Genomic DNA, 72,089 nt, shown 5'->3' with positions numbered 1-72,089 from the left:
CATGCCCTGTTTTCTTCCCTACTATCCATTGCACCTGTCTATCTTACAATGTCTGTACATTCAATTATTTTTCTTGTTTATCAGCCATTTCAATTGGAGGGGGTGATGGCAGTATATGCGGGAGTAAAAACACGGTCTTCAGAAAAGATCGTGCTACCTTTCGATGGAGATAGAACCATGGTTGTACTTGCCCAAGAAATAGCCCCACCACACATAACCCAGACTCACGCAGATTGTACCCCTACCCAGTTGGACAGAGAACCAGCTACACCCCTTCTAACCCCAACCCCAGTAGATAGTAACCCAGTTCCCATTGACACAGCACCGTCTCCACCACAGAGCACCCAAACACGAGCAGTTAGTAAGGCAACTGCAGTGCCCAAAGCACAAGGACCACCACTCCGAACCCCAAGTCAACGCTTAAAGCAGAAGAAGAATTGTTCTCAGGTCAGGTTCCCTAGTTATGGTTCATACTACTTTGCTATTGCATCACTGTATTTACTCATACCAACTAATTTCAAATTTGAAGGATGCAATTGAAACTTCAATGGCGCAACAGGTATGTTTTAAACCTGTTTCTTTAACGTGTTTGCTGTTGTAACTTGCTCTATGTTGATTTTAGTTTCAATTGAATAAACAGTTATATTCTCATGCCATGCACCTTACAAGTGTTGTTATTGCTGTGTAGTTTCCCACACTTATATTCTGTCTAAGCTGCTTTGTCTTAAATAGATATGATTCGAACTGTATCTATCTTGATTTGGCAACATAAACTAGAATGATATAGACCATACAGTGACCATACTACATAGATATATGTTTGTTTCATGCTGTTATCCTGTCCAACTCACTACTGAACTGATCTACAAAAATGATTTTCATATACTACATTGTAAACCTGTGATGTGTTTGTTTGTTTCTCTTTTAGAATGCGGATAAAATATTGGAGAAGAGTACCCCGTTATGCAATGGCACAGGAAGTAATGCAGATAAGGTTCAAGATAGTGAGACATCCCTGTTGGTCTGCAAGAAAGCTGATAAAAACTATATTGAAGACACTGAGACAACCCCAAAGTCTTGTCTTGATGTAGTGTTCGAGTTACTGGCTACTACTGCTGGCACCAGCTCTTCGAACTTGCTGCCTGAATCAGTTCGGCTTCTTGAGTCTCAACTTCAAGTTGAAAGACATCGATCAGATGTTATGCAATAGGAAGCCAAAGGACTGAGGAAGTCCCTGCAGAATTCAGATGCATACTTTCTGGTGCAACAGCAAGTGGTGGAGGATTTAAGCGCCAAACAAGAGAAAGTTAATAAGCTTGCTAAGCATCTTTCCAGCATTATGGGTACCTAGGATATTGTTTCTTGAGCTCATCTGAAGTGGTTTTAGTTCTGGACTTGTTTTTCTACGGCATTTATATGCTGCTTTGTTCCCTATATTTTCACTGGTGGCAAACTTTGATGCACAATGGATGTAATATGTGTAATAGCCGTGATAGCCTAGCGTAAGTTGCTTGCCTATTTATTTCCTTATTGTCTTGTTTATTTGTTTCCTTGTAGTAAGTGCAGTTCTTTTTCCGAGGTTTGCTAGTGGCCGCAATAGCCTATTTTTTAAAACTAGGCCACATTAACCACGGGTTACATATTTACTGTAGTTAACATGGCCTCTTACGGGCCGTAGAGACAATGGGCATTCTAAGGGCCATAGAAACAATGGGACTTCTACGGGGCGTAGAAACAATGGGCCTTATACGGGCCGTAGACACAATGGGCCTTCTACGGGCCGTATCATCAATGGGCCTTCTACGGGCCGTATGATCTGTTGGCCAAACATGGGCCAATAACAGACCACATTATGGCCGTAAATGGGCTAGAGTTGAAATCGTCCGTTCATGGGCTGACCATAACGGGTCATCGTTAATCGGTCGTATTTGATGAGGAAAATGGCCCAACGTATTAGCGGGCCACAAACGGGCCGACTGTAACCACGGGCTGAATTTGGCCCACAAGCAGAAAATGACAGTAATGGGCCGAAAGTAAATGAATGCTGGAAATGAGCCCAAGAATAAATGGGCCCTGAGAAGGCCGAAAGATAACATGGGCTGGAAATGGCCCAACGGAATAATGGGTCGTTAATGGGTATAAAGTGATACACTATTCATTACGGGCCAGTTTCACCACGGGCCGTTAATGGGTATAAAGTGATACATTGTTCATTACGGGCCAGTTTTACCATGGGCCGTTAATGGGCCAAGAGTAATAAGGGCCTCATATGGGCCAAAAGACGTCATGGGCCATACATGGGCCGGAAGTTAAAACGGGCTGGAATTATATTGGACGGCCCAGATGACAGTACTGGGCCTAATTCGGATAGGCCGTAAACGGGCCCTGGGTTAGCGGGCTGTAAATGGGCTATATGCGAACAGGCCGTTAACAGGCTTGCCGTGGGCAGGCCCGCCACCTTTTGACCAAGTCAAATGGGCCGGCCTTTTCACAGGAATGGGCCTCTGTTGGTACGTGCCATGTGTCGATGTATCATAGGCGCTTTGGGTCCAATGAGTGGATGACATCTGTCCCCACGGCGGTCCGACACGTGTTCCCTCCAGCCAATGATGATTTTACACATGGAAAATCCCCATTGGTCGGGGCTGTTAACGGGTTATCGGATCCAAAACCGGACCCGATAGCTTAACGGTGTTCCATTACGGTGGATGCCATGTGTCGGTCACCCTTGATGAAAGCACTTCTGTGACGCGCAATTTATTGTCATGGAAGTGGACACTTCCGTGATGATAATTTTGGTAATGTCATGGAACACTTCTACGACAGCACAGGTATGACTATCTTGATTCTGTCATAAATTTGTCATGGATGTACATGCATGACAAAAAACATGACCTACTGTGACAAACACGTATCATCACGGAAGTGTATTTTTTTTGTGGTAGTGTCGGCGGCTTCGTACTGCAGGCCAACTCGCTCGGCCATCTGGAGAAGATCGATTGTTACGCCCCTGGCCACCAGGTCAGATTTGGAAGCTTGAACTACGTCACGGATATCCATGGAGACCTGATCTTCAACGGATTTGAGACTACGATGATCGCTCCCCCTCGCTCCGAGGAACATGACTTAAACCTGTCATCAGACCATATTCAGGAGATGGTTCCTATAACTGCTATGGCCTTAGATCCGGAGCAGATTGCGCCATCCGAAACCGCAGAATCCGCGGCGTTGCAGCCGCACATGGACTCAGCACCTTGCAATGTCTGCGTCAACGGAATTCCGGACTCGTCTCCGGCTATAAGTTCCAAACCACGCAGGCCTGCGGGCGCAGAGCTGGATCGGCTATCGATCTTCGAGTTCGGCGCCGCAGATATCTTCCAACACTCGCCCTTAGGCGACGTTCTAAATTCATTAAAAATCTTGTCCTTGGCGGTGGACTCACAGTCGAACTATGTCTGGTTCGAACTAGAGGCTGATATGGAGAATTTTGCTTCCCACCCGCCACCCACTTCATAGCCACTGTCGAGGACTTAACTGACATGCTTTATTATGGCTCCAAAGACATCGACGGTATAGACGACGATGCTGACAAGGAGCAAGGCCAAGACCAGCCATTCACGGGACATGGACGACCACCTCTTCGTACGACCTGTACATGGTTGATACACCTAAAAAAGCTAGCGATGATGACAAAGAAGATCCAGTTGAGAATAAACCTCCTGAGACATAGTCTAAGTACCGGCACCCTAAATGCCGCTCTAAGTCACATCGAAGCAATGCTGGCATCGGAGAAAATAGTACTCCGGACGACGCTGAAAACAATGAAGACCCTGTTGGAGCAAGATCCGAACAGGAGGAACAAGAAAATGGGCAAGCCAGCCCCGATGGACAGGCCCTGCCCAGCGACAATTCGAAGGACGACAACTACCTTCCACTCTTCGAAGATGAGGCAAGCCTCGGTGATGAAGACTTCATCGTACCCAAAGAACCCCTCGAGCAGGAGCGCTTCAAGCGCGGGCTAATAGCTACTGCAAGGAGCCTGAAAAAGAAGCAACAACAGCTTCAAGCTGACCAAGACCTACTCAACGATAGATGGACCGAAGTCCTGGCCGCCGAGGGATACGGCCTTAGTGGCCCAGCCAAAATCTACCCAAAGCATAGATTGTTGGAAATATGCCCTAGAGGCAATAATAAAAGGATTATTATTATATTTCCTTGTTCATGATAATTGTCTTTATTCATGCTATAGCTGTATTATCCGGAAATCATAATACACGTGTGAATACTTAGACCAAATACGTCCCTAGTAAGCCTCTAGTTGACTAGCTCGTTAGTCAACAGATAGTCATGGTTTCCTGATTATGGACATTAGATGTCATTGACAACGGGATCACATCATTAGGAGAATGATGTGATGGACAAGACCCAATCCTAAGCATAGCACAAGATCGTGTAGTTCGTTTTGCTAGAGCTTTTTCAATGTCAAGTATCTCTTCCTTAGACCATGAGATCATGTAACTCCCGGATACCGTAAGAGTGCTTTGGGTGTACCAAACGTCACAACGTAACTGGGTGACTATAAAGGTGCACTACAGGTATCTCCGAAAGTGTCTGTTGGGTTGACACGGATCGAGACTGGGATTTGTCACTCCGTATGACGGAGAGGTATCTCTGGGCCCACTCGGTAATGCATCATCATAATGAGCTCAAAGTGACCAAGTGTTTGGTCACGGGATCATGCATTACGGTACGAGTAAAGTGACTTGCCGGTAACGATACTGAACGAGGTATTGGGATACCGACGATCGAGTCTCGGGCATGTAACGTACCGATTGACAAAGGGAATTGTATACGGGGTTGATTGAATCCTCGACATCGTGGTTAATCCGATGACATCATCGAGGAGCATGTGGGAGCCAATATGGGTATCCAAATCCCGCTGTTGGTTATTGACCGGAGAGCCGTCTCGGTCATGTCTGCATGTCTCCCGAACCCGTAGGGTCTACACACTTAAGGTTCGGTGACGCTAGGGTTATTACGAAGACTTGTATGTGATTACTGAAAGTTGTTCGGGGTCCCGATGAGATCCCGGACGTCACGAGGAGTTCCGGAATGGTCCGGAGGTAAAGAAAACTATATAGGAAGTGCTGTTTCGGCCATCGGGAAAGTTTCGGGGTCACCCGGTATTGTACCGGGACCACCGGAAGGGTCCCGGGGGGTCCACCGGGTGGGGCCACCCATCCCAGAGGGCCCCATGGGCTGAAGTGGGAAGGGGAACCAACCCATAGTGGGCTGGTGCGCCCCCCTAGGCCCAACCCCTGCGCGTAGGGTTGAAACCTTAGGGTGGGGGGGCACCCCACTTGCCTTGGGGGGTACTCCACCCCCCCCCTGGCCGCCGCCCCCTTGGGAGATTGGATCTCCCAGGGCCGGCGCCCCCCCCTGGGGGGCCTATATAAAGGGGGGGAGGGAGGGGGCAGCCGCACCCTTGCATCTTGGCGCCTCCCTCTCCCCTGCTACACCTCTCCTCCTCCGTCACGTGCTTGGTGAAGCCCTGCCGGAGTGCTGCTTCTCCACCAACACCACGCCGTCGTGCTGCTGCTGGAGCCATCTTCCTCAACCTCTCCTTCCCCCTTGCTAGATCAAGAAGGAGGAGACGTCATCTGCTCCTTACGTGTGTTGAACGCGGAGGTGCCGTCCGTTCGGCACTCGGTCATCGGTGATTTGGATCACGGCGAGTACGACTCCATCATCCACGTTGTAGTGAACGCTTCCGCTCGTGATCTACAAGTGGTATGTAGATGCAATCTCTCTCCCATGACTCGTTGCTTAGATGAACTCATAGATGGATCTTGGTGAAACCGTAGGAAATTTTTTTATTTTCTGCAATGTTCCCCAACAGTGGCATCATGAGCTAGGTCTATGTGTAGTTCTCTATTGCACGAGTAGAACACAATTTTGTTGTGGGCGTAGATCTTATCAACTTGCTTGCCGCTACTAGTCTTTTCTTGCTTCAGCGGAATTGTGGGATGAAGCGGCCCGGACCGACCTTACACGTACGCTTACGTGAGACAGGTTCCACCGACTGACATGCACTAGTTGCATAAGGTGGCTAGCGGGTGTCTGTCTCTCCTACTTTAGTTGGAGCGGATTCGACGAAAAGGGTCCTTATGAAGGGTAAATAGAAGTTGACAAAATCACGTTGTGGTTATTCGTAGGTAAGAAAACGTTCTTGCTAGAAGCCAATTGCAGCCACGTAAAAGATGCAACAACAATTAGAGGACGTCTAACTTGTTTTTGCAGCAATTGTCATGTGATGTGATATGGCCAGAAGTTGTGATGAATGATGAATGATATATTGTGATGTATGAGATCATGTTCTTGTAATAGGAATCACGACTTGCATGTCGATGAGTATGACAACCGGCAGGAGCCATAGGAGTTGTCTTTATTTTTGTATGACCTGCGTGTCATTGAAGAACGCCATGTAAATTACTTTACTTTATTGCTAAACGCGTTAGCCATAGAAGTAGAAGTAGTCGTTGACGTGACAACTTCATTAAGACACATTGATGGAGATCATGATGATGGAGATCATGGTGTCATGCCGGTGACGAAGGTGATCATGGAGCCCCGAAGATGGAGATCGAAGGAGCTATATGATATTGGCCATATCATGTCACTACTATATATAATTGCATGTGATGTTTATTATGTTTTATGCATCTTGTTTACTTAGAACGGCGGTAGTAAATAAGATGATCCCTTATAATAATTTCAAGAAAGTGTTCCCCCTAACTGTGCACCGTTGCTAAAGTTCGTCGTTTCGGAGCACCACGTGATGATCGGGTGTGATAGATCCTTACGTTCACATACAACGGGTGTAAGACAGATTTACACATGCAGAACACTTAGGGTTAACTTGATGAGCCTAGCATGTATAGACATGGCCTCGGAACACAAGAGACCGAAAGGTCGAACATGAGTCGTATCAAAGATACGATCAACACGGAGATGTTCACCGATGATGACTAGTCCGTCTCACGTGATGATCGGACACGGCCTAGTCGACTCGGATCGTGTAACACTTAGATGACTAGAGGGATGTCTAAAACTTAGTCTAAAACTTTTGCAAAAATATGTCTTGTAGATCAAATGGCCAACGCTCATGTCAACATGAACTTCAACGCGTTCCTAGAGAAAACCAAGCTGAAAGATGATGGCAGCAACTATTCGGACTGGGTCTGGAACCTGAGGATCATCCTCATAGCAGCCAAGAAAGCATATGTCCTAGATGAACCGCTAGGTGAAGCACCCATCCCAGAGAACCAAGAAGTTATGAACGTTTGGCAGTCACGTGCTGATGATTACTCCCTCGTTCAGTGCGGCATGCTTTACAGCTTAGAACCGGGGCTCCAAAAGCATTTTGAGAAGCACGGAGCATATGAGATGTTCGAGGAGCTGAAAATGGTTTTTCAAGCTCATGCCCGGGTCGAGAGATATGAAGTCTCCAACAAGTTCTATAGTTGTAAGATGGAGGAAAACAGTTCTGTCAGTGAGCACATACTCAAAATGTCTGGGTTGCACAACCGCCTGTCCCAGCTGGAGATCAACCTCCCGGACGAGGCGGTCATTGACAGAATCCTTCAGTCGCTCCCACCGAGCTACAAGAGCTTTGTGTTGAACTACAATATGCAGGGGACGGTGAAGACCATTCCTGAAGTATTTTCCATGCTGAAGTCAGCAGAGGTTGAAATCAAGAAAGAACATCAAGTGTTGATGGTCAATAAGACCACTAAGTTTAAAAAGGGCAAGGGTAAGAAGAACTTCAAGAAGGACGGCAAAGATGTTGCCGCGCCCGGTAAGCCAGCTGCCGGGAAGAAGTCAAAGAATGGACCCAAGCCTGAGACTGAGTGCTTTTATTGCAAGGGGAAGGGTCACTAGAAGCGGAACTGCCCCAAATACTTAGCGGACAAGAAGGCCGGCAACACTAAAGGTATATTTGATATACATGTAATTGATGTGTACCTTACCAGTACTCGTAGTAACTCCTGGGTAATTGATACCGGTGCCGTTGCTCATATTTGTAACTCACAGCAGGAGCTGCGAAATAAGCGGTGACTGGCGAAGGACGAGGTGACGATGCGCGTCGGGATTGGTTCCAAGGTCGATGTGATCGCCGTCGGCACGCTACCTCTACATTTACCCACGGGATTAGTTATGAACCTCAATAATTGTTATTTAGTGCCAAGTTTGTGCATGAATATTGTATCTGGATCTCGTTTAATACGAGATGGCTACTTATTTAAATCCGAGAATAATGGTTGTTCTATTTATATGAGAGATATGTTTTATGGTCATGCCCCGATGGTCAATGGTTTATTCTTAATGAATCTCGAGCGTAATGTTACACATATTCATAGCGTGAATACCAAAAGATGTAAAGTTGATAACGATAGTCCCACATACTTGTGGCACTGCCGCCTTGGTCACATTGGTGTCAAGCGCATGAAGAAGCTCCATGCTGATGGACTTTTAGAGTCTCTCGATTATGAATCATTTGACACGTGCGAACCATGCCTCATGGGCAAAATGGCCAAGACTCTGTTCTCCGAAACAATGGAGTGAGCAACCAACTTATTGGAAATCATACATACCGATGTGTGCGGTCCAATGAGCGTTGAGGCTCGCGGAGGATATCGTTATGTTCTCACTCTCACTGATGACTTGAGTAGATATGGGTATGTTTACTTGATGAAACACAAGTCTGAGACCTTTGAAAAGTTCAAGGAATTTCAGAATGAGGTAGAGAATCAACGTGACCGAAAGATAAAGTTCCTACGATCAGATCGTGGAGGAGAATACTTAAGTCACGAATTTGGTACACACTTAAGGAAATGTGGAATCGTTTCACAACTCACGCCGCCTGGAACACCTCAGCGTAACGGTGTGTCCGAACGTCGTAATCGCACTCTATTGGATATGGTGCGGTCTATGATGTCTCTTACCGATTTACCACTATCATTTTGGGGATACGCTCTAGAGACAGCTACATTCACTTTAAATAGGGCACCGTCTAAATCCGTTGAGACGACACCGTATGAATTATGGTTTGGGAAGAAACCTAAGTTGTCGTTTCGAAAAGTTTGGGGATGCGATGCTTATGTCAAGAAATTACAACCTGAAAAGCTCGAACCCAAGTCGGAAAAATGCGTCTTCATAGGATACCCTAAGGAAACCATTGGGTATACCTTCTACTTAAGATCCGAGGGCAAGACCTTTGTTGCCAAGAACGGATCCTTTCTGGAAAAAGAGTTTCTCTCGAAAGAAGTAAGTGGGAGGAAAAGTAGAACTCGATGAAGTACTACCTCTTGAACCGGAAAGTAGTGCAGCTCAAGAAAATGTTCCTGTGGTACCTACGCCAACTGGAGAGGAAATTAATGATTATGATCAAGGTACTTCGGATCAAGTTGCTACTGAACCTCGTAGGTCCACAAGGACACGTTCCACACCAGAGTGGTATGGCAACCCTGTCCTGGAAATCATGTTGTTAGACAACGGTGAACCTTCAAACTATGAAGAAGCGATGGCGGGCCCAGATTCCAGCAAATGGCTTGAAGCCATGCAATCCGAGATAGAATCCATGTATGAAAACAAAGTATGGACTTTGACAGACTTGCCCGATGATCGGCGAGCGATAGAAAACAAATGGATCTTTAAGAAGAAGACGGACGCGGATGGTAATATTACTGTCTATAAAGCTCGACTTGTCGCTAAGGGTTATCGACAAGTTCAAGGGATTGACTACGATGAGACATTCTCTCTCGTAGCGAAGCTGAAGTCCGTCCGAATCATGTTAGCAATTGCCGCATACTATGATTATGAGATATGGCAGATCGACGTCAAAACGGCATTCCTTAACGGGCATCTTAAGGAAGAACTGTATATGATGCAGCCGGAGGGTTTTGTCGATCCTAAGAATGCTGACAAAGTACGCAAGCTCCAGTGATCCATTTATGGGCTGGTGCAAGCATCTCGGAGTTGGAACATTCGCTTTGATGAGATGATCAAAGCGTTTGGGTTTATGCAGACTTATGGAGAAGCCTGCGTTTACAAGAAAGTGAGTGGGAGCTCTGTAGCATTTCTCATATTATATGTAGATGACATACTTTTGATGGGAAATGATATAGAACTTTTGGACAGCATTAAGGCCTACTTGAATAAGTGTTTTTCAATGAAGGACCTTGGAGAAGCTGCTTACATATTAGGCATCAAGATCTATAGGGATAGATCGAGACGCCTCATAGGTCTTTCACAAAGCACATACCTTGATAAGATTTTGAAGAAGTTCAAAATGGATCAGTCCAAGAAAGGGTTCTTGCCTGTACTGCAAGGTGTGAGATTGAGCTCGGCTCAATGCCCGACCACGGCAAAAGATAAAGAAGAGATGAGTGTCATCCCCTATGCTTCAGCCATAGGATCTATTATGTATGCCATGCTGTGTACCAGACCTGATGTAAACCTTGCCGTAAGTTTGGTAGGAAGGTACCAAAGTAATCCCGACAAGGAACACTGGACAGCGGTCAAGAATATCCTGAAGTACCTGAAAAGGACAAAGGACATGTTTCTCGTTTATGGAGGTGACGAAGAGCTCGCCGTAAAGGGTTACGTCGACGCTAGCTTCGACACAGATCTGGATGACTCTAAGTCACAAACCGGATACGTGTATATGTTGAATGGTGGAGCAGTAAGCTGGTGCAGCTGCAAGCAGAGCGTCGTGGCGGGATCTACATGTGAAGCGGAGTACATGGCAGCCTTGGAGGCAGCGCATGAAGCTATTTGGGTGAAGGAGTTCATCACCGACCTAGGAGTCATACCCAATGCGTCGGGGCCGATCAAACTCTTCTGTGACAATACTGGAGCTATTGCCCTTGCGAAGGAGCCAGATTTCACAAGAAGACCAGGCACATCAAGCGTCGTTTCAACTCCATCCGTGAAAATGTTCAAGATGGAGACATAGATATTTGCAAAGTACATACGGATCTGAATGTCGCAGATCCGTTGACTAAACTTCTCTCGCGGGCAAAACATGATCAACACCAGAACTCTATGGGTGTTCGATTCATCACAATGTAACTAGATTATTGACTCTGGTGCAAGTGGGAGACTGTTGGAAATATGCCCTAGAGGCAATAATAAAAGGATTATTATTATATTTCCTTGTTCATGATAATTGTCTTTATTCATGCTATAACTGTATTATCCGGAAATCGTAATACACGTGTGAATACTTAGACCAAATACGTCCCTAGTAAGCCTCTAGTTGACTAGCTCGTTAGTCAACAGATAGTCATGGTTTCCTGACTATGGACATTAGATGTCATTGACAACGGGATCACATCATTAGGAGAATGATGTGATGGACAAGACCCAATCCTAAGCATAGCACAAGATCGTGTAGTTCGTTTTGCTAGAGCTTTTTCAATGTCAAGTATCTCTTCCTTAGACCATGAGATCGTGTAACTCCCGGATACTGTAAGAGTGCTTTGGGTGTACCAAACGTCACAACGTAACTAGGTGACTATAAAGGTGCACTACAGGTATCTCCGAAAGTGTCTGTTGGGTTGACACGGATCGAGACTGGGATTTGTCACTCCATATGACGGAGAGGTATCTCTGGGCCCACTCGGTAATGCATCATCATAATGAGCTCAAAGTGACCAAGTGTTTGGTCACGGGATCATGCATTATGGTACGAGTAAAGTGACTTGCCGGTAACGAGACTGAACGAGGTATTGGGATACCGACGATCGAGTCTCGGGCATGTAACGTACCGATTGACAAAGGGAGTTGTATACGGGGTTGATTGAATCCTCGACATCGTGGTTCATCCGATGACATCATCGAGGAGCATGTGGGAGCCAATATGGGTATCTAGATCCCGCTGTTGGTTATTGACCGGAGAGCCGTCCCGGTCATGTCTGCATGTCTCCCGAACCCGTAGGGTCTACACACTTAAGGTTCGGTGATGCTAGGGTTATTAGGAAGACTTGTATGTGATTACCGAAAGTTGTTTGGAGTCCCGGATGAGATCCCGGACGTCACGAGGAGTTCCGGAATGATCCGAAGGTAAAGAAAACTATATAGGAAGTGCTGTTTCAGCCCTCGGGGAAGTTTCGGGGTCACCCGGTATTGTACCGGGACCACCGGATGGGTCCCGGGGGGTCCACCGGGTGGGGCCACCCATCCCGGAGGGCCCCATGGGCTGAAGTGGGAAGGGGAACCAGCCCATAGTGGGTTGGTGCGCCCCCCTAGGCCCACCCCCTGCGCCTAGGGTTGAAACCCTAGGGTGGGGGGCGCCCCACTTGGCTTGGGGGGTACTCCACCCCCCCTGGCCGCCGCCCCCTTGGGAGATTGGATCTCCTAGGGCCGACGCCCCCCCTGGGGGGGCCTATATAAGGGAGGGAGGGAGGGCGCAGCCGCACCCTTGCATCTTGGCGCCTCCCTCTCCCCTGCTACACCTCTCCTCCGTCACGTGCTTGGCGAAGCCCTGCCGAAGTGCTGCTTCTCCACCAACACCACGCCGTCGTGCTGCTGCTGGAGCCATCTTCCTCAACCTCTCCTTCCCCCTTACTGGATCAAGAAGGAGGAGACATCATCCGCTCTGTACATGTGTTGAACACGGAGGTGCCGTCCGTTCGGCACTCGGTCATCGGTGATTTGGATCATGGCGAGTACAACTCCATCATCCACGTTATAGTGAACGCTTCCGCTCGCAATCTACAAGTGGTATGTACATGCAATCTCTCTCCCATGACTCGTTGCTTAGATGAACTCATAGATGGATCTTGGTGAAACCGTAGGAAATTTTTTTATTTTCTGCAAAGTTCCCCAACATATATTTCTACCTTAGTTTGATGACAAGGCGTTGGAGCCCATACCACCATCACACAATGCGGCGGGTCATCGACAACTCTGTCCGGATAAAGAGGCAACTCAAGCCGAACACCAGACCGCCCCACATCACCGTAAAGGCAAGAATAACACAGCTCATGATTGTACAGACGACCTTCGACAAGACTTGGACAGTAGAGCAGGACACGCAAGATCGATCTAAGGATCGCGAGGGCATGCCTCGACACACGACGATGGCTACCTATCCTGACGTGAAAAACCTAGCCACGCCCGAGCCGAAAACCGCAAATGGACTCCTTTGGAGTTACGTTGCAGTGTGGCCCTACATAGAGGCGCCGCACACCCTCTTTGCTTCAATGATGAAGTAATGCATCATGAATTCCCCGAAGGATTCAAACCTGTCAATATTGAATCATACGACAGAACAACTGATCCCGCGGTATGGATAGAAGATTTTATCCTCCACATCCATATGGCCCGTGGAGACGACCTCCACGCCATTAAATACCTCCCACTAAAGCTAAAAGGGCCAGCTCGGCACTGGTTAAACAACCTGCCTGAAAATTCCATAGGCAGCTGGGAAGACTTGGAAGAAGCCTTCCTTGACAACTTCCAGGGAACATATGTCCGGCCACCGGATGCCGATGACCTAAGTCACATTGTCCAACAGCCTGGAGAGTCAGCCAGGAAGCTCTGGACTCGGTTCTTAGTCAAAAAGAACCAAATCATCGACTGTCCGGACGCGGAAGCCCTTGCAGCCTTCAGACACAGCGTCCGGGACGAATGGCTTGCACACCACCTTGGTCAAGAAGGACCTAAATCCATGACAGCCCTTACTGCTCTAATGACCCGCTTTTGCATGGGAGAAGACAGCTGGCTCGCTCGTAGAAGCAACAGCGCCAGCAACCCGGGCACTTTCGAAATTCGAGACGGCAACGGCAAGCCACGACGAAGCAAACACAACAGTCGCAATGATAATGAAGGATCACACGACACAGTGGTCAACGCCAGGTTCAGCAATCCCAAGCCCGGTCAATGGAAGAAGCCATTCAAGGTGAACCGATACAAACCATCCAACCTAGACAAGATATTGGACCAACCCTGCCAAGTTCACGGCCACCCCAATAAACCAGCTAATCAAACTAACAAAAACTGCTTGGTCTTTAAGCAGGCCGGCAAGCTCAACGCCGAACACAAGGGAAGGAGGCCGCTAGGCGACAGGGACGATGGAGAGATTCACCAACGAAATACCGGGGGTCAGAAGCAATTTCCACCCGAGGATCGACTACTCCTGGAGCGTAAATAGCAGTTCGGCTTCCGCCGCCCACCTCGTACACCTGCAAAATTTGTACCGCGCATACATCACTACGCACTCAAGATACCATGGGCATTGGTGGAATTAAAAACAGGTGACAAACAGGACAAACATCCAAAACTGACTCTATCAGAGTTCGGATCCGTACACTCACCTAAGGGGCTACTTCCATCAAGGATTCCCCTCGCCGAGGACAAGCGGTGCAGACATGCGACAGGAGGTCCAAAATAACTTTTTGTAGACCGCACTCTTTATTTCGAGCCTGTACTATGCCTCTTCCTCCACCTCCGACCCCGAGCATGTCACATAGACGGGGTTGTGGTCTTTATATACATAAAGTAATCATTGGCATATCGCTCAGGTCCCAGTAAACAGTATCCGAATTAATCATCAGTGTTGTTTCGCCAATGAATATGGCTCATATGGTTGTTTCACAGATATACCTTGGCATAGCCTGCCAGGGGCTCGGTATGGGAACAAATGAGTCGCCAGCAAAATCCCGAATAGCTCTATAGCGTACTTCGGCGTTGCAAGTTTGGCCTTATATGCATCAGCTCCGAATCATTGTCTTGGGTCAATAGTTGGGTTGCCCGGCTCCTGTGCTTGCTACCCTATGTTCCGCTCCATCGGCTAGGGTAGTAAAGGGAGAACTACTATGATTGTGCTTCCAGTTCATCTGGTCAAGTACCTCAGTAGAGAAAGCCGAAAACTGACTGTCATGATGCGGCGAGAGCTGGTCAACCACTTGACGACTTATTGGAATCTTTAGCGATTCCCCGTGTCACACGAGGGATCTTTTTCAGATCAAATATGTAAGTCACGATATTATAATACGCCGCATACATACCAGGGGCTATGTCGTAGCCCCACCAAAAAACTCCTAAGGCTAAGTGAAAATGTTAACGCCCTATAGTTTGATTGCCTGGTTCGCCGCATTATTACCTCCTTCATGGACCAAGACGTTGGATAAAGAGTGATTAAATGCTTTTCTGAACACCCCCGTACTTCCTACGAGGGGGCTAAAGCCGACAACTGGAAAACTTTCAGATTATATTAAAACGGCCGCACAAGAGGAATACAAACTTTCGAGCAAAACATAAAAATAGATTAACTATAAAATTGTCTTTTACAATTCTCATACACCTCACTCCAACATTATGTATTTCAAGCACTGACCCTCTATCAAGCGGGAAGCCTCTAGGACGTCTTCAAAATAATGCTCCGGTTCAGGACGGTCCATGCCCTTGGGTGGACTCTTCGCCACAACATCGATGGCCTTCATCTTCCCCAGAATGTCTTGACTCAGGCAAAAGACATCTGTGCACCCTCAATGCACGTCAACCACTTCACAGTGTCGATACGTGGCACCGCACCAACAAGCCTTTGCACCAAACCAAAGTAGCTATTCGGAACAGACTCGGTTGGCCACAACCGGATTATGACGTTCTTCATGGCAGCGCCGGATATCCTATGAAGCTCGGCCCATTGGGACATCTGTTCATTCAGCAACAGAGGGCGCTTTGAAGCGCCAAACTGTGACCATAAAAGCTTCTCCATTGTGTACCCCTCTCGCGCTTGATAATACTGCACCGCATCGGAAGAACTCTTCGGCAAGTCTAAAAACTTGTCCGGAGAACTCCACACTCGGTCAAGCTGAGCATAGTTCGGATCGCCGAACTTAGTCTGTAGCAAAAAGGGCTTACCATCCGCAATCTCCCTAGCTTGCCGGATATCCTCACGGGCTGCTCTGGATTCCGACCGTGCTTCTCTCGCCTCTTGTAAGGCCTTGTCAAGTTCACCCATTTTGGCTTCATTCTCCTTCTCCAGAAATTCACAGTGGCCAGTAGCATTTTTTAGTTCGAGCGCCATCGTGGATATCTTCTCCTCGTCTTGCCGCCGTGCGGCTTGATCGACTTTTAACACAGCCGATGCCTTTTCGGCAGCCGCATTGCTACACCAGGCCTGCTCCTTGGCCTGGGCCAGCTCCGCTCGAAGAACTTCAACGGCGGCAGCACCATCTGCAGCCATGCATATTCCAGCATATAACTTTTAGCATCATGCTTATACCACAAAAAAGTATGGGGATTGCCCCGAATACATACATTGCGACTCTTCAAGATGCATATTGATTAATGCAAGATCGTCCCCTGCTACATCCAGCTTCCCCTGCAACTCAGCAATATCCATAGTCTGGGAAGTGGCCAAGAGGGAAGCAGCCTGTGTTCAAGTTCATTAGGTTAGTCCTCGAATGATTCTTTTCGATCCTCCGTTTGCTTCCCATTGGAAGCCAACCTGAGTCTCAGGGGCTACTACCTATACACAAGTGCATCTTTGCAAATAAAACATAGATGAAAACATTATATCACAAACCTTGAAGCCTTTTAGCAGGCTCATGAAGGCTTCATTTAATCTGCTCTTCGCGGACAAAATCTTCTCAACCACTGTACCCATCAAGGTACGCTGTTCCCCCGAGACAGATGCATTTCGCAACATGTCCCGTAATATGTCCGGAGCCACTGGGTCTCCGGAAGCCACTCTAGGAGCACAGTCATCCTTTGAAGGAATTCGTTCACCCGTCTCCGAAATCGTCGTCGGTTGCAAGCCAGACAGTCCGGGGCCTTTATTATTGGCCCCGGAATCCAGGACGGTCGGAGATCCACCTTCGGGTACTGCCTTTTTCATCCCTTGCATAGCTTTTTGAGCAAGAAAAACCCTCCGCGATGACACTTCAGAGTCATCCGCCTTATTGGGCGAGGAGGTCGGGGAGGGCGTCTCGCTTTCCGTCATCTCTTGGAGGAGACCTCTCGAAGAAGAGGATTGCCTCGAAAAACTCTGTGCTGACCTATAGAAATGCACGGACACGTTATGTATATCTTTGGTAACGGCAAAGGAGCGGGAAGCTATCAAAGCACCCCGGATTTACTCACGGTTTGGTTGAGGACTTGTCCCCATGTTGGAGCTGTTCAAACGGCACTGCTCGACGGTGACATCTTGCCCCTCTTGGGAGACCGCCCCTCCCAACCTTCGGAGGCGGCCCTTTTCCTCCTGCTTGGAGAAGGGATACTGGCTCCTCTCTCGCCTCTGTCCTCAGGCGAGGAAAGGTTGATTTCTCTGGACTCAGTATCCGACTTACCTCCGAAACAAATGTCATCCAGGGTCTTTTCACTCTCCTCTTGGCCCTCCCTTGCCGGCGCCTGGTATGGTGCCGAGGCCAGCATCCTTGTTAGCACAGTATCCGCTGCGTCTTCGGGGAGGGGAGCCGGACACCTAATCCACTCCACTTTCTTTATCCAAACCTGAAAAAGGATGGTTCGGTCAGTGTATTACCACTGGGTATCCGATTACAAGGTGTTAGGCGAAACAGGCACTTACCGGGGTGTCCAGATGGTTACAGTCTAGGCCGACATCTTCGGTGGTGTCCGGCCATTTCTTTCGTTTCCCGAAGAATAATCTCCACATTCCTTCGTGCGTAGTGCCGAAGAAGTGCTGAAGAGTCCGCGGCCCTTCTGGATTAAACTCCCATAGGTGGAGGGGCCGTCGCTGGCACGGCAGGGTTCGGCGGACTAGCATTACTTGAACAATGTTGACGATATTGACGTCCCTCTCAATGAGGATTCGGATGCGACTTTGCAAAGCCCGCTCCTCATCCGTTGACCCCCCAGTCCAATCCCTTATTAATCCACGATGCAAGCTGAATTGGGGGGTTGGATCGAAATGCGGGCGCAGCTGCCCACTTGGAGTGACGGGGCTTGGTGATGTAGAACAACCCCTGCTACCATAAAACGGAAGATTTGGCAAAGGATCCTTTCAGCCAAACAACGCTAGCAAGCTTGCTCACTATCGCACCACCGCACTCTGCCTGCTTCCTCTCTATCGGTTGCGGTTTCACATCAAAGGACTTGAGCCACAAGCCGGAGTGTGGAGGAGTTCGGAGGAAGGCTTCGCATGTGACGATAAACGCCAAAATGAGAAGAATAGAGTCTGGGGCTAGATCGTGAAAATCTAGCCCATAATAGAACATGATCCCTCGGACGAAGGGATTAAGTGCAAACCCTAACCTGCGGAGGAAGTGGGACACGAACACGACCCTCTGGCCGGATCTGGGGGTGGGAATAACCTGCCCCTCGGCAAGAAGCCGATTAAGGATTTCTGCGGTCAGATACCTCGCCGCCCGAAGCTTTGCAATATATCCCTCCATGACAGAAGAAGCCACCCACTGGCCTTGACAGCTGGATCCGGACATGATTGGAGATTGTGGCGATTGAAACCCGGGTGTTGGAACTCAGGGTAGGAAGGGTTGAGGAATAAGCAAGCGTGAAAGAAAAAGACGGGTTTGTACCCCTATATAAGGGCCACGAATATCGAACGTCTCCTCCTGGGCCTCAAAGCTTGCCTACTCCCAAGGAGTTGTACCCAAGCGACGGTTGGGTTACCCACGTCCAGGTTGATAAGAATCCCTTAAAAAGGGGAGACACGATCTCCGCTTGGATAAGACATGCCAATAACACCACGTCTCGAGACGTGGGACGACGGGCTAGCTAACAGTTCGAAAATAATGGCCGAGCAGGCGTGATGTCATATTACCAAAAAGTTGTCAGCGGATTGGACTCGTGAAATATTATATCCTCTTCAGTTGTGTATACAAGTCCGGATATAATCATTACAGCTGAAGACTATCTTGGAGTTCGGAAAGGGGAACCCGCCTTGCAATGCCGAAGACAATCTGCGCGCCGGACTCCTCGTCATTGAAGCCAGGTTCAGCGGCTACTGAGGAAGTCCTGGACTAAGGGGTCCTCGGGCGTCTGGCCTGTTATTCATGGGCCGAACTGATGGGCTGTGAAGACACAAAGGCCGAAGACTGTACAGTGTCCGAATCGGGCTCTCCTTGGCGTGGAAGGCAAGCTTGGCGACCGACTATGAAGATTCCTTCTTATGTAACCGACTCTATGTAACCCTAGATCCCCCCGGTGTCTATATAAACCGGAGGGTGTAGTCCGAAAAGGACACACTCATTACCATAGTCATACAGGCTAGGCTTCTAGGGTTTAGCCATTACGATCTCGTGGTAGATCAACTCTTGTAATACTCATATTCATCAAGATCAATCAAGTAGGAAGTAGGGTATTACCTCCATAGAGAGGGCTCGAACCTGGGTAAACATCGTGTCCCCCGTCTCCTGTAACCATCGACCTTAGACGCACAGTTCGGGACCCCCTACCCGAGATCCGCCGATTTTGACACCGACAGGTACCACCTTAGAAAAGCTCACTTTGAAGTCAAGGCTAACAATGAAATCGCCCAAACATCTCTAGTGGAATATATTACAGATGAAGACTAGACAGCCCTTGTTAAACATTGGTCTGATCCAAAGTATCAGATAGGGTATATGTATTTGATAAGATCACATATTGAACTTGTATTTATGTATGTGCCTTACAAGTGTATCTTCTTCTAGGCTAACTGTTTGAAGAACAAGACCAACCGTTCTAAAGTGAAATTCCAACAGACAACAGGATCTCGTAGCTATATTGCACACTGCGAGGCTCTTGTAAATAGCTGCTAGTTCCTTCTTTTTTCTGTGCCATATTATTGTATCTATATTGACTTGTTCCAAATACATAGGAAAGCCCGTGCGGACCAAAAAGAACCTGAACCAAATGCAATGCAAATCTTCAAGGATTGCCACACCAGCAAGATGAAGGGCATGAGCACACCAGTTCAAGCCGTTGTTGTAAGTCCTTACTCCTCCTGCCTTTGAACTGATTGGTACTGTGATGTGTTTATTTAACTGCTTGGTTTGCAGCCAATGTCAGATACTCTGTTCACTTTTATACACAGTTGTCTTAACGTATCATTTCACCTTACATGGTTTGAAAGAGATGAAGGATATTCTTTTGGTCTTGATCTGTAATCTAGTTGTGATGTTCACGTGCCCACACAATGATACAATAGCCTATTTGTTTTATATCTATTTGCCAATGATATGAATGATGTCATACTATGTTCATCCTACTTTAAACCATGTCTCTTTATCCTTAGATGTCAACGAATGTGAGGAAATAAACAATACAGTAGGCATGCTACATGGACATATGTTCCGAAAGTGATTTTATTATGTAGTTTGCACTACAATACATGCTAATGTATTACAGTAGTTCACCAAAATAAGTTATGTATAAACGTGAAACCTACTTTGTTTGTCTTTGTCTCATTAGTAACTTATCTGGTACACTAATCTACAAGTTCAAACTTTCAGCAAGCTATGGAACAAATGATTCAACAGCCACAACCACTTGAAGGTGACGAGGCTACCACAGGCACAATGTCACCTCTTGCCGCAACCCGTCAGTATCTCTCCACTAACAGTGCAAAAAGCACCTTCCCGCGTAATTTTTGGGTTGGTTGTCAAGGTAATCTCATCCAAATCGCCTACTGAACAAAATCTTCTGGCTAGACAGAGTGATATACATATGCTCCAGACACAAGTCCAATACCTAATGGATGTCGTCTCGGAAACAAGAATAGTGGTTGACAAATGTCGTCCAGATATGAATGGTTTTGAAACCAGACTATCAGACATTGGCTTCATTGTTCAAGAGCAATGGCGGAAAAAAGGGGAAGACCATGTTGCTCCATCAGATTCTACAGCCTGAAACTTTAGCACTTAGGTCAAATGATCTATGCTTCTATACATCTGATGGTGCTTTTATCTGCAAGGACTGTAAACTTTATGCCCACAGGCATTTTGTTGTATGGTTGGAATTTATTTTGTTGTGATACAGCATTTATGGTGTTGCCAAAGGTGCAGAAATTACGATGCTATTTTTGTATAGTGTAGGTTTATCTTAGTAATGTAGTCGGCCGAAAGCTTCGTAGGAGCCCAACATGCCAACATTCATCGGGCCCATTCCAATTGGGTTAAAAACGATTATGGGCTGTAATTTCCATGTAGCCCGCTAAAAATATTTGGGCCTAAATCAACATAAGCTTTCTTTTTTTTGTAGGCATGTGCCCACAGTGGGCCTTTAACAGGCCTAAACATAATTTGGGCCCTCAGTAACAATAGGCCGTTTACATGTGTTGTTGGTGATCATGTTTCCGGATCTTAGGATATCATTCAGTGTTAAACGATAGTCCTGAAACAATATTAAGATTATAACGTTGGAAGAACAATCATATTGAATCGACCCAAACTTGTCTGTTATGAATTGATTTTATATCATCTGTAATCAATTGTAATAACACAGAGTGTTAACATGTGACTTTGCTCCTTAGACCATGAGAGTATAGTAGTCGCTTCTTATAGTACGATGGACTTTGGGGTTGCTCAAACGTCACATGTAACACGGTGATCATAACGGCAACTTACAAGCTCATCGAAAAGTTTGACAAGGGACTAGATAGCTCAAGAGTGGGATTTGCTCCTCCGATGCCGGAGAGATATTCTTAGAGATCTCTCGGTGTGACAGTATCCATCATCGTCTGGCCAGGCACAGGTGACTACATCACGGGGATGCTAGAACATGACATTGAGAAACAAGAACAAAACTGGTAATGAGGATAACGGTAATAGTGAGCATGGTGATGACTTAGGAGGATACCGATGCATCCCAGGTTTTGTGAAGTATCATGAAGCAAAGGAAACATCACATGATAACCAAAGGTTTACTTTAATATCATTCATGTTCCCGTAGAGATCGATATGGCCGTCTACAGCTCCGCTGTCGGTCATTGAACGAACGGTTTCGTTCATGTCTATGAGTTACCGAACCTACAGGGTCACAAGCTTAAGGCAATCATGATCGGTTGAGTGGTAGTACGACAAGAATGCTGTGAATATATTTGTGAAATCATTTTTTAAGTATTTGGAATAGTTCGAGAGAAACCGGAAGCATTTCGGGGTCACTGGAAGGGTTTCGGAGAGTATCAGGTAATACTGGGTATTATTGATAAATAATATATAGGTGGAAAATGTTTCTGGGGATGTTAAATTACATATAATATGATTGTTAGTGGTCTTTTATACCTAATTTAATATCAACGGTCCTTAAAAGGCCAAATCCTAGTTGATCTAATTAGAGCTAGACCTAGTTCCTCTAATCCTCATAACTAGAAGCCTAGTATGATTCTAATCTCCTCCCTCTAATTCTCCGGCGATGGTTAGCTCTGGATGGTGAAGCACTGACGAATTGTGAAGGTTTCACACTTGCAACCAAGTAGAGAGGTCAGGCTTTCCGTCTTTGGTTCAAGGGACTGTTCGACGGTTCATTGGATTGTTCATTGATGGTTCGAGCGACTCCAAGTACGATCTACACCGACACATTCTTCTTCTGCTACAACTCGGTGATGGTAACGATCATGATCGCAATCCGTAATGCATCTTCATATTGATCTTTGGTGCGCGTAGGCGTTATTTTTTATTTTCTGCTATGTTTCCCAACACATCCAACCCTCACCGGCTGGGGTGGGCGTATGAGCAAGCGGCAGCAACGGGAACTGTTCATACACAACTACCCAACTGGCTAGGTCAACTCACCATGTCTCTGTACGATGCAAGTCTTGACTCGATCTATGTTTCACGCGTGCAACAACAAGGGACAATGTTCATTGAGGGGCAACCAACCGGCCGCTAGGTCAACTCATGTCTCGCACAACAACATACGCGCATCGATCGATCGGGTTCAGTAAGCAGGGAAGGGATCACTCGGGTTTAGTAAACATCGAAAGGATCGCTCGAGTTCGGTAAGCAGCGAGCTCGATCACTCAGGTTCAGTAGTACTGCGAGGGATTCACTCAGGTTCAATATGTAGTGTGAGGGATCGATCGCTCGGGTTCAGTAAGACGAGGGATCGATCAGGTTCAGTAAGTGAACACCTTGCACGGGTTCAGTTAGTGAATGCCTTGCACACACGCGCGTACTAGAGAAAGACGCAAACCACACTTCATCGCAAGACCCGACCACCCACCGATTTCCCACCATAACCGGGAAATTCCCCCCCAAAAAAATCTCACCCTCACTTCTACCAGGAGTTTTACGTCATGGACGGCCTAAAGAATGTCATGCAGGTCCGCATCCGATCCGCATAGGACGAAAAGCTCATTTTTTATCATAATTTTTTGTCATAGAAGTAGGAGCCCACACATCTACGATGATACAAGTTTTTGTCAAAATTATCATCATGGAAGGGTCACATCCATGACAGAAAAAGTTCTCATTCAGACCATAATGTCATGGATGTGTCTTTTTTGTAGTGGTTTACCATGGTTCATGCCCTCTCGAAGAGATAAAACCCTACGTCCTACTTTGTTTGCATTGATTGTGGATGTGTGATAGTGTCCAGGATTAGGGGGTCCTAACCTAGCAGGACTAATGTATGGACCGGACCACCAGCCCATTAAGGAGGGAGGACTCCGAAGGCCTTCAAAGTGCAGCGACCGAAGACTTGGCGTGTACTTTGAGCATATCAAATTAGATTCGGCATGTAAATTCTTAGATGCAACCGACCATGTGTAACCCTAGATACCCCTGGTGACTATAGAAACCAGAAGGTTTAGTCTGTAGAGGCCATCCATACATTCATCATACCCATAGGGTTTAGACCACAACCAACGATCTCGAGGCAGATCAACTCTGTACTTTGATACTTCATAATATAGGCAAGAGCAGGGCGTAGTATTTTACCCCCATGGAGAGGGCCCGAACCTGGGTAAACTTTGTGTGTGTTCTCTCTCTTGTTATCCATCGATCCGATCTAACAGCTCGGGCCGCCCTACCCGAGATCTTCCAGTTTTGACACCGATAATGGGGTACAGAGTACATGTTGATCTACCTCAAGCTTGTGTATGTAAGATTATAATATCTATCGACTAGCCTGGTCTCGTTTTATATAATGTACCGAAGGCCTATGATAACAAGAGTCATAGTCGGCTACGTCGGAGGAGAGGAGTCCTTGTCTTGTATGTCAAGTCTTGTTGAATCTTTCTCGTATGTGTCATGGGCTGCCAGAAGTGACCCGCTAATGAACCACCACGGGGGTCCTCAGTACGGCCCTCCTGGTCGGGAGATGACATGATGAGTACCCTCCTAGTCCAGGACTCCATCAATGAGCGTCAGCGTTGGCGCTGAGGCCGACTTTAGGCGTAGGGATGGCCGACGATGGGAGATGCATGCATGCATGCATGCATGTGTGTGTGTGCGCGCGCCAAAGTTTGTATGCCAATCCACTAGCCGCATGTGCCTTCACGACACGCTGCTAAGTTACGTGTCGGTTTGTATACCAATGATCCAGCGGCATGTGCTTTACGTGCACGAGCGCGACCAGGAAGCAAACACTGGTAATGCCATACTAAGATTTTAGTGGTTTTGGGATAATATAAGTTTGTTTTGTTTTCCAATTTTTTGCTATACAAGGTGTTAAGTGCACTATTGTTTTTTTAATGAAAACAATTGGAAAAAACAAATGTTTTTATGGGCCAACAGACCAATTATTTTTAAATGGTGTTTGATATTTTTTCTTAAATGTAAACGAACTCCAGATTTTTTGGAACTTGGCGTGGAGTCATTATATACCACTTGAAGTTGTGGTTAAAATTATAAAGTGCTACACAAAAGTTTGGTAGAGGTTCCTTAGAAACCGAGGGATGTCTCCATGGTGATCCCAATGGAGTTTCGGGAAGTGCGGCTGGTCTGAGAGAGATGGTAGTGTTGTCATTTATTTCACTTCAAAAGTTTGTATGCATGTAATATGCACCATTTATAGTCACATATCTAATTATGGATTTATTGGGGGTTGTTTTAATATTTCAAGGGTACTTAATATAATAATGTCATTAGTAGCGTGTGCGCAAGAAAACAGCTCCTCGTGTGGCACTAACCACGTGTGCATGCTTTGCAGACGCTGCTGGTAGAGTTTATGCATATTTGTATTTTAAGCATAACAATGGGTGTTTTGTGTTCCAATTTATTAAACTATTTTTTACTGTATATTTAGGTGTTCTTTATTAAAATTTTGAGAAATTCCTAAAAAAATTATGGGATAAATCAAACACTATGGCATTTTTTGTATTTTTTTAGAGAATGTAATGTGGTCTAAAAATAAATGAATGTTGGTATTGTCATTATATGAACACTTGAAGCTATGTTTATAATTTCAATGTGTTACACAAAAGTTTTCAAATACGTTCCTTAGAAATCCGCGCGGGGTATCAATGGTAGATTTGAAGTTTCGAAGGGCAAAAGTGCGATCTGGTTTGAGAGAAATATGGTATAGCAGGCTCATCATTAGCCATGTGACTACAAAACTTTGTATCTCTATTCCTAGTGTCTCAGTTGGTAGGTCGCGTTCCGGGTTTTATTTTTGTCCCATCTCACCCAGTTTTTTTGTACCTATTTTGGTACTCCTCCCACCTCCCACCTCCCAACGATTCTCTCCTGGACCGTCGAGTGATGCCTCCGATGGAGGTAGCGATGCCTCAGATAGCGAGCGAGGCCTGCACGTCGAAAAAAAACCTAGGAAAGAAAACCTATCAAAGAAAACCAACAAGAAAAAACCCACGAGCGAGGCAACGCACACCCTCCCTCCGCAAACCCTAGCCGCCGCACGAGGGAAGAGATGAGGGACAGCACGTTGCGCCCAGACGTCTCCGCCGCCGGCCTCTCTACACTCCGCTCCACAGTCCCCACCTCCTCCGGTCCTCCCGCATGGCCGCTCCTCCGCGACGACACCAACCGTCCAGAAGCGGAGTCGCCGCCTCGACCCGGGGTCCCCCCGTCCCCGTTGTGCTCGGCGCCACGCCCATCCCGAGGCACCACCCGCTCGTTGTCGGCTCGCCCGAGCCTGCCAAGAAGTCCGCCGTGCCGCGGAGGGGCTCCTGGGCCGAGAAGCATAGCGGCGCCGGCTATGCCGGGGTGATTGCATCACCCAAGGTTGTCAGGCCCATCGCGCTCAACTTCGAGGAGAGGACGCCCGTCAAGGGGCGGCCCTCGCCAGCGCAGAGCTCGGCGTCGAGGAGAGGTCCATCGCCGCTGATGAATATCGCGAGCGAGCGAGCCAGCGGCCGTGCGTGCATCGGGACACGCAGCAAGGAGGATGATCTACTACCCTACGGAAGGGAAGGAAGAGGCCGCCGGCGAGCGAGGCACGGCCACGGCGTTGGACTCACCGGGGACGTCTGCTCCTCCCGAGGTAACCAACCCCTCCGATCCTCTTCTTCCCCCAATTCTATTTGCATCTGCGTGCGTACGCAACTTCAGTTCTGTACATACATATTCAGTTCAAACTGAATCCCAACCCCAACCCGTTGGCTGAAGCTTCAGTTTTGTACATGCATATTCAGTTCAAACTGAACCCCAACCCAACCCATTGGCTGAAGCATTTACATGCCTATGTAAACCTGGGAAATGGGAATGCTCCAAAACCCAAATTAAATCAAATCCAAACTGCAATATACCACCCGTCCGTCAAGTAAAATCCACCAAACCAACCCACTCCAATCCATGACCGACAATACCAACCCAACCATCTCAAAGTTTTGGTTTTGGACTACTACTACTGAACCCAATTTCCAATCTTAACCTACCCATCAGTCGCACATTAAGCTCTGTACCTATGTTCAGTTTGATCAACCGATTAGCAAATCAGTGAGGGCAGGTTCCAATTTTTACTAGACGGGAAAGCATGCCACGCTGTAGGTTTGATCGCTCTACGGTTGGATGACAAACATGGAGGAAACCCTGCTGTCGTGCATGCGCTCCTCTGCGCTTGGTGACCAATACATCTGCTCCATCGTGAACATTTGCTTCGTGTCAAACAGGTAGCCGCCAAGGGTGAGCTCGTGCAGCGGTTTAGGTATAGATGTGCATCCCATAAGGGAAGCTACTGTTTCTTTCATAAAACTATTTGTTGTTAGTGCATTGTATATTGAAGTAAACTGGATGGGCTTATCTTGAGTTCTCCATCAAGTTATATTACTTCGACAGGAAAAAGTGCAGAAAGACCATATAAAGTACTCTGGTGAGTCTCTCAATTGAACTAGATTTTTTTTAGGTGCGTGAAACATGCACAATGATTTGCTCTGTTGAGTGTAAGTTGAACTAGCACTTGAATTATAGCTCATGCCGGTATGCTAATTTTCTCTTTCTCATATCAGCTCTCCTTTTTGTCCATTTTTGTTCACTACTACCTGAAGGAAACTGTACTGGATAGCAGCAGTAGAAACTGTACTATGGAAGGTGCTTACTATTTTACCCTTTTTACTTTGAGGTAAATTTTTGTTATTGTTTCCTTTAGTCAAGTGCTATCCTTCACAAAATTGCATTTTTTTGTTCACTGTGCTAGGGAGGGTGAGCGATTCTGGGAAATTCCTTGTGGCCGTGAAAGGCCGGAATGACATACTGATTGTAGTGCAATGAGCGGGCATTATTTAGGCCAAGTGTTTAATATTCAATATTTTATCTTTCCACATCACGCGAATGAGCTCGCGCAAAGCCGAGTAGCGAATCCTGAGAGTGAGGTCAAATGCTGGATGCATATGGGTTTTGTCAACGACAATGGCCAAAAGGCGGCAAAAGTAGACAAAAACTTCTTCACTATCAAATATGTAAGGGGGGTGAATCTCTTATTTTTTGTTGGCATACTTGCAGTTAAACTATATATCATTTTTTTGTAGTCGAACTTGGTCATCTTATTGTTGTCGCTGTAGATTATTGTTCTGTACCATCCCATGGCTGTAAGGCTAATCCTGATACGAACAGACTACATTGTCCAGCAGAAACTAGAGCAATAGTCCAGCAGAAAAGGAAGCAGCCAGAGAAGAAGCAACAGTAGGAAAAGAAACAGTCCGAGGTTTAGTGGCGCATTCTCCAGTGCTCTGCAGCTTCTTCGCCATTATTGATGGGTGAGCAAGGCAAATCCACTAGCTAAGCTCTCTCTCTTTCTCTCTCTCTGTCTGTCTCTCTCTCTCTCTCTCAAATGAAACTTACCAGTTCCATCAGATAAGGTGAAATGGGACACAAATTGAAACGACTAAATTTGAACCAGGAATTTCTTGTCATCTTGATCATTTTTTGTGTGCATTCCATGCTCTGTTTTCTGCACTTTGGAGTTGTGAAACAAGTGTGCGCTCCTTGCTGTTCAAGGAAAGATCTCCTTGTTTTTGTCTAAGGATGTACTTCACTACTATGTAGGCTTCTTGCCGTCTTTGTTGGTTTTAACATGGTTGACGTTTATAGGGCATCTTGAATGTGCATATAGATCAGGCATATAGATCAGGCATATAGATCACGAATATCAGCTAATTGTCAAGATTACTTAGAGGGTGTTTGTTTCCAGGGACTTATTGGTTTACGGACTTAAAAAAGTCCCTATAAGTCCCACCTAAACCAAACACAAGGGACATATTGGGACTTATTGTGGTGATTTGGGACTTATCAAATAAGACTCTCAGGGAGGAACTTATTGGGACTTATCCCGGGCCGGACCTACCCCGCGTCGCTCCAGGCTCGTTCCCCGCACGCCGCCTGCCTCTCGGTCCAATCGCCGCCGCCGCCGCGCCTCTCGCCCCGTCGCCGCCCCGTCACCGCCCCGCCTCTCGCCCCGTCGCCGCCCCGCCTCTCGCCCCGTCGTCGCCCTATCGCCGCCCCGCCTCGGTTCGTTCTGCCTCGGTTCGCCGCCCCGCCTCGGTTCGTTGCAGCGGTGCCTCCAATCGCCGGACAGGCCCTCTCCCGAGCCTCGTTGCAGCGGTGCAACATGGACTTATAAGCCCCTGTAAACAAACATGTAGGGACTCGGGACTTATAAGTCCCTATAAACAAATAGGTAGGGACTTATGACTTATAAGTTGGGACTTTCAAAAGTCTTAGGACTTATGAAACAAACAGGGCCTTAACTGCACCATGTCAATTATCTGGAAAACAAAACGTTAATTTCCTTCAAGGTGAAATTGCTTGCAAAATACAGTTGCTTGCAAGAATTGCTCTTTAATTTGGAGGTCATTGGTATCTTTTAGAAGGAAGATCAATTTGTTGATGGTACAGGAAGGTGTGGTTTTTTTGTCGCTTACATGCCGCTGAATATTTGCAACGTTGGCATATTTGGTACTTGCTGTTTTGAGTCCTCACTTGTTCTTGCTTGCTTTCTACTTTATCTCTTATTATGTGACAACTTAAGCTTTTTATTCATGTGGAATCTGAATATGAATACCACAACAGGTGTAAGCTTCATGATGTATGTATCAGCACCACAGAAAACTTTCTGGAGTTACATAATGATACTCCAATTCAGGAGCTTGCATACTCATTACATTTTTTGTGGAGTGTTGATGAAATTCGGCAAAAACATCAGCCTGTTAATATTTAGAAAAGAGGTTTGAGGTTATCCAGATCTTCAAGTAAGTTAGTTCTCAATCCTATGTCAGACATATAACACATTGCTTCCTCGGAGTCGCTAGAACTGAATTGAACAGTCCGAATAGCAAAGGGAGTTGGTTTCTGATGGTCATCACAATACAGCCAAACAAACTAATAGAACATCTTTGCAGTAGCAGCACGAAGTAAAACATATAATCCATAAACATACATCTCTCTCAGTGTCCGCACTGGCTGCTCGGAGCCGGGAGGGGAGCAGAAGGGTCGGTGGGACGACATCACGACAAAGGCGGCAGATGTCGCCGAGGAATGAGGGCGTGGACCACGTGGTCACAACTCAGAGGCTGGAGGGGAGCTAGGGATAAGTGACGGGGCGACCCGTACGGGGTCACAAGTCGTCGTCAAGCCCGAATCCAGGTACTAACCACGCCAAGTGTGCTCACCGCCGCTCACCAGACCTGGCCGGAGCTTATACCGTGGCTCGCAGGAGAGGGGAAATATTGCAACTGAGGGATGGGAGGGGGCGGTGAGCATGGACCGGAGGCCACAGATCCAAGCCTAGGAGGGAAAGGAGGCGAGGCGACGCTATGTCGGGGAGAGGTGGCGGGGGTGACGACTGTGGGAAGAGTGAGGCTTGTGCCTGTGTGTTTAGAGAGTGAGAGGAGTGAGTTGTGTTTTTCTTTTGCGGAATAAGATAAGAAGCAAATGAGAGGTTGGCTGCATTTGATTTTTAGAAAAATCGGTTGTTTTTTATATAGAGGGAAATTCGGTTTTTTCTCTAGAGAAATGTAACATATTTTTTCTGCTAGAATATCACATACCCTAAATAGTAAATTACCAAGAATAATAATCAAATAGTAATTTATAGATGAGCCTACAATTTATTAAAATTGGGATGCCACTCAATCTACTAAAAAGCACTATGTTACTCATTCAGTTAAAAATGGGCACTGTTCATTTCTAGCTGTTGACCATTGAATATATATTTTAAATTCATGATTTTTAACATATAGTTTCCTAATAACTGTTTATATCTTCCACCTCTATAGGTCATATAAAAACTTATGGATTTGGATGATGCTTCAAAAATGTCGACTGACATGACATAGGCACTGACGTAGAGATGATGGGCCGCAAAAGATTTATTTATATATATGTTTAATTTCCAGTGGATGGGTAAATTTATTCTTGTTATTACTATATTGAAGGTAATATTAAGTTATTCAATTGCAGATGTGTCTGGCTATTTTATTTCTGATTTTATGCCCTTGTGAAAAGGTAAAGAATTGCTTCCTTTGATTTGCACGATGAGTATTCTCCGTTGCACATTCTTAGACCTTCCTTGTGAAACATTCATGCTAACTACATATATTGCTTCTGTAGGATGATTATTACCATGGGAATGAAGCTAAAAAAATCATTATTGATATTGTGTGAGAAAATCTTAAGCGCATCAAGTAGAAATCTTAATTCGTAACAAAGTATTAGTGCGGTCATGGTTTTCTATGTACATATCATCAAATTATATTTTTTTCATCAACTTACATTTCAAGTGAAGTGGATTTCAATTATTACCCGATTTTTACTGGCTATCTTTTGTATGTATGTGAAGTTTAAGATGCATTATGTTATATTATATATACAACTTCAGTAGAAGATTTCAAATGCCCGTGGCAATGCACGGCCATTCTACTAGATACAGACTCTCTCAATTGTGTAGATAGGTCATCAAGTAACGGTTAGCAGTTCATGCTTCTACTTCACCTTTTAGTTAATTATCCGCTTTTAAGTATTTGTTGCCGAAGTGAGCATCAGATTGCAGGAATTTTGTAATTCATCAGTAGAATTATCCGCTTCATTCGCTTTTGTTATAACGCACTGGCATTTTGTAACGTCTTGTCGAAGTGAGCATTTTATAGAGATTATCCGATTTTAAGTATTTTATTTAATGTGTCTATCTCCGGTTGTGATCCTAGAAGGCAGTAAATGTGCACTTGTGTTTTGCTAATGCAACAGAGTATCTATGAGATTAGTAATTCTCTGTATAACATGGAAATTCTTCACAACTGTAATTTTGAATGAAGCTATTTTCTGATATTTGGATCTTGCCAAAAATGAACATGAGTGATATAACCCATATAACAAAACAGATGAGAGTTCTCTTTGCAAGTTGCACTGCAAAGATTGCTTTTTAGTGAAGTTATCCTTGGCGGTGTACAACTTAGAACTTGATTGATACTTTTCATTTTACATTGATGTGCTCTCCAGTGAGAACATTTTTTTGACTGAACGTGTTTCATTAGATATGCCCTTTTATTTTGTGGGAAGTTGTTCAGACTTTTATCTGATTATTTATTTCAGTTGTGTAAAAATGGAGTATGAGTAATGCTTGGTTCCATGCAAGACGAAGGGAGGAAGACAAGAAAATTATATCAATTTAGTTCATGGTCTAGGAGCAAGGAAAGTACACATCCATCTTTGTGATATTGATAGGCATAATACTACATACAGACTCTCTCAATTGTGTAGATAGGTCATCAAGTAACGGTTAGCAGTTCATGCTTCTGCTTCACCTTTTAGTTAATTATCCGCTTTTAAGTATTTGTTGCCGAAGTGAGCATCAAATTGCAGGAATTTTATAATTCATCAGTAGAATTATCCGCTTCATTCGCTTTTGTTATAACGCACGGGCATTTTGTAACATCTTGCCGAAGTGCGCATTTTGTAGAGATTATCCGCTTTTAAGTATTTTATTTAATGTGTCTATCTCCGGTTGTGATCCTAGAAGGCAGTAAATGTGCACTTGTGTTTTGCTAATGCAACAGAGTATCTATGAGATTAGTAATTCTCTGTATAACATGGAAATTCTTCAGAACTGTAATTTTGAATGAAGCTATTTTCTGATATTTGAATCTTGCCAAAAATGAACATGAGTGATATAACCCATATAACAAAACAGATGATAGTTGCGTTTACAAGTTGCACTGCAAAGATTGCTTTTTAGTGAAGTTATCCTTGGCGGTGTTAGATAAGTATTAATGTGACTGTTTACTTGGTTAAGATTACATTCACGTTATTTCTTCTAACCTTCTAATCTCTATACAATGCTAGCTACAGCTTGGGACAACTGCTAGAAGAATGAACGGTTGATTCCTCTACAGCAACGCCTGAGGTCAGGTTCTATGCGAGTGCAGCAGTGCTGGCGGTGTCGGACATGGTTGTAGCATGTGCACTTGCCGAGGGTCGATGAGGCTTTGATGATGGCGCTAGCAAAGAAGGCATGGAGCAAATGGAGACGGGGTTCCTTTGTGACAACGTATGGGAGGCTGATGGGTTCCCTTGGAAGTTGGAACAATGCGATGTTGCCAAGACAGCACACTAGGTTCCAATTCCAGTTGGACGTATAGTATGTACGTGATTCATTCACTCTTTTGATCATTCCTTATTGCACATACTGCAGTTGGAGGATATACCAATATAATGGATGGATCTACTAAATATTAACATGTCAAGTATGACAGTACATGCCAACTAACTGAGCTATATATGGTGTGACACTGACGATCTATGCGCTTCCTCCCTAAGTGTTGTTTGCTGACTGCCGGGCCTTCCATCAGATGTTGTGCACAGATAATTTTGGGGGAAGTCTTACCGTCCCTATTTCATAGAAAAAAATCCAGGTATGTTATTTTCTGTATTTTCAAAAAAATGACAATGATAGGAAGCTTAGAAGTCGTGTGTCATGCTTTGGAAATAAAACTTACAACCCCCATAGTTCAGAATTGTACTGAACTTTGTGTGTCATGTATTTATAACCGCATTTGTTTCTCAAGCTTTAGTTATTAAACTTTTCTCTAAAATTGCAGAGTTCCAGTTCTGAATACTAAACTTTGCTTTGCATGTGTTAATCTTAAAAAAACACAAATTTGAGAAATATCAAATGGAAGTTCACAACTAATAGAAAAGTTTAGCTCTTAAAAGATGGTAGGGATTTCAAAAGTTTTAGCTTCATCTTTTGTTATTACACCATATGTTATGTCAGTAAATTGAGTTATATGATGAGCATGGTCTTATCTGTTCAGGTTGCTGAGTTTTGGCCTTAAGGTGCAGCATTGATAAGGAAATTATGCATCTTTTGAGGTTACTGATAACCATCTCATGTCTATCAATAGTGCATACATTATGGTTGATAAAAATATCTTGCCATGTCAAATGCATAATGTTGTAATTCCTCCATTCCATAATGTAGTGCACCCGCGCTTTTTGAGATAAAGTTTGACCATAAATTTAACCAGTTAAATTTATGGTCAAACTTAAATCTCGAAAAGCGCTGACGCACTACATTACGGAATGGAGGGAGTATATGATAAGTTTGGGTGTAGCTCTGTGTTAGTGCCAGTTGCTTATTATGCGCTTAACCTATTGTATCTTTTTACCACACAGATTAATTAATTCAACCCGAGGATAGACATCCTCACTTCAGTTCAAAATAATCCAGAAGAAGTGTGATTTCTATTCCATATTCATTGACTTTTCTAAGACCTATTAGTAAATTCATTAGCTTCTTTAATCCAGTGATTCTGGGTAAACCGGCGAAGAATATGAATATTACGTATGTATATTACCCCTTCTTCTATCATTTTTATTATTTTCAGAATATTCATAATGAATGTTTTGAATGGGTTATATATAACGGCACTGAATGAGGGTCTAGAGGCTAAATTATTGTTCATCAATTTCGAAATTGCCCGGGTTGTATAAGGAACCATGCTGGGTAAGTTTACATCCTAATACTATGCAATATTAAATGACCCATCACCTAATAAATACATCAGATGTGGTATTATATATATATATGACTAGAGAGTTATGTCCCAGACAAATAGTGAAACAGAATGCGTGCATCATTTATATTGGCAAAAAAATGCAGAGCATTTCATTTGGCATAGAAAAAGTCAACAACAAGTTGGGGATTCTTCTTACTGAAAAATAAAAATAAAAGCAAGTTTGGGATTCTTCTTTCTGAAAAATAAAAATAAAAGCAAGTTGGGGAGAGAGAGGGTCAAATGGTTTCATGTGGTTCCAGTAGTCGCCCGGACTGATGGAATTAGGGTTTTCGGGTATAGGCATCGTAGTGGCGGTGACGTCCACACTAATCTTTTTGTGAACTTTTGCTGACGATAATCTTGGAAAATCAATATTTTTTAGATTTTTAAATTTGTAAATTATGATATATACATGGTTGCAATTCTCGTTATTTTGATACCCATTATTTGGTCCCACACCTGAATAGATGAGCAGGGGGTTGCATGTATGGACCTACTAAATACGAAATTCTAAATTGCCTTTGGAAAATATGTATGCCAAATTTACAATATTGGGTGTTCGAAGAACCTCTATTATATTATAAGGGTGTCAATTTTTGGTTCCCATTGGAACGCATGGGCGCTCTACTAGAAAATGTGACAAATTATGTTTCATTAGAGATGGCTTTGCAGCGAATTGCATAAACGAGGAGTTCATAATTTTTTCATCAAGTTGTACAATTTTTTTGTTAGGATAGAAGGGTAAATGCATTGGTTGGTTGTTTTAAGAGTTAATAACGAACACGGTGGTGTATCTATTGCATGCCCAACGGTTGATATTGTATTTTGTTTCATGGTAATGCACGATATTCAATAGTATGATACAATGTGGCAATGGCTCAGGAGACATTAGATCTGCCTTCTTGGCTCGGGGGTGGGGGGTGTCATGAGCGGCGCATGCCTTCTCCCCCTTTATAGCAGTGGCGGATCGGCACGAGCCCGAGTGGAGGGGATCAGGGCGGAGAGCGGAGCGGTTGGCAGGGGACCTTTTGGCGGTCCATGGGGAAGTATGGTGTGAAAGAGAGAGGGCGCCACACCGAAGGTGAGGTGGGCGTCATCCGGTTTTAAAGGAGAGGGCTCCAGCAAGAACTATTTCACTATGGCAGAAAAGTGGAGGGGGGGGGCAACAGGAAAAGAGAAGGGTGGGTTGTGTGGTGGTTTTTTTGTTGGGCCCCATGTTGGAGATTACATGAAGGATAGTTAGGACACCCGCATTTCTCCCCCACATATGGGCTGGATTTGGGGGAGTTTGAACTGAGAACGTTGAATTTTGGGGAGTCTATTGGGTGCTCGTTTGATGTCGAACATGCTTGGACGTATGAGGGAGAAATGAACTTTGACCTTGAGCCTTAATCAGTTGTTTGATACATTTGTATGCAATTTAGCCCGTAGCAACGCACGGGCATTTTACTAGTACTAGTAAGGTACACATGCATTGCACGCATGAGATTTGGCAACCAAATTATGAATAAATACCACATTATAGCATGTATTCTTTGAGTCATATATGCATGATGTAGATATTTGTTTAATTCTTATAGTTTATCTCATTCAAAATCAATTAGTTTTTATAAAAAAGCTAATCTATTTTAAGATTCATGGAATTGTGCATTGTAAAGCATAAAGTAAAAACAAATAATGGCAATTCATGTAGAAATTTTTTTGGGCAATTATGATACGGAAGATTCTAAAACAAAGAAGAAGTGCTTGTGTTTTGAGGTTTGTGCACTATGTTTAAGTTCAACCATGGAGTCTTCTAGATTGTACATGTGGCAAAGAATATAGATGATATCCAACGGCCAGTAGTGCTCGGATTTGCCATCTCTGCACCGTCGGATTGGCTTCATCCAACGACCATCTTTCAAAATATTCGCACACTATATAGGGGTATAGACATGTGCTATACGCCAATTAATTATTATTTGTTCGAAGTTGCGCACATTTTATAAGGATTTCAAGCATGGTTTTCTGTTTCAACTTTTTTAGTGTACATGTATTTTAAACGAGCAATATATACATGCTAGCACTAATGGAGCGCGGTTACAAAAGATGCGCGACCACTGTGTGCATCTTTAGCCGCGTCCAGGCTAGATCATGGGGTCCACACTCTACATTAGTTGCGCATCATACATCATTGCATACTCCTAGCTTCTGAACTACTCCCTCCGTCCCATAATATAAGAACGTTTTTGACACTACACTAGTATAAAAACATTCTTATATTATGGGACGGAGGTAGTAGTTACGTTCTGAATGTTCAAACTCAGCTAGTAGTTTCAGACTAGTGGGAGTGTCATGTTCACCTTTATGGCAGCGTCTACCTATTGTATGCGATGCTAGTAGATATTCGCTAGCAGTGCATACTTTTTCCTAAACGATGCTAGTATTTTGGCAAAACACTTGTTGCATGTGCCTTGAACCAGACGTTGCTAGTAGCAAAATCCTATAAGGGGTTCCTGCACCAATGTGGAGTGTGTTAAACTCCATGGAACCCACACACAGAAGACACATATCAAAGAGAAAAGGAGATCTTGGTGGAAGGAAAGATGGATTTAAACATGTATAGAGATTACAACCATTAAAAGAAGCTTCCAGTTGCACAAATTAAGGAGTTTTTAGATGTTGGCTTGTGCTAGCAACTCTGGTGACAATAGTTCAATTTTGTGACATCAACAAAGATGAAATCTGTAGGTGCCCAGTGAAGCATGATGAAGATGAAAAATATTACTATACAAATGGGTCACTTGGTAATGCTGATAGGGTATGGAGAGCCCCAAAAAGGGGATGCCTTTAATTTGTTCTTGAATTCACATGGAATGATGTTAGCAAGATCTGGTTTTGGCTTTGTTTCCTATGATGAACTCAAATAATTCTATGTCCTAACCATTAATGCTGGCCCAGAAGTCATCACAGATCCTCTACCTTTGGACCCAGCCGCTATAGCAGCAACCAAAGTTATTTGGTCATCCAGCCTATCCACCTCTACCCTATATGACCAACCTTACAATGTACTACCCAATGCACCTATGCAATAGCCAAATTTTGAACAATGGTGGGTCAAGAATTTCATTTACGTGTGGCCACATTTCAATTTGTTTAATGTACAATTCAATAGTCTTCATATAGTTTAGAGAAAGATATGTTTTGGCAGTTATACTAACTCAACTGCATTTTCATCTTACAAAATAGTTCATATGTATCATTAAACTCAACATTTCTTAAATTTTCATGTCTCCTGGCCATAAAAATCTGGAGCACATCATCATCTCTTAAAAAATATCTCACTTGATAAATAGAATTAAATAAATATCCACCAACCACCAACAATAGAGGTTTCCAATTATATATATTATTCAGTATATCCACATCGAAAGAACAACTTTGCAATACTTGCCACCAAAATTAGGAAACTACACTAGTTTGAGAAACAAATACAACGACTTGTAAATATATAGTTTTGTTTTATTTCAACAAACTTTACTAAATGCTCATTTTTTAACATATTTTATATTTTCATTTCATTTATAATGTTATTAAGTTGAAAACCAAGCCTTGTTGAACTGATGTGTGCCCGAAAAAACATTAGACTAAGGTGATAGAGACTGTATGTTATTTGTTCATATATTACGCATCACTAAACTAATACATTGAAAATCATTTGGGGCGACTATAATATGAATTCCATGTATCAAAAACTCGTAAGAAGATGATGAAAAGGATGAATTTTCTATATAGATATATACATTACCATAAGTTGAGATAAAATATATCAATTACTAAAATATCACAATTTGAGTATATAATCCCACGATTTGTGTATGCAGTACAGAACTAAAACACCATCATATTCTCGTAGCCATATATAACCGAGCATGATTCGATAAATTCGACATAGTAACTAGATCAAATTACTTGCTCCTATAAGTAACACATTACACGGGTCGTATAAGAGATGCTAAATATCAAATGAGAGTCAGAAGGAGTACCTAAACAAGAAATATATTTTTCAAGAGACAATACCAAATATAAGTTAGATGGCGTAGTTAGATTTTTTTGGTGTTTATCAACACGAACGAGCATGTCTGCCAAATTCATCCATGTGCAATTTTTCTTGTTGTTCGAAAGTGTTCCTTCAGTTACAGATGGACAAGATAGTAACCCCCAAAATTTGAGTAATACATAAGTTAATTCGCAAAAAAAACATACTCTCCGGACCTTGACATGTTTTATTAAGGGGCCAAACTCCGACATATTGCTTTGATTTGCAGGTGATCTAAGCATGACGCTCTTCCCGACCACGGGATACATGGTTAGGACAGCTTTGACAATGGAGAGGCAGTGACGGCACGCCTTTGGCTCATTCTGGAGATTGACTTTTGTTTGGCTCCCTGAGAACATAGTTGTAATTTCCTTACTATTTGGATGTTTTGTACCATTCTGAACATTTTAATCTAAATCCAAAGCCTTATTTATCACCCAGCCAACTCACACGGTGGGTTAAACCAGCCTCCATCCACCGTAAGAATAAAATGCTTGTGAAATAAGTTTGTGTCCCTCGAAATTGGTCTTGTGCTTATATACGTCGGTTGTTTTGTGTGCAGTAAAGTTATGAACTACACTAGAAAAAGAGAAATTACTATTGTAAAATTACTGTGCATTTTTGTGTAAGGTTACATGGTTAGACGAGGTTAAAGGGAGCAAATGTCAAGATGCATTCCTGACTTTGTAATCGAACATATAAACTTGACTAGGCTACCCGCCTAAGGGCATCTCCAATGGTTGTAAGATAGTTGTTGGTAGACTTTGTCATATAGGATTTTTGATGATGTGTCATACAATAAATGAGAGAAGAGAGGAAGGTTGTATGTACATGAACCAACACCCCTTGCACAAGCTCCAATGTAGAATGAGAGAGCACCTTATTTATTATCTCACATTTTATTGGGCAAACAAGATACAACCATTGTAGTTGTTGTATCTTAAGGTTTTGGTTGATGACATGACATATTTTCCAACAAACTAACATACAAACTGTTGGAGATGCCCTAATGACGGCACATGCGAGCGCTGGCTATTCTGGTTCGCTCGATCTACCTCGCTCGATGTTTTTCATCGCACTGTCAAAAATCCAATCATATGTTTCTTTCAATGGCCGTACCGAGCGTGGGCGACGTGGGATTGGCTGATCTCCGCAGACCGATGGGTAGGAACGTGCAGCCGGATTGGCCAACCCTATCCATCAATCCCCTCTGCCTCCAGCCTCGCATCCCTCCTCCCCTGCCCCCGTCCACAGTGATGAGCGGCTAGGCCGCATCCACAAGAGTAGCATATGGGCCATTGCAGCCACCATCGGGAGCGGCCGCCTCCTCTCCTCTCCACCACCAGTGAATGGCGCGGTGTAGGGAGCACCGAGTGCCGCCAAGCACGGCCAACGACCTGGACGCGTATGGCAGCGGTGGCGGCGTTCGCCTCGGCAATTTCGACATCCGAGTCAAGGTAAGGAGCTCTGTGCCTCCTCCTACCTTAAGATCCCCTTTTTCTGGTGCGTCTCCTCCCGTGTCGATCTACTTCGTTAGTTGTCTCTCACCCCTCACGCCTTGTGGCCCTGCCAGGAGTGGTGGCGCAAGAACACGACGCTGCACGGGATCGAACCAGAGGGATGTGATCCACCCTGTCCAGAGGGTCATTTATGTGTGTGGTTAGGGTAAGGATCTACGTGCTCTTCCACCGGATCGATTTCGCGCGTCCATTGCTTGCGTTATCTACTCATTCATGCTCTTTTCTTATTTCGTTTTCATCTTCTGGTTTGCTGCTTTGTCTTCTGTTGTGCGTTTGTTCCAAGGTGAGCCTCTTTCTTTCTCCCATGCTTTTGACCTGCTCGATAAAATGCCTGTGTGGCTGCAAGCTATTTTCTTCCTTGGGTTAGGTTCCTTTTGGTTTCATGCAAAGTTCAAAAAAGCGCTAGGCGTTAATTGTGTGTTTTGCCACCGGCTTGCGCTCTACTGACTAAAGCGCATGATTATGCGCAATTATGTGTGGATTAAACATAGTTATGCGCAATGCGTTTTGCCAACGCCTAGAGCCTAGGCGCGGCTTTTTTAATTATGATTTCTTGACAAACATGTGATTTTTTCTCTGAGTGGAAAAAAACGGGTGGTGAAGAGAAGAGGAATTGCTTGATATGTTTATGCAGCATGAGATTTCCAAAGTTAGTTTACAACTTGTTAGCCAATTTTGGTTGTCTCTGCTCCAATGACTGATGTTGGATAGATCATACTAATGTGTTGATTTTGTTCCTAGGCTTGTGTAAGTACAAAAGAAGCAGCAGAAGATTGAAAACATCATTCTGTGAGCTGCATGTATGTGATGATTTTGTGACCATCAGGATTGATTTCTTTTATTAAGTGGCTCATCAGATGTTTGAGAAAATGGCCATAAGAGGTTAGCGACTGAGTATACATGCAATGCTTCAGTATTCTCTATTATAAATATAGGCTGTATTTCTTATAATGAACATCTTTATTGTGGATTGTGTAGGATTGATGAAACTTGAAAGAGGTTGTGGTATTTCTAGCAGATTGAGAGGATAACTCGTGACAGGGTTCAGGTGAAGTGCGAAAGACCCACCATGACCTGCGAGTTAATGGTTTTTGGGGGTATGTACAATTTAATGTGTTATCTCCATTCATAGTTTAGTGTACCTAGCTGTTTTCTTTGCATGTTGAATAATATTGTTGGTACCAGTAGGCCTTTTCCGAGCCCCAGGTAAATATCATGAGGCTACCTGTAAGTTGGAATCCTACAGCTGCCACCCATGGCTCATTTCAATTAGTAATTTCAGAGTTAATTTTCCTGTTGGAGGTGGGATTTCTATTGCCGTTTCTACAGCATGAATGTTCTGTTTCTATCATGGCCATGGTGTTCATGTATGTTTGGAAGAAAACATATTCCATCTTCCTATCTTAATAAAACCAGAACCATCCATATAATAGTCACTTGTGCCACAACAGTTTAGGTTCACAGAGTTTCAAATTTCTAGCTACACATATTTCATAAGTATCCACATCACTATGGTATGAAGCAAAATGAATACAATTTGATATGGTGCTATCAACATGTTCCTTGCAATAAGTTCTGCTTCTGCTAATATACTGCAGCAAACAATGTTCTATATTTAACAAAATTGCCTAGATGATGATATGATCTTTGACAGTGATTGATGATACATCAAGGATTACGAAGTTCTGCTTTTCCTAATATACTGCAGGAAACAATGTTGTATATTTATTTTTTTTGCTGAGATGACGATATCTTTGACAGTGATTGATGATACATCAAGGATTACGAAGTCCTGCTTCTCCTAATATACTGCCGCAAACAATGTTGTATATTTAACAAAATTGCCTAGATGATGATATGATCTTTGACAGTGATTGATGAGGATTACGATGGTCTATATAGATTATCCAATCAGTACATGTGGTCCACTACTCTGGTTGATACACAACCTCAACCAGTGCTGCCTATTTCTTTTCAAACAGGGACAATCTTCCTGTGCAAAATAATTTGGAACAGAGGCACCATGTGTGCTCCGTGCATTTTCAGCTTGAACGCACGGATGTACATGTGCATATATATTTTGACGCACTAGATGCGTGCTATTTTTTTACAACATCCTCTTGTGGTGATTTGGACAAGCAAACAAATACTTGGAAAATTTGACGACCATTGGAGTGCAGCAAAGATGGGAGGAGAATCAGGTCCCACTGGGCGTGCCATTTTGTTTCGCCAAAAAGAAACGCGCCGCTCCCTATTTAGGGAGGGTATTTCCTAATGCGTACAAGAAATAAATATATACGGGCTTGCCACTTGTTTACAGAAAACAAGAAAAATACACTAAACAGATAGACAAAAATAGTTGGACAAATGAAAGATAGACAAAAATAGATGGACAAATGAACATGGGGGAACACTGCATTTTATTAATATCATTGCATCCTACAAAATACAAGATAATGCTCCCATAGGAATTTTATCCTTTTTTGCCTTCTACATCGCCCTCACGGAGTATCTGACTAGGTGATTGGGTAGTTCAATGATTCCCGGTGTGTTTGCAAGCATCTGGTTAATTACATCCGCGGGATCGAGCCCACGGGATACCTTCGATTAAGCTGCGCTGATGGTGGTCGTCGTGTGCTGGATTGCTCATCCATACGCATGTGATATTTTATGTGAATATTTGTGCGGGTGGCTTTGTTTCGCCAATACCCAGTCACATGTACTATCGACATGTTGGTGCGATCAACAGCATGTGTAGATGAAGGGGATGACTTTCGCCTCATCGGTACCCAATCATGTATCGCCCTGATTTCATCAGACGCGGACATGTGTAGCTATCGCCTCATCGGTGCCTAGCAACGATGTGTCCGACCCTATAGGTTTGAGACATGTCAAGAGAACAGTGACCCGGCCTCGTCGGCACTCAGCCATAGTTTTGCCTAGCCTCGTCGGTATTGGACATGTGGTGGAAATAATGGTGATGTATGTGTAGCCTTTGGTCTCGTCGACACTCGACCAAGATGTCGATGAAGAAAAATATCACAAATGCATATTAGGCGGTGCTTGCAACAAAACGTATATTAAACTCGCATGCTCGTGGGAGCAAGATTAATGTCAGATTATTTCCTCGCCTCCTCGTAAGAGGCAGAAACAATATAGAGATTAGTCTCACCTCCTCGTAAGGGGCGAAACTAATTTAGTGTTACAGAACTCGCCTCCTCGTGAGGGGCGGAACTACAACAATATTTGACTAATCTTACATCCTCGTAAGGGGCAAAATCAGTATAATGATTCGTTCCGCCTCCACGTAAAGGGCACACATAGGGATTAATCTCATCTCTTCGTATGGGACGAAATCAACGTAATGAGCTCGCCTCCTCATGAGGGGCGTAACTTGACTAATCTCGCCTCCTCGTAAGGGATGAAATTAGTGCAATGATCCGCCTCCTCATAAAGGGCGGACGTAAGGATTAATGTCACCTCCTCGTAAGGGGGAAATCAATGCGGTAATCAGTCTGCCTCCTCGTGAGGGGCGCCACGAATTTTGATGTTATGGAGCTCGCCTCCTTGTGAGGGGCTGCACTTCAACCATATTGTATTGACTCCGTATTTGGCTTGGCCGCATACGCTCATCACGGTTTGTACGATGTAACGGTGAGCTATTCTTGTAGGAGTAGACATCCCATGCTTGTCGCGCAAGTAGCAGCCCTTGGTCCCCAGATCAATCGGAGACGAGTTGACGCGAGGCATTTCCCCCTGCCCTAACCGCCGCCACAACCAGGCGACTAGGGAAGCGAATCTTCTTCCACCGATCTCCATCGTCCAGGAAGTTGGCCCCCTCTCCCTCCGGCTGCTGCTCCGGCAGCAGGAGGGAGGGGGGACCCCGTTTCTCCGCTCAGTAGTTAGGGTTTGGATTTGTAGGTGTGGTGCGTCGTTGGGGTGGTGGGAGCGGCGCCCGGGCGAATAAATCTGCCTCAACTCCACTCTCACACTGGCGGTGCTGATCATGGCGGCGTCTCGGAGTTGATGGCATCGTGTATTTGCCGATCCTTCAGATCGGCGACGTTAGGGTTCATGGATGGTGTCGGCGAGGCGGCGGCGGTGACTCCATCAGGTGTGTCTCTCCTTCTGCTCTGTCCCCGTTGCTACGGCGTTATCTCCGACGTCATGGTGGAGCAGGGAGGTTTTGTCGTCCAGGAGTACGCGCAGACGATTGTCTAGGCAAGTGACAGCTGGAAGATGGTGTATCTTGTGCTGGGTTTGTGGCTAAAAGCTGACAGTTCTGGTTTCCTCCTCCGATGTCATAGTCGTGTGGGGGTGTCAGTTCTGGAGTTCGATGGCGTGTCCGGGGACATGTTGCCCCGGTCTGATTCTTTCAACGGCAATGGTTTTGCTTCAAGCAAACTACTTTGGAGGTCCGTAAAGCTGCTGATCAGCGATGGAGCCGTGTCGAGCTCGTGTGAAGAGGTGATCTGTCTCCTTTTTCTTAGTGGAGAGTGACAGACGCTGGTTTTTTGCATAGGATTATCCTATGTTTTCAGTCCTATAACGTCGATGTTCACGTGGCTTGTAACTGAATCTTTATTTTATTAAGGAGACACGTATTATCATATAAAAAAAGACATCCCGTGCTTGTTTGTATTTTGCACTTGGATTCTGCCGCACCGGAAAGTCATGATTCGGGTGTCACTTCGATGGAGGAATTTATCCTTGCATCTGTCTTTCTGACGGCACCGATCGGTTTGGCAACATGATCCATGATGACGAACATGCTTGTGTCGCGGAGTATTTCTTCATAAAGAAAATTTAGGAGAGGAGACTTGAGGGTAAAGCTCACCAGTAAAGAAGAGTATCAAGTGCCCCGGCATGTTGGCCATTGAAGCATCAGGAAGATCTCTCTCGGCTGATCTCCCAATTTTTGTGGATCTTCTCACTTGCGCGTCGCTCTTTTGGCGATCTATGGCAAGTTTGACGGTGTGTTTGATGCGTCCTGCCGCGACCGCTCTTATGGTGATTTGATTGCGAGCAACGCGTGCGTGTGATGGTAATGGCTGCTTCTGACGAGGGATGTGCTCGTGGTAGGCGAGCTCACGAGGAGAGCCTCGGCGTGCTTGTGCTCGGGCTCTTCTACGTGTGTGCATGCCTCACGGTGTTGGCCTGTGAGTTACTATCTCAGGACGACCAGCCAGCGGCTTTGTTTCTCATCTGGCCTATGCATGGCTGGTCTCCACCTGTGCCTCGTCTAGTTTTCCTCTCCCTCGCGACATGAGGCTGGTTATAATAGTAGTATCATAGCTATTATTATGCATGCCAACTAGACAATTTTAATGAGGTGTCATAGAATAGAATTAAATAAAAAAAAGAGTTGAGTATATCATATCATTGATACCGTATCATAATAACTGTTATACTGCTATGTGTCATGCATGACAATAAATAAAATACTACTCCCTCCGTCCGGAAATACTTGTCCTAAAAATAGATAAAATGGATGTATCTATAACTAAAATAAGTCCAGATACAACCATTTTTAGGACAAGTATTTTCAGACGGAGGGAGTACATGATACTAATATATGATACTATGCATTAGGGAGGTAGTATTATGCATATGATACTAGTATATGATACTCCCCGTTACAACTAGCTGAAACTTGATGGCCTGATATAGGCACAACACCTAGGTACGTGGGTTCCTTAGTTCAAAGTTTCCTTATCTTGTCGTTCCATATCTCTGTCAATTTAGATCTCTTCCGATTGACTTTCTTGGCGTGCAAGCCTGTTATCCAAACATACATTGTACGTATATGTTTAATTATATTTTATTTCTAGATCAATGTCGGCAGTGTGAATCATTGGGAGAGCCAAGACGTGCATGCACCTGTTTAATTGACGGAAGGGGAAATACGTAGCACACGCATGTATGAAGACTACGTTCATATATGTCTAGATAGATTCTCTTTTATCCATTTTGATAACAAGTATTTTCGGACGGAGTGAGTAGTTAGCTAGGTGCAACGAGTATTTTTTTTAACACAGTACAGACGCAAACGCTCATATATACGTGCATACACTCACCCCTATAAACGCACACACGCACGCCCTATCCCTATGAGGTGCAACGAGTATTCAGATATGTACGCACGCGTGGCCGGCCGGTACATGAATACTTGAATACGTATTTATACAATGGTTGTTGGTATTCAACCAAGTATTTGTACACAGTGCTTTATGTATGTGCATGTCTAACCCTTTTGACCATTGCGAACTAACGTGTGGTTGGATGGTTTGAGAGACTGTGGTATCCCCAGCCCACCAGGGTTCAAGTCCTGGTACTCGCATTTATTCCTGGTGGCCGGCCGGTACATGAATACCTGAACGTTCAAGTCCTGGTACTCGCATTTATTGTTGGATTTATTCGTTCATGGCAGCCTCATAATCCTGGGGATTTACAGTTAATTCCTTCATGGCATCATCCTTTTGTTCCCTCTGCCTATTGATCTTTCAAGTGGCTTGCATATTTCAAGTCATAACCATATTTAAATTGGTGGTTCTGGATATGAAGTACCGAGGTGGTACTATCGTTGAACAAATAATCACTTATAAATACACTAGTACAAATGCCCGTGCGTTGCACCGGGCAAAAAAGGCACAACCAGCTTCATGTGCCATTGTGCATCAGTTTTTATATCCAAATTTAATAAACATCCATAATAATGTTAAACGTGAAAATTCCTTATTTTAAATAAAATTTAACATTTTCATAAAAATTGGAACACTTTTTAAGAGTAGTTAACGTTTTTATGAGAATTGAAACATTTCTCTAGAAAAGTAATTTTTTATGGAAAAAGAACATTTTTTGAACAGGTGTTTTTGATGAAAAGAATGTTTTGTTTTTGGTTGTACATTTCTAGATGGACTTTGTTTTGGTAAAAAAATGGAACTTTTTTTTGGAGTTTTTAAGTTTTGCAAACAAATGAGAACATATTTCCTAACAAAGATAGTGTGAACATATGAACATATGTAAAACTGTGAACATTTTGAAGTTTTTTTATTGTGTTAAAATTTTTTACACATATTTTCTATAGCTTTTTTGTTAGGCAATTTTTATAGGTGGTTGTTTAATTGGGAAGAGTTTATTCTTTTTTAACTATCTAGGCTTGGCCCAAGCAAAACACTTGACGTTAACTTTTAATAAAATAAGGACGCACGAACTCATCTTGCTTATCGTTCTCCATTCTCAAGTGTCCCTTGTCGAACTGCCCTGCGCCGCCATCCACGTCGTGTCTACCACCTCTGTCGAGATGGGCCTATCCCTTCCTCGTGTGGTGCACCGTAATGGAGGGCTCCCCATGGGGTTGGGAGGGGGGAGGCGGGGCAAGCAGTCGCCGTTTGGTGCCCCCTACCAGCTGCGGTCAGAGTTGATCAATTGTTTTGTCCAAGCAGCATATATGACCATGGATGTGAATGAAAACATTAAAAGGCGACAATACTACTTTTTGCCGAATAATACGTCACCGCAATCACGTAAGTCCAGTTGACGATTTTAGCTGAAACTGAAGCCATTATTGAATATATGAACACAACACCAATAAGATGATCTTTGGACGACAGTGACATCGAGCCATCCATGCATAGAATTAAATTACAATATATTTGTTACGATATTTGAATCAAGTGCTTTTGTTCAAATTCAAGAAAATGCCAGAACTGCAATATATTTGTTTGGTGATGATTCCCTTGTTCAAAGTTCATGAAAATTTATAAATGGAGGTCATATGTTATTTACAAGATCCGTAAACATTTCATGAGCATTGGAATCTTATATCACCTATTTATAGTTCAAACCCAAAGTTGGGGCAGATTTGAATTCGAATTTGAAAAAGGGCAGTCGAATACTCTCCGAAATTTTTTAGATTTACATTATATAAGTAGTAACATCTGTGAAATTTTCCAATATATTTTGTATTTTTTAGCACCGAAATATTTAGATTATGCTAATCCTGAGAAGCCTATGAAGGAGTAGAGGAGGAAGAGATATTCCAGCCAATTTTTTATTTTTATTTTCTTTCAACCTCTCCTTTGCCACTGACCAGTGGGTCTCCTAGGTCAGTCCAGCAGCGTCATCTCCAAGGGACACGCGCCGCCTCCTGCCCGGCTGTCCCTTCATCTGTCTCCTCCTCCACTCCATTACCTCACTCACTCGTTTTCTCCCTCCCTGGATCCCCTTTCTCGTCAAGCTCGCCGGGGATGCCGCCGCTCTCTGTTGCAACGCCAGCTGCAGGGGGCAGCAGGATCCGCCAGCCGTCGGTTCGGATCGACGTCCACGCCTCCGGCTCCGACATGCATGCCCGCTAGACGCCGCCGTGAGTCACCTCGTTTCTCCGGTGCGTTCATGCTCCTGTGTATTTCCCTAGCTCCATTGTTGCTCCTGTTGTCCCTTTAATGGTGATTCCGGGCGCCGGCGTGCAGGAACCTCTTGAACCAAGGCCACCTTTCTTGGTTACGTCGGCCGCCGTTGCGACGCCGCCACGGTCATCGTCCTCGCGGAGCAGCCATAGGGACCATGAAGGGATCCACGCCTGGACCACGGACTCGAAGCCACGGGTCCCTCCTACCGCTTCCTCGACCACTGACCGCCATTGACGCCGTCCGGAACTCGCTGTTGTCCATCCTCTCGCCTCCCTGATCTGTCTGACTCGGCCGCAACGAACAGCAAGGTGAGGAGTCACCTCTGCCCGCTTCTGGCTGCTTGCTGCTGCTATTCGTTGCTGGCTTGCTTTGCTGCTTGCTTTGTCGCTTGCTGGTGATGGTTGCTTTGCTTGCCGCTGCTGCTTGCCTTTGTTGCTTGCTGCTCCCGGCGCCCGCGCTGCGTTGTGCCGCTGATGACTCTCCTGCTCGTCGTCTCATCTCCCCGGTCTTCTCACCCGCATCCTGCCGTAGGTACACCTCCTTCCGTATGACGCACGAGGTGTTGCAGTGAGGATACAAAGCAGTCTACCACCGGTAAGCTTGCCTGATATGGTGGGTTCTCGATTACTGTGTGGTTTGTAATTTCTTTGATTTTTGTGGTGTTTGTTCAGAATGTATATAATATGTGTTCCTGAATACAGTTGATGTTGAATGGGTCTGGATGAAGGAATTGGGGAATTACGTGCTGCAATTCCTAAATTAGCTTCTATGCATTTTTATTCATAGTTCTGGATCTGGATGTTTATTTGGATAAAACTGAAGGGTACACTTTATTTGAAATCTTACATGCTGACAATTTCAGGCTACATGAGCTTGTATGCATCAGTTTGAATATGAATAACAACAACCGAATTAAAACTGAAGGGTACATCCAGATCCATTTAGTACACTTCATTTGATGTTGAATGCATCCGAAGTGTACCATTCAGGATACATGAGGTTCTATGCACCAGATTAAAACCTGAATTTCTCATGCAATGACAATTCAGTAGATGTTGAATGTATTTGGATGAATGAAGTGTGCTAACATGTGTACCCTTTTCACATTAAAACTGGAGCATATAAATTTTATGTTATTTGAAACTGGGTAAACTCCTACTCAGTGGATCATTGACTAATCGGGTTCAGTTTGACGGCCAGATTTATACCGCTATTAAGAACAAACAGTGTTATAGTTTGCGCGGAATTCTATCCACCGATGCCAAAATTCAGAATCCTATGGTTCTCTAGATACTGAAAATTATATCTATAGGTAGCTCCTAATCTTCATTGTGTTATGTGACAGTTTTTTTTACTTTTGTACCTAATACTTTTATCATCATCTCGAACCCTCGGTTGTATATATACCATAAATTATTTTTGAACAGTTGTATACCTTGTACCACCGACGCATCACGCTCCAAGGCCTCGCATTTTTCCCCTGCATCCTGGAGCTCCTGCTGGACCTCCTTGACCCGGGCCTCGAGCTTTTTTTGGGCGGCTTGCTGCTGGACAGCTTTCCCCTCGGCTTCACCCAGGGCCTTTTTCAGGGCTTCGACCTCGGTTGCGGCTCCTGCACATATTACAACACTACGGTCAATGTACACTGCTTATTCTTTTCGAATACACATCAATTCGTTACATACCTTGCTTCTCTTGGAGCTGCCTCCTCACCTCACCGAGCTCTTCCTCGGCCCGCTCTAGTCTCTGCTTCAGTTCAGAGACCTCGGCAGTATGTGATGTCGCGGCCAACAACGACGCCTGCGTATTTTCAGTTAGTCTCCTGCAATAACGGATTGATCCCCTGTCTCGCCTTCCTTTTGAACACCGGACAGTGTCTCAGGGGCTACTGTATACATGGGGTTTTTCTCTTTCTTACCTCGAAACCTGTCAACATGTTGCTGCAGGCTTCGTTCAGTCCGCTCTTGGCAGACTAAACCTTCTCAATCACCGCACCCATAAGGACACGGTGCTCGTCCACAATGGAGGCGCCTCGTAGCGCTTCCATCAGATAATCCGGTGCCCCTGGCTGGACAGGGGTTACCGGCGGAATTGGTGCGCCCCCCTCTTTCGAAGGAGGTTGCTCACCGGATTCCAGAGCCTTATTGGTCCCTGGAATCGTATTCGGCTGAGGGCCAAACTGAATACGACCCTCTTGGCCAGTCTTCATGGGGATCTGCTCTCTCATGTGTCCGGCAGTGGAGGTTTCGCCTTGTGGCGCCTCCCGGACAGCGTCCTGGGATCCTCCACGGTTCGGAACAGTCCTTCAGGACAACACTTCGGTGCATCCCTGGCCCCGGGAGAGTAAGCAGGCGGTGGCGACATGCTCGCTGTCTCCGACGGAGCCAACGAACCTCCAGATGAGGATCGCTGGATAAGGTCGCGGGCCGGACTGCAATAGTACAGCTGACTATGTCAATATAATGGAGAAGAAAGGGCCAGATGTGTGCACGAGCAAACCATGTCACTTACGATGCGGCCTGGGGCTTAGCACGGGGACGTCGTTCCGGACTGGTGTCAATGTCCCACGCGGTGTTGACCGCTGGGACGCCCTTCCCCTTCTTGGGCGTTTCCGCCTCCAGATGCGCCAAAGCCGCCCTCTTCTTCTTCTTCTTCTCCTCAGGGGGAGGGTTATTTTCCTCCTCCTCCTCCTCTTCCTCGTCATTGTCCTCAGGGACGGAGGAACGGGCTTCGTCGTCTTCGGACATCACATCTAAAGTGCCCTTGCAACGGGGGCCACTCTTGGCCCCCGTGGCCTTCTTCTTGGCCTTCTTCTCCGGCGCCTTATACGGCGCCAGCACTAGCATCTTTGCTAGACGCGGGATGACCGGTTCTTCAGGCAGCGGAGCCAGACACTGGATCCGCTTCGCCGTCTCCATCCAGTCCTGAAAAAGCAATAATAAAAGCTCAGGCATCATCCTTGAAACAAACGAGCAGGGAATACGTTAAAAAGACATACCTCGCTGGCGAGATGCTTAGCTCGTGCCCGCGATCTGAATCCACGGCTGGCAGTTTCTCATTGCCCGTAAAGAGCGACTTCCATGCATCTTCATGAGTAGTCTCGAAGAGCCTCACCAAGGTCTGGTGCTTCTTCGGATTGAACTCCCACAGAGGCCGGCTTCGGCGCTGGCATGGGAGAATCCGGCGAACTAACATCACCTGGATTACATCAACGAGCTTGATGTTCTTGGTTATCATGCTTTGGACGCACGTCTACAGCGCTATCAGCTCATCAGGCGAACACCAGTCCGGACTCTTCTCGACCTAGGAGGTGAGTCGCAGGGGAGCACCGGAGCGAAATCCGGCAGCGGTGGCCCAGGTGGTGCCGCAGGGTTCTATGATGTAGAACCACTATTTGTGCCACTCCTTTACTGTCTCCACGAAAGTGCCTTTTGGCCAGGAGACGTTGGGCAGTTTGCTCACCATGGCTCCTCCGCACTCCGCATGCTGGCCGTCCACCACCTTCGGCTTCACGTTTAAGACTTTGAGCCACATCCCGAAGTGGGGTTGGATGCGAAGGAAGGCCTCAGACACGACGATAAACGCCGAGATGTTGAGAAGGGAATTTGGGGATAGATCATGGAAATCTATCCCGTAATAGTAGATCAGCCCGCGGACAAAGGGGTGGAGTGGAAACCCTATCCCGCGAAAGAAATGGGGGATAAATACTACCCTCTCGTTGGGCTCCGGCGTGTGGACGACCTGTCCCTCAGCCGGCAGACGGTGGGCGATCTCCTTCGCCAAATATCCGGCCGCTCGAAGCTCAGTCATTTCCTCCTTCTTGACAGAGGAGACCATCCACTTGCCCTGACCTCCGGAACCGGACATGGTTGAGTGCTGGCTTGAGTGGAAAGGAGACGAGAACTTGGGTGCTGGAGCTCGAGATTGGAAAGGCGGAGACCAAGAGAGGGCATAAGAGAGGAAGATGGAATCCTTATCCCCTTATAAAGGCAGCGAATATTGAACGCCTCCTCACTCGCCTTGAGATTCGCCTATCCCCAACGGTTGTGTAAACAGCACGGTTGGATTACCCATGCCCGCATTGATGAGAATCCCGTGATTAGGGGATACGGTCTCTGCTTTGACAAGACGTGCCAATGGCAACCGCGCCTCAAGATGTGGGACGTCGAACATAAAAGCGGTTTGGAATTATGACCGGTCAGACATAATGTCGTGCTGCAAAAAAGGGTTGTCAGCGGATGGAACTCATGTAAAAATATATTCTCTCTGCGGTTGTGTGTGGTATGTGTGACAGGTCCGGATACAATCATCGCATCCGAAGACTATCTTGGAGTTCGGGAAAAGGGGAATCTGCCTTGCAATGTCGAAGACAATCTGCGCGCTGGACTCCTCGTCATTAAAGCCAGGTTCAGGGGCTACTGAGGGAGTCCTGGACTAAGGGGTCCTCGAGCGTTCGACCTATTATCAGTGGGCCATACTGGTGGGTTGTGAAGACATGAAGGCCCAAGACTGTACCCGTGTCTGGATTGGACTCTCCTTGGCGTGGAAGGCAAGCTTGGCTATCGACTATGAAGATTCCTTTCTATGTAACCGACTCTATGTAACCCTAGATATCTCCGGTGTCTATATAAACCAGAGGGCATAGTCTGAATAGGACAGACTCATTACCATAGTCAATCAGGCTGGGCCTATAGGGTTTTAGCCATTACGATCTCGGGGTAGATCAACTCTTGTAACACTCATATTCATCAAGATCAATCAAGCAGGAAGTAAGGTATTACCTCCGTAGAGAGGGCCCAAACCTGGGTAAACATCGTGTCCCCCGTCTCCTATTACCATCGATCCTAGACGCACAGTTCGGGACCCCCTACCCGAGATCCACCTATTTTGACACCGACACCGGCCACTTCCTCCGCAGCGTCGCTCCCTCAGCGGCGACGTCCACATCAGTAGGAGCTGCTGCTGCTTTAGCTCTCGCTCGCGCTGCTTCTCTGCTCTTGCTCTCGGTCCCCTGCCTGGTCTGCTCTTGCTCTTGCTCTTGCTCACGTTGCTGCTCTCGCTCTTGCTCTTGCTTGCGATGCTGCTCTGATTTAGCTACATTTCAGTCGACTGAATCGACTTTTGGATCAGTCGATTTTTAGGGGGGGGGCTCGCCGGAGTTAAGGAAGAACCAGCCGCATCGGGGAGGGGGCCTCGCCGAAGAGGTACCCCACTATTTATCTTAGGGTTCAGGGTGGGGGCGGTGGTCGCCGGCGGTGGTGGGGCGGTGGTGTGGGGATCGCCGGAGAAAAAGCTCAGCACGGGGGGGCCTACAGGGATGGCCGGGGCGGCGGCGAACCGGCGGTGGGGAGTGTTTTCGGGGCAGGCGGGCGGCGGGGGGCTACTGTTTGGCCGGTGATGGCTGGCAGCTCAGGGGGGTGGAGGTTGAAGATGAACTGCAGGCCCTTGATTTTGTATCCAACGGCTGCAAAATTGACTGACCAGAGATGAAAAGGTCAGTCGACTGACGTGTAGCCTCACCTCTAGTGCGTTCAGTTTCGACAGCAAAATTCAGTTTCGACGGTTAAGTTCAGTTTCGACAGTTAAGTTCAGAGATGAGCGGCTGATGTATACATCTATAACTTTGTGGTTATGTATTTTACGTCATCTATTGGAGATGCTATTAGAATTCCATTCAGGTTAACATTGTCTCTCTTGTCCTGGTTCAGCATCGGTGTCGTACAACTCACCGGAGCTGCTCCAATGACGAAACCCTCCATCATAGCGGAGCAGTACCTCGGGCTCCATCTCCAGACGCCTAAGATCTTCTTCCCCTCCTCCGATAGCCAAGTCAGTCGGAGCATCCTCACCGGCCAACCCAATCACGCTGAGATCGACATGGCTTCGCCAAAGAGGTTGTACACTTCTTGTGGTTTGACTTAATCTCACCATGCTTCTTGCATCTTTTGATCTTCTAATTCTTGTTAACCAAACACCCAGATTGGCAGAAATCATGTGTTTTTTAATTCTTTGTTTTGCACGTGCATTCCTACCCTATTCCTGTCTATTTCCTATCCCTGCATTGTTAGAATCCTCAAATTCAAACAAGCCCTTACACAATTACTTCTGTTACAGATATGTGTCAAAGAAAACCTTGTCTGGTTTGTCCTGCTCCTGTGGTGTTGTGTTCCACCCCAGCTTAGCTGCTCCAATGACGGAAGGGTTCACCACAACAGGGATCCGCTGTCCAAACTATCTTTCGCCGCCTCAGATCTTCTTCCCCACCGCCGGCAGCCACGACAACTACATTACCATCATCAACTGAGCAGATGACCTTGGGGACTACACGAGTCCGCAAGAGAGGTTGCACTCTTCCGTGTCTGCTTACATTATGCATCGCTTAATATGATGACATGCTACTTTATCGTCGTGTTCACTTATTGGACTCCGACTCAGGTCCAAACTTATGCTGAAACTTGAATTTTTAAATGGTTGTGGGGTACATATTGGGGCATAAATCAGTACTATCTGTCTACTATCTGGTTAATCTCGGGTGTCTACTATGAGTTTCATGTTGGGTGCAAACAAACATTAAAGGAGCCATTATCTGTATTTTTTAACTAAAGCTATTATCTGCCTGCTATCATTTGTTTTGGGTCTATCCACAGTTTGCTACCATCACTCTGGATTTGTGCATGCACTCCTTACATAATCTCACTATGTTCTATTCCTATGCATGCCAGTTATTGTACACAATGGAACTGAACATGTAGAGCAAAAGAGACGAGCCTTGCGTGGCAATACATTTTCATGCAGACATCACTCCATGGTGGGCACAAAGGCATCCCCCCTCCACCCATTTCGGATCGTAATCAAGAGGAAGATAACTGTTCTGAGGGGGATTCAGAAGTAGAAGACCACTCCTATTTACCCCATGAGGTCTTCGCTCTAACTTGGCATGCTGATGTTGGTAATATCATGCATATGGTGCCTTGCATTGCTTACTGTATACATTAAAGATGGCATCTGCTTAGTTTAGACATGCTTTGTGTCAATGCCATCTGTTTAGTTTCTTTATCGTATATTCGAATCATGCAATGCCATCTTGTTTAGCCAGGCGTCATATATGTGAATTTTGTAATGCCACCCTGGTTAGCCAGTCATCTTATATGTGAATTATATCATGACATCATTTTTTATTACGTGTTAAATTTGTCAACAATTTTAGTACATTCAATTACTCTTCCTGTGCACCAGCCATTCAGCACGGTCATGGAAAAATCTGGAGTGGAAACAAGGTCTTCAGAGCATACAATGCTATCTGACGAAGCGCGTGTCTTGTTGGTTACACATACCTCCTCAGAGGGGGATTTAGAGACAGATGACCAGTCCTATCCCCCCCGCAAGGTGCATGCTCTAACTTGGCAGGGTTATGATGCTCATATCGTGCGTATGTTATCTTTCATTTGGCAGGGTTATGATGCTCATATCGTGCGTATGTTATCTTTCATTGCTATGTCATTTGCTTAGTTTACACATGCTTTGTGTGAATGCCACCTGTTTAGTGTCTAATTACCATATATGTGAATTATGCAATTCCATCTTGTTGCAAGACATTATATATGTGAATTATGCAATGCTATCTTGTTGCAAGGCATTATATATGTGAATTATGCAATGCCATGCTGTTTAGCCAAGCGTCATATATGTGAATTATCTCATGTCATCCTTTTTTTTGTATTTCTCATTGCTTTGTCGACAATGTTTGTATATTCAACTGCTCTTCCTGTGCATCAGCCATTTGAATTGATGATGGAGAAATCTGGAGTGAAAACAAGGTCTTCAGAGCAGACAATGCTACCTGGTGAAGCAGATATCTTGCTGGTTACAGATAGCTCTTCGGAGGAGGATTCGGAGGCAGATGACTAGTCCTATTATCCCCCTGAGGTGTATGCTCAAACTTGGCAGGGTTATATTACTCATAGCATGCATATGTTGTATTGCAATGTTTAGTTTTTACATCATATACACGATATTGAATGCCATCTCCTTAGTTGACACATCATATATGTGATTGCCCTCTGCTCACTTCCTTAGTATATAAATCATATATTTGAATTATATCATGCCATGATGTTTACATAGACAGCATGTATCTGAATTATGGCATGTCAACCCATTTTCTAAAGACATAATGTAGTTATATCATTTCATCCTGTTCACATAGTCATCATATTTTGAATTATGCCATTCTATCCATGAATTATATCATGCCATCATGTTTCCATCGATGGCATGTTTGTGATTTATGGCATGCCAACCACTTTAATAGACACATCATATAGTTATATCATGTCATCCTATTTACATAGTCATCATATTTTGAAGTATGTCATTCTATCCTGTTTAGTTAGCCATCATACATGTGAAATTGTGTCATGATATCCTGTTTAATTAGCCATCATATATGTGAAATTATGTCCTGCTATTCTGTTTGGTTAGACAACATAAATGTGAATTATTTCATGCCCTGTTTTCTTCCCTATTATCCATTGCACCTGTCTATCTTACAATGTATGTACATTCAATTACTTTTCTTGTTTATCATCCATTTCAATTGGAGGAGGGTGATGGCAGTATATGTGGGAGTAAAAACACGGTCTTCAGAAAAGATCGTGCTACCTGTCGATGGAGATAGAACCACGGTTGTACTTGCCCAAGAACCAGCCCCACCACACATAACCCAGACTCACACAGATGTACCCCTACCCAGTTGGACAGAGAACCAGCTACACCCCTTCTAACCCCAACCCCAGCAAATAGTAACCCAGTTCCCATTGACACAACACCGTCTCCACCACAGAGCACCCAAACACGAGCAGTTAGTAAGGCAACTGCAGTGCCCAAAGCACGAGGACCACCACTCCAAACCCCAAGTCAACGCTTAAAGAAGAAGAAGAATTGTTCTCAGGTCAGGTTCCGTAGTTATGGTTCATACTACTTTGCTCTTGCATCACTGTATTTACTCATACCAACTAATTTCAAATATGAAGGATGCAATTGAAACTCCAATGGCGCAACAGGTATGTTTTAAACCTGTTTCTTTAACGCGTTTGCTATTGTAACTTGCTCTATGTTGATTTCAGTTTCAATTGAATAAACAGTTATATTCTCATGCCATGCACCTTACAAGTGTTGTTATTGCTGTGTAGTTTCCCACACTTATATTCTGTCTAAGTTGCTTTGTCTTAAATAGATATGATTCGAACTGTATCTATCTTGATTTGGCAACATAAACTAGAATGATAAAGACCATACAGTGACCATACTACATAGGTATATGTTTGTTTCATGTTGTTATCCTATCCACCTTACTACTGAACTGATTTACCAAAATGAGTTTCATATACTACATTGTAAACCTGTGATGTGTTTGTTTGTTTCTCTTTTAGAATGTGGATAAAATATTGGAGAAGAGTACCCCGTTATGCAATGGTACAGGAAGTAATGCAGATAAGGTTCAATATAGTGAGACATCCCTGTTGGTCTCCAAGAAAGCTGATAAAAACTATATTGAAGACACTGAGGCAACCCCAAAGTACTGTCTTGATGTAGTGTTCGAGTTACTGGCTACTACTGCTGGCACCAGTTCTTTGAACTCGCTGCCTGAATCAGTTCGGCTTCTTGAGTCTCAACTTCAAGTTGAAAGACATCGATCAGATGTTATGCGACAGGAAGCCAAAGGACTGAGGAAGTCCCCGCAGAATTCAGATGCATACTTTCTGGTGCAACAGCAAGTGGTGGAGGATTTAAGCGCCAAACAAGAGAAAGTTAATAAGCTTGCTAAGCATCTTGCCAGCATTATGGGTACCCAGGATATTGTTTCTTGAGCTCTTATGAAGTGGTTTCAGTTCTGGACTTGTTTTGCTGTGGTGTTTATATGCTGCTTTGTTCCCTATATTTGCACTAGTGGCGAACTTTGATGCACAGTGGATGTAATATGTGTAATAGCCATGATAGCCTAGCGTAAGTTGCTTGCCTATTTATTTCCTTATTGTCTTGCTTATTTGTTTCCTTGTAGTCTGTGCAGTTCTTTTTCCGAGGTTTGCTATTGGCCGCAATAGCCTATTTTTTAAAACTAGGCCACATTAACCATGGGCAAAAAATTACTGTAGTTAACATGGGCCTCTTACGGGTCGTAGAAACAATGGGCCTTCTAAGGGCCGTAGAAACAATGGGCCTTCTACGGGGCGTAGAAACAATGGGCCTTATACGGGACATAGACACAATGGGCCTTCTACGGGACGTATCATCAGTGGGCCTTCTACGGGCTGTATGATCGCTTGGCCAAACATGGGCCAATAACAGACCGCATTATGGTCGTAAATGGGCTAGAGTTGAAATCGTCCGTTCGTGGGCCGACCATAACGGGTCATCATTAATCAGTCGTATTCGATGATGAAAACGGCCCAACGTATTAATGGGCCACAAACGGGCCGACTGTAATCACAGGCTGAATTTGGCCCACAAGCAGAAAATGGCAGTAATGGGCCGAAAGTAAATGAATGCTGGAAATGAGCCCCAGAATAATGGGCCCTGAGAAGGCCGAAAGATAACATGGGCTAGAAACGGCCCAACGGAATAATGGGCCATTAATGGGTATAAAGTGATACACCGTTCATTACGGGCCAGTTTCACCACGGGCCGTTAATGGGTATAAAGTGATATATTGTTCATTACGGGCCATACCACGGGCCGTTAATGGGCCGAGAGTAATAAGGGCCTCATATGGGCCAAAAGACGTCATGGGCCATACATGGGCCGGAAGTTAAAATGGGCTAGAATTATATTAGACGGCCCAGATGACGCTACTGGGCCTAATTCGGATAGCCGGTAAATGGGCCCTGGGTTAGCAGGCTGTAAATGGGCTATATGCGAATAGGCCGTTAATAGGCTTGTCATGGGCCGGCCCGCCACCTTTTGACCAAGTCAAACGGGCCGGCCTTTTCACAGGAATGGACCTCTGTTGGGACGTGCCACGTGTCGACGTACCATAGGCGCTTTGGGTCCAATGAGTGGATGACATCTATCCCAACGGCGAGCCGACACATGTTCCCTCTAGCCAATGATGATTTTACACGTGGAAAATCCCCATTGGTCGGGGCTGTTAACGGGTTATCGGATCCAAAACCGGACTTGATAGCTTAACGGCATTCCGTTACGGTGGATGCCACGTGTCGGTCACCCTTGATGAAAGAACTTCTGTGACGCGCGATTTATCGTCATGGAAGTGGACACTTCTGTGATGATAATTTTGGTAATGTCATGGAACACTTCTATGACAGCACAGGTATGACTATCTTGATTTTGTCATAAATTTGTTATGGATGTACATGCATGACAGAAAATGTGACCTACTATGACAAACACGTATCATCACGGAAGTGTATTTTTTTGTAGTGTCGGTGGCTTCGTACTGCGGGCCAACTCGCTCGGCCATCTGGAGCAGATCGATAGCTACGCCCCTAGCCACCAGGTCAGATTTAGAAGCTTCAACTACGTCACGGATATCCGTGGAGACCTGATCTTCAAAGGATTTAAGACTACGACGATTGCTCCCCCTCGCTCCGAGGAACATGACTTAAATCTGTCATCAGACCATATTCAGGAGATGGTTCCTGTAACTGCTACAGCCTTAGATCCGGAGCAGATTGCGCCATCCAAAACCGCAGAATCCGCGGCATTGGAGCCGCACACGGAATCAGCACCTTGCAATGTCTGCGTCAACGGAATTCTGGACTCGTCTCTGGCTATAAGTTCCGAACCACGCACGCCTGCGGGCGCAGAGCTGGATCGGTTATCGATCTTCGAGTTCGGTGCCGCAGATATCTTCCAACACTCGCCCTTAGGCGACGTTCTAAATTCATTAAAAATCCTGTCCTTGGCAGTGGACTCACAGCCGAACTATGTCTGGTTCGAATTAGAGGCTGATAATGGAGAATTTCACTTCCCACCCGCCACCCACTTCATAGCCACTGTCGAGGACTTAACCGACATGCTTGATTATGGCTCCGAAGACATCGACGGTATAGACGACGATGCCGACAAGGAGCAAGGCCAAGACCCGCCATTCACGGTACGTGGGACGGCCACCTCTTCGTACAACGTGTACATGGTTGATACACCTAAAAAAGCTAGCGATGATGACAAAGAAGATCCAGGTGAGAATAAACCTCCTGAGACACAGTCTAAGTACCGGCGCCCTAAATGCCGCTCTAAGTCACATCGAAGCAATGCTGGCACCGGAGAAAATAGTACTCTGGACGACGCCGAAAACAATGAAGACCCTATTGGAGCAAGATTCGAACAGGAGGAACAAGAAAACAGGTAAGCCAGCCCCGATACACAGGCCTTAGCCAGCGAGAATTCGAAGGATGACAACTACCTTCCACTCTCCGAAGATGAGGTAAGCCTCGGCAATGAAGACTTCATCGTACCCAAAGAACCCCTCGAGCAGGAGCGCTTCAAGCGCAGGCTAATAGCTATTGTAAGGAGCCTGAAAAAGAAGCAACAACAGCTTCAAGCTGACCAAGACCTACTCAATGATAGATGGACCGAAGTCCTGGCCGCCGAGGGATACGGCCTTAGTGGCCCAGCCAAAAGCTACCCGAAGCATAGATTTCTACCTTAGTTCGATGACGAGGCATTGGAGCCCGTACCACCATCACACAATGCGGCGGGTCGTCAACAACTCTGTCCGGATAAAGAGGCAACTCAAGCCGAACACCAGACCGCCCCACATCACCGTAAAGGCAAGAATAACACAGCTCATGATTGTATAGACGACCTTCAACGAGACTTGGACAGTAGAGCATGACACGCAAGATCGATCTACGGATCGTGAGGGCATGCCTCGACACACGACGATGGCTACATATCCTGACGTGACGAACCTAGCCACGCCCGAGCCGAAAACCACAAATGGACTCCTTCGGAGTTACGTCACAGTGTGGCCCTACATAGAGGCACCGCACACCCTCTTTGCTTCAATGATGAAGTAATGGATCATGAATTCCCCGAACGATTCAAACCCGTCAATATTGAATCATACGACGGAACAACTGATCCTGCGGTATGGATAGATGATTTTATCCTCCACATCCATATGGCCCATGGAGACGACCTCCACGCCATTAAATACCTCCCACTAAAGCTAAAAGGGCCAGCTCGGAACTGGTTAAATAGCCTGCCTGAAAATTCCATAGGCAGCTGCGAAGACTTGGAAGAAGCCTTCCTTGACAACTTCCAGGGAACATATGTCCGGCCACCGGATGCCGATGACCTAAGTCACATTGTCCAGCAGCCCGGAGAGTTAGCCAGGAAGCTCTGGACTCGGTTCTTAGTCAAAAAGAACCAAATCGTCAACTGTCCGGACGAGGAAGCCCTCGCAGCCTTCAGACACAGCGTCCGGGACGAATGGCTTGCACGCCACCTCGGTCAAGAAGGACCTAAATCCATGACAGCCCTTACTGCTCTAATGACCCGCTTTTGCGCGGGAGAAGACAGCTGGCTCGCTCGTAGAAGCAATAGTGCCAGCAACCCGGGCACTTCCGAAATCCTAGACGGCAACGGCAAGCCACGACGAAGCAAACACAATAGTCGCAATGATAATGAGGGATCACACAACACAATGGTTAATGCCGGATTCAGCAATCCCAAGCCCGATCAATGGAAGAAGCCATTCAAGGTGAACCGAGACGAACCATCCAACCTAGACAGGATATTGGACCGACCCTGCCAGGTTCACGGCCACTCCAATAAACCAGCTAATCATACTAACAAAAACTGCTTGGTCTTTAAGCAGGCCAGCAAGATCAACGCCGAACACAAGGGGAGGAGGTCGCTCGGCGGCAGGGACGACGGAGAGGTTCACCAACGAAATACCGGGGGTCAGAAGCAATTTCCACCCGAGGATCGACTACTCTTGGAGCGAAAATAGCAGTCCAGCTTCTGCCGCCCACCTAGTACACCTGCAAAATTTGTACCGCGCATACATCACTACGCACTCAAGATACCATGGGCATTGGTGGAATTAAAAACAGGTGACGAACAGGACAAACATCCAAAACTGACTCTATCGGAGTTCGGATCCGTACACTCACCTAAGGGGCTACTTCCATCAAGGATTCCCCTCACCGAGGACAAGCGGCGCAGACGTGCGATAGGAGGTCGAAAATAACTTTTTGAAGACCGCGCTCTTTATTTCGAGCCTGTACTATGCCTCTTCCTCCACCTCCGACCCTGAGCATGTCACATAGACGGGGTTGTGGTCTTTATATACATAAAGTAATCATTGGCATATTGCTCAGGTCCTAGTAAACAATATCCGAATTAATCATCCATGTTGTTTCGCCAATGAATATGGCTCCTATGGTTGTTTCACAGATATACCTTGGCATAACCTGCCAGGGGCTCGGTATGGGAACAAATGAGTCGCCAGCAAAAGCCTGAACAACTCTATAGCGTACTTCGGCGTTGCAAGTTTGGCCTTATATGCATCAGCTCCGAATCATTGTCTTGGGTCAATAGTTGGGTTACCCAGCTCTTGTGCTTGCTACCCTACGTTCCGCTCCATCGGCTAGGGTAGTAAAGGGAGAACTACTGCGATTGTGCTTCCGGTTCATCTGGTCAAGTACCTCAGTAGAGAAAGCCCAAAACTGACTGTCATGATGCGGCGAGAGTTGGTCAACCACTTGATGACTTATTGGAATCTTTAGCGATTCCCCGTGTCACACGAGGGATCTTTTTCAGATCAAATATGTAAGGCACCATATCCATATTATAATACGCCGCATACATACCAGGGGCTATGTCGTAGCCCCACCATAATACTCCTAAGGCTAAGTGAAAGTGTTAACGCCCTATAGTCCAATTGCCTGGTTCGCTGCATTATTATCTCCTTCATGGACCAAGACGTTGGATAAGGAGTGATTAAATGCTTTTCCGAACACCCCTGTACTTCCTACGAGGGGGCTGAAGCCGACAACTGGAAAACTTTCGGCTTATATTAAAACGGCCGCACAGGAGGAATACAAACTTTCGAGCAAAACATAAAATAGATTAACTATAAAATTGTCTTTTACAATTCTCATACACCTCACTCGAACATTATGTCTTTCGAGCACTGACCCTCTATCAAGCGGGCAGCCTCTAGGACGTCTTCAAAATAATGCTCCGGTTCAGGACGGTCCTTGCCCTTGGGTGGACTCTTCGCCACAAAATCGATGGCCTTCATCTTCCCCCAGAATGTCTTGACTCGGGCAAAAGCCATCCGTGCACCCTCAATGCACGCCGACCGCTTCACAGCGTTGATATGCGGCACCGTGCCAACAAGCCTTTGCACCAAACCGAAGTAGCTATTCGGAACAGACTCGGTTGGCCGCAACCGGATTATGACGTTCTTCATGGCAGCGCCGGATATCCTATGAAGCTCGGCCCATTGGGACATCTGTTCATTCAGCAACAGAGGGCGCTTTGAAGCGCCAAACTGTGACCAGAAAAGCTTCTCCGTTGCGTACCCCTCTCGCGCTTGATAATACTGCCCGCATCGGAAGAACTCTTCGTCAAGTCTAAAAACTTGTCCGGAGAACTCCACACTCAGTCAAGCTAAGCATAGTTCGGATCGCCGAACTTAGTCTGTAGCACAAAGGGCTTACCATCCGCAATCTCCCTAGCTTGTCGGATCTCATCACGGGCTGCTCTGGATTCCGGCCGCGCTTCTCTCGCCTCTTGTAAGGCCTTGTCAAGTTCACCCATTTTGGCTACATTCTCCTTCTCCAAAAATTCACAGCGCCCGGTAGCATTTTTAAGTTCGAGCGCCATCGTGGATATCTTCTCCTCGTCTTGGCGCCGTCCAGCTTGTTCCGAAAAGGACACACTCACTACCATAGTCATACAGGCTAGGCTTCTAGGGTTTAGCCATTATGATCTCGTGGTAGATCAACTCTTGTAATACTCATATTCATCAAGATCAATCAAGCAGGAAGTAGGGTATTACCTCCATAGAGAGGTCCCGAACCTGGGTAAACATCGTGTCCCCCGTCTCCTGTAACCATCGACCTTAGACGCACAGTTCGGGACCCCCTACCCGAGATCCGCCGGTTTTGACACCGACGGGTACCACCTTAGAAAAGCTCACTTTGAAGGCAATGCTAACAATGAAATCGCCCAAACATCTCTAGTGGAATATATTACAGATGAAGACTGGACAGCCCTTGTTAAACACTGGTCTGATCCAAAGTATCAGATAGGGTATATGTACTTGATCAGATCACATATTGAACTTGTATTTATGTATGTGCCTTACAAGTGTATCTTTTTCTAGGCTAACTATTTGAAGAACAAGACCAACCGTTCTAAAGTGAAATTCCAACAAACAACAGGATCTCGTAGCTATATTGCACACTGCGAGGCTCTTGTAAATAGCTGCTAGTTCCTTCTTTTTTCTGTGCCATATTATTGTATCTATATTGACTTGTTCCAAATACAGAGGAAAGCCCATGCGGACCAAAAAGAACCTGAACCAAATGCAGTGCAAATCTTCAAGGATTGCCACACCAGCAAGATGAAGGGCATGAGCACACCAGTTCAAGCCGCTGTTGTAAGTCCTTACTCCTCCTGCCTTTGAACTGATTGGTACTGTGATGTGTTTATTTAACTGCTTGGTTTGCAGCCAATGTCAGATACTCTGTTCACTTTTATACACAGTTGTCTTAACGTATCATTTCACCTTACATGATTTGAAAGAGATGAAGGATATTCTTTTGGTCTTGATCTGTAATCTAGTTGTGATGTTCATGTGCCCGCACAATGATACAATAGCCTGTTTGTTTTATATTTGTTTGCCAATAATATGAATGATGTCATACTATGTTCATCCTACTTTAAACCATGTCTCTTTATCCTTAGATGTCAACGAATGTGAGGAAATAAACAATACAGTAGGCATGCTACATGGACATATATTCCGAAAGTGATTTTATTATGTAGTTTGCACTACAACACATGCTAATGTATTACAGTAGTTCACCAAAATAAGTTATGTATAAACGTGAAACATACTTTGTTTGTTTTTGTCTCATTAGTAACTTATCTGGTACACTAATCTACAAGTTCAAACTTTTAGCAAGCTATGGAACAAATGATTCAACAGCCACAACCACTTGAAGGTGATGAGGCTACCACAGGCACAATGTCACCTCTTGCCATAGTTCGTCAGTATCTCTCCACTAATAGTGCAAAAAGCACCTTCCTGCGTAATTTTGGGTTGGTTGTCAAGGTAACCTCATCCAAATCGCCTACTGAACAAAATCTTCCGGCTAGACAGAGTGATATACATATGCTCTAGACACAAGTCCAATACCTAATGGATGTCGTCTCGGAAACAAGAATAGTGGTTGACAAATGTCGTCAAGATATGAATGGTTTTGAAACTAGACTATCAGACATTGGCTTCATTGTTCAAGAGCAATGGCAGAGAAAAGGGGAAGACCATGCTGCTCCATCAGATTCTACAGCCTGAAACATTAGCACTTAGGTCAAATGATCTATGCTTCTATACATCTGATGGTGCTTTTATCTGCAAGGACTGTAAACTTTATGCCAACAGGCATTTTGTTGTATGGTTGGAATTTATTTTGTTGTGATACAGCATTTATGGGGTTGCCAAAGGTGCAGAAATTACGACGCTATTTTTGTATAGTGTAGGTTTATCTTAGTAATGTATTCGGCCGAAAGCTTCATAGGAGCCCAACATGCCAACATTCATCGGGCCCATTCCAATTGGGCTAAAAACGATTATGGGCTGTAATTTCCATGTAGCCCACTAAAAATATTTGGGCCTAAATCAGCATAAGCTTTCATATTTTTTTGTAGGCATGTGCCCACATTGGGCCTTTAACATGCCTAAACATAATTTGGGCCCTCAGTAACAATAGGCCGTTTACATGTGTTGTTGGTGATCATGTTTTTGGATCTTAGGATATCGTTCAGTGTTAAACGATACCTGAAACAATATTAAGATTATAACATTGGAAGAACAATCATATTGAATCGACCCAAACTTGTCTGTTATGAATTGATTTTATATCATCTGTAATCAATTGTAATAACACAGAGTGTTAACATGTGACTTTGCTCCTTAGACCATGAGAGTATAGTAGTCGCTTCTTATAGTACCATGGACTTTGGGGTTGCTCAAACGTCACATGTAACACGGTGATCATAACGGCAACTTACAAGCTCATCGAAAAGTTTGACAAGGGACTAGATAGCTCAAGAGTGGGATTTGCTCCTCCGATGATGGAGAGATATTCTTAGAGATCTCTCGGTGTGACAGTATCCATCATCGTCTGGTCAGGCACAAGTGACTACATCACGGGGATGCCGGAACATGACATTGAGAAACAAGAACAAAACTGGTAATGAGGATAACGGTAATAGTGAGCATGGTGATGAGTCAGGAGGATACTGATGCATCCCAGGTTTTGTGAAGTATCATGAAGCAAAGGAAACATCACATGATAACCAAAGGTTTACTTTAATATCATTCATGTTCCCATAGAGATCGATATGGCCGTCTACAGCTCCGATGTCGGTCATTGAACAAACGGTTTCGTTGATGTCTATGAGTTACCGAACCTACATGGTCACAAGCTTAAGGCAATCATGATGTGTTGAGTGGTAGTACGACAAGAATGATGAGAATATATTTGTGAAATTGTTTTTTTAGTATTCAGAATAGTTCAAGAGAAACCGGAAGCGTTTTGGGGTCACTGGAAGGGTTTCAGAGAGTATCAGGTAATACTGGGTATTATTGATTAATAATATATAGGTGGAATATGTTTCTGGGGATGTTAAATTACATATAATATGATCTAGTAATTGTTAGTGGTCTTTTATACCTAATTTAATATCAACGGTCCTTAAAAGGCCAAATCCTAGTTGATCTAATTAGAGCTAGACCTGGTTCCTCTAATCCTCATAACTAGAAGCCTAGTATGATTCGAATCTCCTCCCTCTAATTCTCTGGTGATGGTTAGCTCTGGATGGTGAAGCACTGCCGAATTGTGAAGGTTGCACACTTGCAACCAAGTAGAGAGGTCAGGCTTTCCGTCTTTGGTTCAAGGGACTGTTCGACGGTTCACTGGATTGTTCATTGATGGTTCGAGCGACTCCAAGTACGATCTACACCGACACATTCTTCTTCTGCTGCAACTCGGTGATGGTAACGATCATGATCGCAATCCGTAATGCATCTTCATATTGATCTTTGGTGCGCGTAGGCGTTATTTTTTTATTTTTTGCTATGTTTCCCAACACATCCAACCCTCACCGGCTGGGGTGGGGCGTATGAGCAAGCGGCAGCAACGGGAACTGTTCATACACAACTACCCAACTGGCTAGGTCAACTCACCATGTCTCTGTACGATGCAAGTCTTGACTCGATCTATGTTTCATGCGTGCAACAACAAGGGACAATGTTCATTGAGGGGCAACCAACCGGCCGCTAGGTCAACTCATGTCTCGCACAACAACATACGCGCATTGATCGATTGGGTTCAGTAAGCAGGGAAGGGATCACTCGGGTTTAGTAAACATCGAAAGGATCGCTCGAGTTCGGTAAGCAGCGAGCTTGATCACTCGGGTTCAGTAGTACTGCGAGGGATTCACTCAGTTTCAATATGTAGTGTGAGGGATCGATCGCTCCGGTTCAGTAAGACGAGGGATCGATCAGGTTCAGTAAGTGAACACCTTGCACGGGTTCAGTTAGTGAATGCCTTGCACACACGCGCATACGAGAGAAAGACACAAACCACACTTCATCGCAAGACCCGACCACCCACCGATTTCCCACCATAACCGGGAAATTCCCCCCCCCCCCAAAAAAAAATCTAACCCTCACTTCTACCAGGAGTTTTTACGTCATGGACGGCCTAAAGAATGTCATGCAGGTCCGCGTCCGATCCGCATAGGGTGAAAAGCTCATTTTTTTATCATAATTTTTTGTCATAGAAGTAGGAGCCCACACATCTACGATGATACAAGTTTTTGTCAAAATTATCATCATGGAAGGTTCACATCCATGACAGAAAAAGTTTTCATTCAGACCATAATGTCATGGATGTATCTTTTTTTGTAGTGGTTTACCCTGGTTCATGCCCTCTCGAAGAGATAAAACCCTACGTCCTACTTTGTTTGCATTGATTGTGGATGTGTGATAGTGTCCTAGATTAGGGGGTCCTAACCCAGCAGGACTAATGTATGGACCAGACCACCAGCCCATTAAGGAGGGAGGACTCCGAAGGCCTTCAAAGTGTGGCGACTGAAGACTTGGCGTGTACTTTGAGCATATCAAATTAGATTCGGCATGTAAATTCTTAAATGCAACCAACCATGTGTAACCCTAGATACCCCTGGTGACTATAGAAACTAGAAGGTTTAGTCTGTAGAGGCCATCCATACATTCATCATACCCATAGGGTTTAGACCACAACCAACGATCTCAAGGCAGATCAACTCTGTACTTTGATACTTCATAATATAGGCAAGAGCAGGGCGTAGTTTTTTGCCCCCATGGAGAGGGCCCGAACCTGGGTAAACTTTGTGTGTGTTCTCTCTCTTGTTACCCATCGATACGATCTAACAGCTCGGGCCGCCCTACCCGAGATCTTCCAGTTTTGACACCGATAATGGGGTACAGAGTACATGTTGATCTACCTCAAGCTTGTGTATGTAAGATCTATCGACTAGCCTGGTCTCGTTTTATATAATGTACCGAAGGCCTATGATAACAAGAGTCATAGTCGGCTACATCGGAGGAGAGGAGTCCTTGTCTTGTATGTCAAGTCTTGTTGAATCTTTCTCGTATGTGTCATGGGCTGCCAGAAGTGACCCGCTAATGAACCACCACGGGGGTCCTCAGCACGGCCCTCTTGGTCGGGAGACGACATGATGAGTACCCCCCTAGTCCAGGACTCCATCAATGGGCATCAGCGTTGGCGCTGAGGCCGACTTCAAGCGTAGGGATGCCCGACGATGGGAGATGCATGCATGCATGCGTGCGTGCGTGCGTGTGTGTGTGTGCGCGCGCGCGCGCCAAAGTTTTTATGCCAATCCACTAGCCGCATGCGCCTTCACGACACGCTGCTAAGTTACGTGACGGTTTGTATACCAATGATCCAGCTGCATGTGCTTTACGTGCACGAGCGCGAGTGTGTGTGTGCGCGCGCGCGCCAAAGTTTGTATGCCAATCCACTAGCCGCATGCGCCTTCACGACACGCTGCTAAGTTACGTGACGGTTTGTATACCAATGATCCAGCTGCATGTGCTTTACTGCACAAGCGCGACCAGGAAGCAAACACTGGTAATGCCATACTAAGATTTTAGTGGTTTTGGGATAATATAAGTTTGTTTTGTTTTCCAATTTTTTGCTATACAAGCTATTAAGTGTACTATTGGTTTTTTTAATGAAAACAATTGGAAAAAACAAACGTTTTTATGGGCCAACAGATCAATTATTTTTAAATGGTGTTTGATTTTTTTCTTAAATGTAAATGTACTCAAGATTTTTTTGGAAGTTGGCGTGGAGTCATTATATACCACTTGAAGTTGTGGTTAAAATTACAAAGTGTTACACAAAAGTTTGGTAGAGGTTCCTTAGAAACTAGAGGTATATCTCCATGGTGATCCCAATGGAGTTTCGGGAAGTGTGGCTGGTCTGAGAGAGATGGTAGTGTTGTCATTTATTTCACTTCAAAAGTTTGTATGCATGTAATATGCACCATCTATAGTCACATATCTAATTATGGACTTATTGGGGGTTGTTTTAATATTTCAAGGGTACTTAATATAATAATGTCATTAGTAGCGTGTGCGCAAGAAAACAACTCCTTGTGTGGCACTAACCACGTGTGCGTGCTTTGCACACGCTGCTGGTAGAGTTTATGCATAATAGTATTTTAAGCATAACAATGGGTGTGTCGTGGAATTGTCACGTCAGATGTCCTAGTGTGAGGACTTAATCGTGAGGCCAACGCATCTCTGTGGTAGCTTGAGAGGGGTTGAGCGGACTCGAGAGACGCAACACAAGACAAGAGTTTAGACAGCTTCGGGCCCCGGGAAACATCATCCAGTAAGAACCCTAGATGCTGTTTGTGGCTAGGTCTCATTATGCTCATGAGAGGAGTTGCCGTAAGCTGGCTCTCCTAGTTATGTCTAACCTAGCCCTTATTCAACCTCTCCTCTTGGGGTGCCCCGCCCCTCCTTATATAAGCTGAAGGGGTGGGTTACATGTAGAGTCCAACTCGGACTTAAGACTTAACCTATTTTGATGTCTTACCATGGGCTTCTCACCATGGGCTTCTTAACGTCTTGGGCTTCTTACAATCTGGATTACAATCTGACTTACGGTCTGGCTTACCATCTGGCTTACGGTCTGGCTTACGATCTGACTTACCATCTGGCTTACCATCTGGCTTAACATCTACCGGGTTACATGACTGTGTCTACCGGGTTACATGACTGTGTCTGCCGGGTTAGATGACTGTGTCTGCCGGTTTATAATCTGCCGGGTCACCAATGAAACATCAAGTCCCAGTCGGGTCATATCTTCGGCCGAGTCATACCACGGGGTATATCCCCGACATTAGCCCCCAGTTTAATTTGGATTCATCCATGTTAAACTGATCCTGTAAACAAAACACATGAACAATTTTAACAGGTTATGCTCCGGGTTAAATATTGTTGTAAGCTGGCACCTGGTCATCCTTAACTCCTTGTTATTTCCTCCTTCGAAAATCTAGGTCAATGAGCCAACTTAATAATCAATTTGCTGATGTTGGTTTCTCATAGAGAAAGACTGTGAAGAATAATTCATTTGACTCAGCTCCCAAATGCTTAAAAATATTGGTCTTGAAATACTCATGTGACCTTCAACCGGCTTAAAGATGAAAAAAAACTTGCCGGGTTTATAAATAGATGATGCCAAGTCATAATTGTTGCCGATGCCGGGTCAAAACTGAGAATTTTGAAAATTTCTCTCCCTCATATCCATATAACCTGTAGCCCCCAAGTCTTGAGCAGAACAAAGTAATGACTTAAGACTTGCTTCAACAAAAATGTTATCACTTTGAAGAAATCCATGTTGTTTATCTCAATCACTAGTCCAAACTGAGTATTCCACATATGTAGCCCCCAAGTGCCGGTTTGTCATGCTTGCAGTAACCTGGGACTTGAAATTGCTTTATGCTCATAAAAACTTCAACGAGTGTAGCCCCCAAGGGCCGGGTCATTATGCAATAATGAGCAGGGACTTTGTAGATATGATCATGTATACTTGAACAGCAACGTGTAGCCCCCAAGGGCCGACTCATTATGATATGATGAGTCGAGTCTTCAATAAGGCCAGTAAAAATGACTTTGCATTAGCCCCCAAGTGTCATGGTGCATGCTTGCAGCGACATGAGACTTGCACATTTGATGTAATCTCAACTTAAATAATGTAGCCCCCAAGTGCCGGGTCGTAAGCCTATAACGACTCGGGACTATTCCCTTCCATTATAGAATAAATTATATCCATTGATAAAATAATATCCATTGCGCTGAAGTGACTTTGAAAACCTCA

The 72,089-nt window shown here is 45.0% G+C and overlaps 2 long non-coding RNA genes across 11 annotated transcripts; both read left to right on the top strand.

Annotated features, from left to right (window-relative positions):
- The first annotated feature begins 25,747 nt into the window (after positions 1 to 25,747).
- On the top strand, positions 25,748 to 35,782 carry LOC123138056 (uncharacterized). 9 transcript variants are annotated; one of them, XR_006468838.1, is made up of 6 exons: positions 25,748 to 27,458; positions 27,565 to 27,826; positions 27,998 to 28,123; positions 30,641 to 33,001; positions 33,177 to 33,271; positions 33,674 to 35,781. It is a non-coding gene; the product is annotated as an uncharacterized lncRNA (long non-coding RNA). The 9 variants fall into 9 exon arrangements; XR_006468834.1 differs by adding an exon at positions 29,436 to 29,614 and having other exon boundaries at positions 30,641 to 33,271; XR_006468835.1 differs by having other exon boundaries at positions 25,749 to 27,458; positions 30,641 to 30,869; positions 30,975 to 33,271; positions 33,674 to 35,780.
- A 3,797-nt stretch (positions 35,783 to 39,579) lies between these two features.
- LOC123138055 (uncharacterized) lies at positions 39,580 to 42,336 on the top strand. 2 transcript variants are annotated; one of them, XR_006468829.1, is made up of 5 exons: positions 39,580 to 39,952; positions 40,069 to 40,160; positions 40,757 to 40,897; positions 40,994 to 41,112; positions 41,777 to 42,336. It is a non-coding gene; the product is annotated as an uncharacterized lncRNA (long non-coding RNA). The 2 variants fall into 2 exon arrangements; XR_006468828.1 differs by lacking the exon at positions 41,777 to 42,336 and having other exon boundaries at positions 39,585 to 39,952; positions 40,994 to 41,447.
- The last annotated feature ends 29,753 nt before the right edge of the window (positions 42,337 to 72,089 follow it).

This window comes from Triticum aestivum, chromosome 6B, assembly GCF_018294505.1.
Source record: "Triticum aestivum cultivar Chinese Spring chromosome 6B, IWGSC CS RefSeq v2.1, whole genome shotgun sequence".
Lineage (NCBI taxonomy): Eukaryota > Viridiplantae > Streptophyta > Magnoliopsida > Poales > Poaceae > Triticum > Triticum aestivum.
Note: the sequence above shows the minus strand (reverse complement) of the source record. Positions and strands in the feature narration are given on the sequence as shown.